At 49.8% G+C, this 61,025-nt stretch overlaps 6 protein-coding genes across 8 annotated transcripts; 2 read left to right on the top strand and 4 right to left on the bottom strand.

Annotated features, from left to right (window-relative positions):
- Positions 1-538: 538 nt before the first annotated feature.
- LOC110293429 (uncharacterized) lies at positions 539-18,458 on the bottom strand. 2 transcript variants are annotated; one of them, XM_085838861.1, is made up of 9 exons: positions 18,227-18,458; positions 10,791-12,359; positions 9,071-9,276; positions 6,407-6,564; positions 5,013-5,252; positions 2,707-2,866; positions 2,371-2,485; positions 1,874-1,906; positions 539-866 (listed from the first exon to the last, which is right to left on the bottom strand). In XM_085838861.1, exons 1-9 carry the CDS (start codon positions 18,441-18,443, stop codon positions 814-816), a joined length of 2,751 nt encoding a protein of 916 aa, XP_085694987.1. In that variant the 5' UTR covers positions 18,444-18,458; the 3' UTR covers positions 539-813. The 2 variants fall into 2 exon arrangements, with proteins under 2 accessions (XP_085694987.1, XP_085694988.1); XM_085838862.1 differs by lacking the exons at positions 539-866; positions 1,874-1,906; positions 2,371-2,485; positions 2,707-2,866 and adding an exon at positions 3,346-3,592.
- A 2,103-nt stretch (positions 18,459-20,561) lies between these two features.
- Positions 20,562-37,507, bottom strand: Catsper4 (cation channel sperm associated 4). 2 transcript variants are annotated; one of them, XM_021160685.3, is made up of 11 exons: positions 37,394-37,507; positions 37,230-37,304; positions 36,687-36,830; positions 31,629-31,730; positions 27,857-27,954; positions 27,589-27,709; positions 27,232-27,365; positions 24,211-24,385; positions 22,187-22,395; positions 21,750-21,903; positions 20,562-21,083 (listed from the first exon to the last, which is right to left on the bottom strand). In XM_021160685.3, the coding sequence occupies exons 1-11, from the start codon at positions 37,457-37,459 to the stop codon at positions 21,033-21,035; spliced, it is 1,329 nt and encodes a 442-aa protein (XP_021016344.1). In that variant the 5' UTR covers positions 37,460-37,507; the 3' UTR covers positions 20,562-21,032. The 2 variants fall into 2 exon arrangements, with proteins under 2 accessions (XP_021016344.1, XP_021016345.1); XM_021160686.3 differs by lacking the exon at positions 20,562-21,083 and adding an exon at positions 21,375-21,640.
- Positions 37,508-38,208: 701 nt separating this feature from the next.
- Positions 38,209-48,741, bottom strand: Cnksr1 (connector enhancer of kinase suppressor of Ras 1). The gene is made up of 21 exons (XM_029476404.2): positions 48,606-48,741; positions 46,589-46,746; positions 46,300-46,481; positions 45,184-45,268; positions 44,745-44,786; positions 44,564-44,668; positions 43,913-43,972; positions 43,731-43,793; positions 43,315-43,416; positions 43,166-43,227; positions 43,017-43,090; positions 42,770-42,876; positions 42,661-42,691; positions 42,054-42,226; positions 40,593-40,666; positions 40,361-40,432; positions 39,791-39,867; positions 39,585-39,646; positions 39,409-39,493; positions 39,142-39,323; positions 38,209-38,800 (listed from the first exon to the last, which is right to left on the bottom strand). The coding sequence occupies exons 1-21, from the start codon at positions 48,655-48,657 to the stop codon at positions 38,531-38,533; spliced, it is 2,118 nt and encodes a 705-aa protein (XP_029332264.1). The 5' UTR covers positions 48,658-48,741; the 3' UTR covers positions 38,209-38,530.
- A 4,919-nt stretch (positions 48,742-53,660) lies between these two features.
- Znf593 (zinc finger protein 593) lies at positions 53,661-55,946 on the bottom strand. Its single transcript, XM_021160630.3, has 3 exons — positions 55,660-55,946; positions 55,378-55,440; positions 53,661-55,283 (listed from the first exon to the last, which is right to left on the bottom strand). Exons 1-3 carry the CDS (start codon positions 55,857-55,859, stop codon positions 55,142-55,144), a joined length of 405 nt encoding a protein of 134 aa, XP_021016289.1. The 5' UTR covers positions 55,860-55,946; the 3' UTR covers positions 53,661-55,141.
- Positions 54,589-54,735, top strand: Znf593os (ZNF593 opposite strand). Its single transcript, XM_085838860.1, has one exon. The coding sequence runs from the start codon at positions 54,589-54,591 to the stop codon at positions 54,733-54,735; it is 147 nt and encodes a 48-aa protein (XP_085694986.1).
- A 1,430-nt stretch (positions 55,947-57,376) lies between the features above and the next one.
- Positions 57,377-60,364, top strand: CUNH1orf232 (chromosome unknown C1orf232 homolog). The gene is made up of 4 exons (XM_029475728.2): positions 57,377-57,460; positions 58,660-58,743; positions 58,846-58,943; positions 60,048-60,364. Exons 1-4 carry the CDS (start codon positions 57,377-57,379, stop codon positions 60,343-60,345), a joined length of 564 nt encoding a protein of 187 aa, XP_029331588.1. The 3' UTR covers positions 60,346-60,364.
- Positions 60,365-61,025: the final 661 nt, after the last annotated feature.

The following is a 61,025-nucleotide window of genomic DNA, read 5'->3' as shown; positions in this document are numbered from 1 at the left end:
TGACACCCTCTTCTGGTGTGTCTGAAGACAGCTATAGTGTACTCATATACATAAAATCAATAAATAAATCTTTAAAAAATTAAAAAAGGGGCTGGAGAGATGGCTCAGTGGTGAAGAGCACTGACTGCTCTTCCAGAGGTCCTGAATTCAAATCCCAGCAACCACATGGTGGCTCACAGCCATCTATAATGGGATTTGATGCCCTTTTCTGGTGTATCTAGAGACAGCTACAGTGCACCCATATAAATAAAATAAATACATCTTTAAAAAAAATTAAAAAAGAAGAAGAGAGAGAGAGAGAAAGTACGGTCAGCTGACTGACCTGGGCATGATTCCATAGTGAAGCAGAGGTCATCTGGTCAAACACTTCCATTTTACATGTGTGGAGATGAATAGAGAATAAGGTGATTTTCATGCACACACACGCACACACACACGCGCACACACACACACTCCCTGTACCATCTCCAATCCTTCAGCACATTGACCTGGAACACCAAATCATTCTGTCTAGTTTATGCAGACAGGAATCAGGAAATGTAGAATTTCGTGTGTTTATTGACTCTTTGCCCTTCACACTGAGCAGTGTAATCACTCTCCCCCAAGAGTCCCAGTTAAAGAAGGTATGATGAGCAGGCAACAGACCATTGTGCCCAGTATTGAGCTACAGACCGGTCCGTGCCCAGCTTCTCTGGTATCTAACAGAGGCCACACTACTTGCCTTGACTCAACTCTTCCCCCACTCCACCCTTGTCTCCACAAGCAAACTAGATACTACACCCTAGGGTTGGAGTCAGGACACTGGGTCAGAGTTTATTCCAGCATCGAGCCAATCATGATCAGGAGAAAGATGGATATCCAGGCTCCTGGAGGAAAGAAAGAAATGGTTGCAAAATAGTATTAAAAGGGCCAGAGAGATGGCTCAGCAGTTAAGAGCATATATGACTCCTGCAGAGGACCTCAGCTTGGTTCCCAGCACCCACATGGGACCGGTCACAGTAATCTGCAACTTTGGTTCCAGGGTGATCTGACACCTCTGGCCTCCCTGGGCACCAGCACTCATGTGCACAGGGTACACACACACATATGCATAATTTAAAATAAATATTTTAAAAATGGGATTTGAGGAGCTTTCAGAGTCGGGGAGCATTTTAATTTTTTATTCCATTTATCTATCTATCTATCTATCTATCTATCTATCTATTTAGTGCATGTAAGTCACGGTATGCATGTGGAGGTCAGAGGACATCTTTTCCTGGTTCTCTCCTACCACGCATGGTTCCCAGGGATAGAACTCATGTAATCAAGCTTAGCAGCAAGCCCCTCTCCCCACTAAGCAACCTCAGTTTGGAGTGTTATTGTACACACTGTTTAGTTGTGTTTTCTTTCCTTTCTTCTTTTCTTTTGCTTTAAGACACATAGTCCAGGCTGGCCTCAGATTTGCTCTGTAGCCAAGGATAGCTTTGGACACCTAATTCTCCTGCCTGTGCCTCCTAAGTGCTGCGATTGCAGGGTAAACCTCTATACCTGGCTTTTACATTATGTAGGGTCTCACTATTCTGCACAGGTTGATTCTAAACTTCCGGGCTCCAGCATGCTCCACTGTGCCCTGTGCATTTTAAACCTTCAGCCCCTTACCCCGAGTCATTTCTGGGTAGTATCAGATTTTGAGGCAGGATAAGGCAACAGCCTCATATTAACTCTGCCATGCACTGCTCCAGCTGAGACTCGGGAGGTTAATTGACATCGTGGACACGTAGCTCAGAGAAGAAACAGTTTTCAAGATCAGCACCAGCCTAGACCCCATGTGCGTTCCTACAGAACCCACGTAACATTAGACCTTTCGTTCCTAAAGCAATCACTTTATACCAACCTGCTGAGTTCCCGCTGCTGGAGGCTTGGGACTCTGCAACCACACAGAAACAGAGACTGAGTTCAAATGCCCCTCACACAGAACACTCACCCACCATTCCATCAGGGTGGCACACTTTTTCTCTCCCTCTCTCTTTCTGAAAGCTGGGACTCAGAAAGGTGACAAGATACTTTTGGATTGATTTACTAAAGGTTTGGGATTTCCCAATGAGAGTTAAAGTACTCTAATAAAATAGAAAGACAAAAGATTGTTCCAGGACAAGAAAAATGATCAACTAGAGGTTGGCATGAAAGACAACTTGAGAAGGCTGAGTTGATGTGACAGGAAAGGAGATAGAAAGCCTAGAGGGAACTGGAGTGATGGCTCAGTGGTTACAAGTACTGAATGCTCTTTCAGAGGACCCATGGTTTGATTCTCAGCACCCACATAGTGGCTCAAAACTATCTGTGACTCCAGTTCCAGGGGATCGGATACCCTTTTCTGGTCTATCCATGTACCACTTATTCGGAGAGGTCCAAACACGATCCACTTGCCACCGCTAGGCTCCTTCTGGGTCCCAGTTCGAGCGTCAGAGGGTGAATTTCTCAGCAGGGGGTTCTTCCCACTACAAGACTGTGGGTGACAAGAAAGCTCTGGGGACCTCAAAGACTCATACTCCACCACCCCCGGCCCAAATAAGTCCACTCATTCTCATCTACAAGACATAGGTCTACAAATGCTGGCCTTTAACTCTTTCTACAAGCCTGGCCCCTAGAAAGGGAGGCCAGCACAATCCCACAGCCGCCCGTGGTTCAGTCTCAGCTGCAGTGCAGACCTTCAGGGACCCGACTTACAGGTTGGCATGGGTGTCCTATTTGCTTGTCACAGAGGGTCACTTTGGCATGTAGGTAAAGCATGTCACTATTCAAGAATCGTGAGACAGTGAAGGCCAGTGTCACATCCATGGAAGCCCCGTTGCTCAAGTCCTGGAGCATTCGGCCATGGACCGGGCAGCTGCAGGGAGAAGGCAGTGCGTCCAACTTTGGAACCCAGGCTTGGGGCCTGAGGTATAGACACACCAAGTTTGATTTCTACCGGTTTAACTTGTCCGGTGTAACAATGGGTGTTGGATCTCTGGCTGAGAACTCACTTTATTATTAACATGGATTATTTAATGCATTATCTTACTTAATTCCCCACATCAATATCCCGAGGAAGCCTTGACTACTCCTCGTTCTTAAAGGTTTATTTATTTTACTATATGTCTGTCAGTGTTTGCTTGTAGAGTGTCTGTGCACCACAGGAGTACAGTGTCCACGGAGGTCAGAAAAGGCTGTTCCCATCACCTGGAACAGGAGTTACAGATGATTATGGACATCTGTGTGGGCGCTGAGGACCTGAGCCAAGTCCTGCAGGAGAGCAGTAGGTGCTTTTAACTGCCAAGCCTTCCCTCCAGCCCCTGCCCCGCCCCGCCCTTTCTTTTTTAAATAGGGAGGAAAGTGAGGTATGGAGATGTTAGGTAGGTCTTCGAGGTTGGGCCAAGAGTGCTGTTCTAGCAGGTCCTTAGTAGGAACTCCAGAACCTTGGGAATACAGAAAACGCTAATTGCATACTAGTACAAATTCGGCAGTGTGTTTTGGGCGCAGTCTGAGTGTAAGCAGTCCTTCATCAGACTCTGAGCTTTCTGCTCTCTCCTCTGCACAGTGGAGGAAACAATCCTTCATGGGGTTGTTCTGTGATCTGTAAATGGATGAATAATCCACGGTGCCTGTAGGAAGTCTATTGTCAACATGAACAAAACGTGATAGAAAAGGAAGGAGGTATTCATTCTCTTGCTAATTTTGAGGCATAATTTCATGTAACACAGACTGGCCTGGAATTCACTATGTAGCTGAAGCCAGCCTTTAACCCCTCTTCTATCTGAGAACTTGGGTTAGAGGCATGTACCATCGTGACCAACTTTTTTTGTTGTTTTTTGGGGGTTTTTTTTGTTTGTTTGTTTTTTGTTTTGGTTTTTTGGTTTTTTAAGAGACAGGGTTTCTCTGTGTAGCCCTGGCTGTCCTGGAACTCACTCTGTAGACCAGGCTGGCCTCGAACTCAGAAATCCGCCTGCCTCTGCCTCCCAAGTGCTGGAATTAAAGGTGTGTGCCACCACTGCCTGGCCATGCCCAATTTTAAAAATAATAATAGCAATTATAATAATATTGTTATTATTATTATTATTATCATTATTATTTTAAAGATTTATTTATCATGTATACAGTGATCTGCCTGCATGTATGCCTGCAGGCCAGAAGAGGGCATCAGAACCCATTACAGATGATTGTGAGCCACCATGTGGTTGCTGGAAATTGAACTCAGGACCTTTGGAAGAGCAATCAGTGCTCACAACCTCTGAGCCATCTCTCCAGCCCCCAATAATTATTATTTTTTAAGATGGGGTCTTGCTGCCTTACTTGGCTCGCTTGGTACTCTAGGTAATTCCCCTGCCTCAGCCTTCCAAGTGCTTGGATTTGGGGCCCAGGCTCTCACACCTGGCTAAGAGACCCAGCTCTTGTCTTAGTGTGCTCAACACTTAGCAAAGTGAGCCACCTATCAACACCTGAGCTGAGATTTGGTTTCTCCTTGAGTAAGATGGGAATCGAAACAAAGCTACACCATAATGTGTAAGATTTAAGTTATCTGATATATGTGCAGTGACTCAAACTATGCCTGGCATGGAACAAACGCTATGGCATTATTAGCTGTCTGCTCTTGCGTGTAATCTACTTCATATATGACAGCATATGGCACTCTGAAATGTTAGCATTATTTATTATGTCACCACTCAAGGGCCTCAGTAACTGGGGAAGGGGAGACTAGAAGAAATGAATGTCATCTATGGGCTGTAAGATCTTGAGCAGGTTTTACTTTCCCTGAGCCTCGGTTTACTTATCTGTAAAATGGGGCTGGATGTATTCACCGGTTCTTTACTCCCCCCGCCCTGTTTGTTTGCCAGAGTGTAGAGGAATCTTACAGAGCTCGAAAGGGTGAGCTTATTCAGGAGTAAGCCCCCAAGGCTATGTCATGAGAAGAGACGTGACTTTTACCTCTGGAATACAGAAAAGGAAGCTAGGGTTCACAATCACAGCCCAAGACCCGGGGCCTGATGGACTCTTACCTCTCCTTCACAAAGTGATAGGTGGAGTCGTTAGCCTCTGCGTTGGAGTCATTGGTACTTGCAAAGATCTCATTAGCCACCAGGACAAACCGGTCAGGGTCATTGTTGGTGGACTTGAGGACCACGTAGAGGGGCAGGCCGACAGGAGCTGTACTGTTCTTAAGTGGAGCCGAGAGTTTAGAGTCTGTGAAGATGCTCAGGGTGACGACAGTCTCTCCGCTACTTGGAACATGGATGGAGCTATATCCAGAGAGGAACAAGAGTGAGCCCTCAACCCTGAAACCTCAGAGAGAAGAAGGAGGGAGGACACATATCTACCTTCTGACTTACTCTCGAGGTCACTGAGTGCTGGCAGCCAAGGAAAATAAGGACCAGGACAGTAGGAGGTGATATATGTTACCGTACAGCAGGAGGACTGGAGATCAAGCCCCTTAACCTATGTTTAAAAGCCCAGGCATGCCAACGGCAGTGGCACCCGCCTTTGATCCCAGTGCTCAGGAGTTAGAGGCAGGCAATCTCTCTGAGTTCGAGGCCAGCCTGGTCTACAAAGAAAGTTCCAGGACAGCCAAGGCCGTTACTCAGAGAAACCCTTTCTCAAAAAAAAAAAAACCAAACAAACAAAATTTCAACATTGAATTTAAAAATAAACAAATGATGTGTAGCCCACTCTTTTAATCCCAACACTCAGAGGGCAGAGGCAGGAAGATCTCTGTCAGTTCAAGGGCAACATGGTCTACATAGTGAGTTCCAGAACAGTCAAGGCTATGTAAAGAGACCCTGTCTCAAAAAAAATAAATAAAGACATAAGCAAATAAATAAGTTGGAGAGTGATTAAGGAATACCAAAGATTGTCCTCTGGCCTACATACACATACACATGCACACGAACACACATGTACATGGACTAGCACACACTGCACAGACATGTACTAAGAAAGAAAAAGATAAAGATTTGTCAGCAAGATGGCTCAGTGGGTAAAGGCTCCTGCTGCCATGCCTGACCTGAGGAAATAGAGGACAGACTTGTGGGCATCACACACACACACGCACACGCACACGCACATGATGAGTAAATATAAAAGAAATAAGAGATAGCTAGGAGAGGGGTTAACCTTTTACCTTCCCTATGGACCACCTAAAAAGATGAGGTGCTACATCATCGGTCCCCAGACCTTGGCAGCTATCTAACTCCATGATGATTTACATAGGCACGCCATACTGCATCTCTTCTCAGTAGCAGTCTCCCTCTGGGTAAGGGGCGCTTACATGTGGTGGATAAGCGTGAGAGCTAATTTCTTGAGGGAGTTGCATCTCTGGCCTGGATTAGAGATAGCAATGAGAACTCAGGGTGGCCCAGGGCTTAGCGGCAGAGACAGCTGACTGGGCATGACTCACGGAATGGAGATCTCCAGGTGGGACACAGGCTTGCTGACATCCACGGCCAGTGGATAGGCACAGCTGAAGTGGAGCACTCTGAAGTTAGTGTTGCTGGAGCCAGGGAGAGCCTGTTCAAGGTGTACGTTCAAAGAGTGCACCGCATAGCTGCTGTTGGTCTAGAAAAGACAGGTAGGTGAGCAGCGATTACCCACAAGTCCCTGGGGTAAACACCTTCACGCATCCTCTCTAGTTACAAGATGTTTGTTAAAATAAAATCAGTCGCTGAACTCTTGGAGCCTAGTCCTGTGGCTTGAACACAATAACTCTCTGTTATCAGCTCCATTTTAGGAATGAGGAAAATAAAGGCTCAGAAAGGTTAAGAGAAGCACAAAGCAAACAGCAGAGCCTAAACCCAATGTCACTCTGGCTCTGGGGCCCATCACTTTTACCCCCACGCCATGGGTCCTAAGTTCCTTCTCTTAAAATGGAGCCTCATGGAGCTCAGGCTAGCCTCAGTGACTATGTAGCTAAGAATGGTTCTGAATCCCTGACTCACCTGGGTCCAACCCCCACCCCCGCCCCACCCCAGTGCCAGGGTTACTAGTTTGTGCCTCAGTACCCAATTTATACAGTGGTGGGATTGAACCAAGAGTTGCCAGAGGAGGTTCTTACCCCATGGTTCTTAAATGTCTACGCTCATTTTGGTCTTACCTTGTTTTTTAGACAGGGCATCATGTAGCCCAAAATAGTCTCTAACTATATAGCCAAGGATGACCTTGAACCCTCTTCTGCCTCCACTTCCCAAGGGCTGAGCTTATTAGCATGCACCACCACATCTGGGTTGTTTTATTGTTACTTTTGTGGTGGTGATGGTGGTGATGGTGGTGGTGGTGGTGGTGGTGGTGATGGTGGTGGTGGTGGTGGTGGTGGTGGTGGTGGTGGTGATGGTGGTGGTGGTGGTGGTGGTGGTGGTGGTGGTGATGGTGGTGGTGGTGGTGGTGGTGGTGGTGGTGGTGGTGATGGTGGTGGTGGTGGTGGTGGTGGTGGTGATGGTGGTGGTGGTGGTGGTGGTGATGGTGGTGGTGGTGGTGATGGTGGTGATGGTGGTGGTGGTGGTGATGGTGGTGGTGGTGGTGGTGGTGGTGGTGGTGGTGGTGATGGTGGTGGTGGTGGTGGTGGTGGTGATGGTGGTGGTGGTGGTGATGGTGGTGGTGGTGGTGATGGTGGTGGTGGTGGTGGTGGTGGTGGTGGTGGTGGTGGTGGTGGTTGTCTTGAGAGAGAACTTAGAGGTTTATTTTAACAATCATGTACATATGTGTATCTCTCTATGGGTTTGTGAACGACAGTGCAGGTGTCTAAAGAGGACAGAAGAGGACATCAGATTATCTGGATCTGGACTGGAAGCAATTGTGAGCTGTTGGTGCTGGGAGAACTTGGGCCTTCTGCAATATGAGCTCTTAACTGCTGAGCTGTCTCTCCATCCCAGGGAGAGCATCTTGCTCTGTAACCCAGGCTTTCCAGAGTCCTGCAATCCTCCCATTTCAGCTTTCTGAATTCTGGGATTATAGGTCTCAATTTGCATTTGAGAATCTCTTGGGGGGAAAAATGGGATCACTGCACTGCTAAGAATTCTAAGTCTGAGCTGGAGAGATGGCTCAGTGGGTAAGAGCACTGACTGCTCTTCCGAAGGTCCAGAGTTCAAATCCCAGCAACCACATGGTGGCTCACAACCACCCGTAATGAGATCTGATGCCCTCTTCTGGTGCGTCTGAAGACAGCTACAGTGTACTTACATATAATAAATAAATAAAATAAATCTTAAAAAAAAAAAAAAAAAACTTCGATAGACCTGGTGGTTGACCAGGAATCAATCAATAACTGCTTGTAGCTACCTATTTTCAAGTGTTTCATGGCTGACAGTTTGAGAACCAATCACTACCCCAATTCAGCAAACATAGAACGTATAAAGGAATTCCCAGTCTGGAGATAGCTTGTTCTTTTTTCTTCGTCTGGAATGGTCAAATGGCAAAGATTTGAATCCACCAAAGTCAAGAGTTACCCAACCCCTCCTTTCCCAGGCCCACCCTACACCCTTCTCAGCTCCACCCCACAGCTTTCCCAGCCCCTCCCATAGCTGTCCAAGCCCCTCCCACAGCTTTCCCAGCCCCACCCACAACTTTCCCCTTCCTCTTTTTTTTTTTTAATTGATGTAGACATAATGGAAGCTAGAGATTTATGTTTTATATTTAAACATAACCTTATAGATAGTATACTGGCCTCCTGTATAGGGGGATATCCTTCATACATAACTGTTTCCCCTAACTGCTTCTCCTCTTTTCCTTGGGCTACTAGTCAGTCAATATGCTTGTAAACCTGTTCTGGTGCTTGTTGACATAAAGTCTTGAAGATATTTAGATGAAGGTGTCTTGAAATTTGCAGGCACAAAGAACTAAAGTACATCATCATATCAAATGAAGAAATGACCATTGCTATCCACAGAACAACATATTCATCTATAAAATTATTAAAGTATTGGTCTAAAAATAAAATACCTGGCCCAATAAAGACAGTGTCTTGAAGATATAGTTCACTTTTCGACATGTGAGCTATCACCAATTTATTTTTGTGCAACTTTATCAAAAATCCAAACATTAAAGTATAAAGGCAAGGGTTACAGCTTACAGAGATGTGGAGTCCGCAGGTTCCCTCCTTCTTCTCCACCTGAACGACCTGGACCCGATGACCCTCTTCTGTCGTACTGATATGGAAACATTTCGAGAAGGCATCTTGCTTCAGGACCCAGTGTTGAGTCTTCAGGAAGCAGCTCAGGAGAGACACCTCAATGTCCTGTGATCTGCAGCGCAGGGTTGCTATCTCCCTAGATAGTTCTGCAGAGGAACAAGAGCCAGAGGGGGGGGGGTCTTCTGAGGATCTTGGGAGGAGGCTGTGAGGAGCAGTAAGTAAAGGCTTACCATGGAGACCTGAGTTCAAATCTCAGAGCCCACAGAAAGTAGAAAAAGAGAACTGACTTTCTGAGCTCCCTGTGTACACCATGGCATGTGTGTCCCCTAAAACACACACACACACACACACACACACACACACACACACACACACACACACACCATGCACCATGCAAACACACCAAGAATTGTTAAAATTGTAAACATATCTGGGTGTAGTAGTGTATGTCTTCAAATCCAGCATTCAGGAGTCAGAGGCAGGCAGATTTTGGTGAATTTGAGGATAGCCTGGTCTACAGAGCAAGTTCCAGGATAGACAGGGCTACACAGAGAAACCTGTCTTGAAACACCAGGGAAAAAATTAAATATATTTAAATACAGATTCTCACATACGTAGATCCCAAGAATCATCTCATGAGTTACAGGATTCTGACTCCTGGCCGTCACAGGTCGTTAGAATCTCTTTTTCAAGCATTACCACCAGGGCCTCAAAGCTAATGTTGGGGCTGGGAATGTAGCTTCGTTGGCCCATTTGCATGCCTGCCATAATTTGATACGCAATGCCACGGAAATAGGGTATGATGGCAGACGCCTGTAATCCCAGAATTTAGGAGGTGGGAACATTAGGTCATCTTCGGTGACCAGGCCAGCTCTGGACAAGAAGATCCGGACTCATCAACAAAGTTTGGGGGATGAGGTTCCCCTCTTGAGTCAAGGGCACAGAGAGTTGGACCAGCGCACCCAGGGACAGAACAAGTAGAGCTGAGAGCTAAGAATTAAGAAAGGAGATGGTTCCTGCTACACTCCAATTTCAATTTACACTTTACCTCAATGGAACGTAACTGCCAAAGAGTGGTTTGGGGAGGTTAATTTGTTTATTCTCCGATTCTTCCCCAACACTAAGTAGGAAGCTAGACTCTGTGCTTCTCTCTCTCTCTCTCTCTCTCCCCCCCCACCGCGTGTGTGTGTGTGTGTGTGTGTGTGTGTGTGTGTATACAAAGCCAGTCATGCCACACACACCTGTAATCCCCATCAGTCTCTGGTCCCAGAAGCTGGAGCAGAGTAGATTGTCTCATCTGCGCAGCCTCGGACCCTCTCAGGAGACATCACTTCTGGTGGATTCGTTCATTTCATGCTAACGCCTTACCAACCTTTGAACAGAGTTCCTCTGGGCCGTCTTAGACTTCCATGACCTTTCTAGCCCCGGCCATTTATCTGGTTCGTTTACGTGAGTTATTCATGTTACGCCATGTTATCCATACACATAAAATTAAAGTAAAGGAGAAACTTTACAAAGAAGAGGAGGAGGGAGAGGAGGAGGAAGGAGAGGAGGAGGGAGGGGAGGAGGAGGGAGGGGAGGAGGAGGGAGAGGAGGAGGAGAAACAGCAGCAGCAGCAGCAGACAATGACCACTTCCTGGAAGGGATTATACGCACTTACCCAAGTGGGAATAGTAGCTGTCATTGCACGCACAACCTCCGGTACTGGCCTGATACTCATCCAAAGCACAGGCGCCACCTCCCGGACCACTGCTCTGATTAGAGTTGGACGGTGCTTTAGTGGTCCCAATCATAGTGGAGGATTTGGTTGTCTCTGAGGAGCTAGGAACAAGGGCTGTAGAATGGTTCAATGACTGGGTTGTACCCAGGCTGACGCTTGAGTTCGTCTGTGCTGGCTGGGAAGGTGTCTGTGTGACTGTGCTGTGGTGTGTGTCAGGTGGCTTGCTTGTTGCTGGTGTGCTTGAAGGTGTCGTCGTCGTTGTTGTTGTTGTCGTCGTCGTTGAAGGTGTCGTCATGGTCATGTCTGCCTCCCCTGGACTTGGGGACACTGGGGATCTCATTCCAGTGGTGATGGGCCTTGGTGGTGACAGTGTTGTGAGTTCAGTCCTGCTGATGCTTGAGTCCATCTGTGCTGGCTGGGAGGGTGTCTGTGTGACTGTGCTATGGTGTGTGTCAGGTGACATACTCGTTGTTGTGGGGCCTGTTGCTGGGGTTGGGGGTACAGTTGTAGTGTCCCTTTCCTGAGTCTCAGGTGTGGCTGTGCTCAGCACAGTGGTCCTCAGATTAGCTGTGGTTGGTGAAGAGGTGTTTCTAGTTGTCACGGTTGTCTTGTGTAAAGGTTTATTTGTGTCAATGGCTTTGTCCGGTGTTGATGAGGGTGCAGTTAGAGTTAACTTCTCAGGCACGGTGGGTGTCCTAGTTCCAGATGACAGGATGGCATCCTCTGCTGTGCTTGATGTCGTTGAAGGTGTCATTGAAGTTGTTGTTGTCTTCAAAGGTGTTGTCACGGTCATGTCTGCCTCCCCTGGACTTGGGGACACTGAGAATCTCATTCCAGTGGTGATGGGCCTTGGTGGTGACAGTGTTGTGAGTTCAGTCCTGCTGACGCTTGAGTCCATCTGTGCTGGCTGGGAGGGTGTCTGTGTGACTATGCTGTGGTATGTGTCCTGTGGCTTGCTCGTCATTGTGGGGCTTGTTGCCGGGGTTGGGGGTACAGTTGTAGTGTCCCTTTCCTGAGTCTCAGATGTGGCTGTGCTCAGCACAGTGGTCCTCAGATTAGCTGTGGTTGGTGAAGAGGTGTCCCTAGTTGTCACGGTCGCCGTGTGTAAAGGTTCATTTGTGTCAATGGCTTTGTCCGGTGTTGATGAGGGTGGCGTGGCTACGGTGAATAAAATTGCGGTTTTGGATGTCTCTACCAGCTCCTTTGCTGCAGAGGTCACTGTGGGATCTAACAGTGACATACTATTGGTGACTGTCTTCACGGCCGTGTGTACCGTCTGCTCAGTGGTCTCTGTTTCACTACTGCTTTGGGGTGATGTTGGAAGAGTAGCTGATGTCATCTGTCCCTGGGACTGAGACGTGGTTGCCTTGTTCACTGATAAACTGTTGAGTTCCTTTGTGGAGGTAGGGCCATTGGTTCGCTGAGACACAACTGAACTTGTGGACGGGCAGGAGAGATTCTTGTTAAGCTCAACGCCTTTTGAGGAAGGTGGGATTGAGGCAACATTGCCTGCGAAAACAGGAACAAGGAAAATAAAGACACTGGCTGACTGCTCCTACCACTTCCTAGGCACTTGAGCTCCCGCGCTCCTGATGAGGAAGGAGTTCCAATACAACTAATAGCGGAGCAGCTGCGAGTTCGTATAGCGAGTCACGCTCATTACCTGTCAGCTCTGCCCTGATCGATTTCAGAGACTGGCAGGAGAGCCTTCTGCGGCAGGCTCCTGACTGCATTCTAAATACTCACCTCATAGCCACACAGAGGTGTAGCTCTCACCAGCCAAAGGGTGCTTCTGCAGCAGCAGCAGCCGCCAACGGACACCATTACAGAAAGCCACAACTAGTCAAAACTCAGAGAACTGACCTTGGAGTGCCCAGCCCGAACAGATGGATCTGAAACACATCCCTTCACCTAAAGGCTGGGGCGGGGGTGGGATTGGGGTGCTGGAAAGATTCTAAGAGCTGGAGGATTGCTGGGCATGGTGGCGCACGCCTTTAATCCCAGCACTTGGGAGGCAAAGGCAGGTGGATTTCTGAGTTCGAGGCCAGCCTGGTCTACAGAGTGAGTTCCAGGACAGCCAGGGCTACATGAGAAACCCTGTCTCGTAAAACCAAAAAAAAAAAAAAAAAAAAAAAAAAAAAAAGAACTGGAGGATTAAGGTGTTTACTTAGAAATAGTATCTTCTTAAGGGGGAAAAAAAAGAGGGGCTGGAGAGATGGCTCAGTGGTTAAGAGCACTGACTGCTCTTCCAGAGGTCCTGAGTTCAAATCCCAGCAACCACATGGTGGCTCACAACCCCATCAGTAATGGGATGAGATGCCCTCTTCTGGTGTGTCTGAAGACAGCAACAGTGTACTCATATGAATAAAATAAATAAATAAATAATTCTTTAAAAAAAATAAAAGAAGAAGGAGAGGGTAGGGTGATACTTTGTATTAAATTCTCCTTTCCATTTATTTATTTATTTATTTATTTATTTATTTATTTATTTAATGTATATGAGTACTCTATCTGCATGTACACCTGCAAGCCAGAAGAGGGCACCAGAACCCACTACAGATGATTGTGAGCCACCATGTGGTTGCTGGGAATTGAACTCAGGACCTCTGGAAGAGCAGCCGGTGCCCTTAACCGCTGAGCCATCTCTCCAGCTAAAATTCCCAACTAATAAAACTATTAATTTTTCAAATGCTTCATGCCAGAGAAGAGAGAGAGGTGACACTGTAGGCAAATGTGTCTCATTCAAATTACACTGCTCTAGGAGCTGTGAGAATCCAGATAAAAAAACAACAACAACCATCCCCACCCCCACCCCCCAACCCTTCTGTGCTCTGTTTGCAGTGCTAGGGATCAAACTCAAGGCCTTGTAAACACCAGGCAAGTGTTCCTTTTTATTGGTTGAGATAGGGTCCCTGTAGGAACCCCCAGGCTATAACCTAAACTGGCTTGGGATCTGTGGCCATCCTTCTGCCTCTGCTTCCCAAGTTCTGAAATTATAAGTACTTGAAACCATGTCCACTTTCTTTGGTTGTGGGTCTTATAGCTTAGGCTAGCATCTAACTTTCCATCCATAACCAAGGATGACCTTGAACTTTTGGTCCTCTGGCCTCTGCCTTCTTATTTTGGAGATTGCTGGTGTCAGCCAGTCACTCATCTTGCTTTATTTTTCTTTTTAATTGTTTTTTAAATTGATTTGTGTGTGCGTGGGGGGTGTGTGTGGGTGGGTGTGTCCTGCACATGTGTGCCATAACGGGCATGTGGAGGTCAGAGGACAACTTGCAGGAGTTGGTCCTTCCCTTCTCCTATATAGACATGGATTCTTGGGATTGAACTCGGGGTATCAGGCTTGGCAGCAAGTGACTGTATTCACTGAACCACGTCACTAGCTCCTACTTTGTATTTAGCTATTTATGTATTATTATTTGAGACAGGGTCTCTATGTATCCCTGGCTGACCTCAAAGTCTCTATGTAGACCAGTCTCTATAGAGACCAAAGTTTCTATGAGCCTTGAACTCATAGACATCCGCCTGCCTCTGCCTCCTGAGTGCTAGGATTAAAGGCGTGCCCACCCCCCAACCCCCCAGGAAGTGAAGCTACAGGCTGTTGTGAGCCATCATGTGGGTGCTGGGAACCAAATCCAGGTCTTCTGCAAGAGCAGAAAGTGCCCTTAACGAGCTGTCTCTTCAGTCCCTGTGTTGTTTTTGTTTCGGACTTAGTTGTTTAATGTGGACGAGTGTTTTGCCTGCGTGTATGTATGTGCAACAAGTGTATGCCTGGTACCCTTGGAGGTCAGAAGAGGGTGTCAGCTCTCCTGGGACTAGAGTTACAGGTGGTTGTGGGTGCTGTAAACCAAAATAGGCATTTTGGAAGAGGAGCCCATGCTCCTAACCACTGAGCCATCCATCTCTTCAGCCCTGCTGTTTTTTTGTTTGTTTGTTTGCTTGCTTTTGGTTGGTTGGTTTTTGGTTTTGTTTGTTTCCTGCATTTACACGTTCCCCTGCATGTAAATCTATGCACCACCTGCGTGTCTGGAAGACATGGAGACCAGAAGAGGGTGTAGGATCACCTGAAATGAAGTTACAGATATTTGTGAGCCACTGTGTCCTGTACATGGCAGAGGCAGAGGCAGAGGCAGAGGAGGCAGAGGCAGAGGCAGAGGCGGCAGAGGCAGAGGCAGAGGCAGAGGCAGAGGCAGAGGCAGAGGCAGAGGCAGAGGCAGAGGCAGAGGCAGAGGCAGAGGCAGAGGCAGAGGCAGAGGCAGAGGCAGAGGCAGAGGCAGAGGCAGAGGCAGAGGCAGAGGCAGAGGCAGAGGCAGAGGCAGAGACAGGATCTTTGTGAGTTCAAGACCAGTCTACTGAGTGACCCTGTCTCAAATAAATAAATCAAAAACAAAGCAAAACCCCAACTTGCTAAAAAAAAAAAATTAAAGCAGGGTCAGTAAGATGGAGTGAACTCCCCACCCCATCACACACATATACACTGATAATAATAATAAATTTGTTTTACTTGAAAATCCAAAGGGGAAAAAAATTAGTGGTCAAGGATGAGCTTGACCTATTTGACTGTCATTTGTCCAGAACTGATACAGCCTGCTCACTAGCTGTGTAAGGTCTATTATTCCTACACACCAGATAATGAAACTGAGGCTGAAACAGCTTGAGCCGTCTGTCCAAGGTCACACCCCCAGGAAGTGGGGATGCTGCCTTTGAAACCAGAGCCACCCGAAGCCTGAGTCTTTTTTCTCTGCTGCCCTGTGAAGCTTACAATAACATTGCTTCATTTTCAAGGCTGAGCGAGCCACTGTCCCTCGAGGGGAAAACCCACACTCCATGCTGAACTAGATCCCCAGGAAACCTTGCCCCTCCCCTGGGCAAAGGGCAGAAACAGGCCATCACCTGATGCCCTCCTCTAGATCCCTAGCAACTACCAGAGAGCTGATTCAGAAGACGGGAGGTGATCTGTCATGGACCAAGCTTTGAGCTACATCAGAACGGGCACTGGCCCTGGGCCTTTCACTTCTGCGCGCTTGTGTCTCACGGATACTCCAAGGTCTTCCTCCTGTGCAGACCCGAGGAGTCACCATAGGGTAACAGAGCTGCCTGGAATGCTTGCAAAGAGTAGAGAAGCTTAGGTTGGGGACGGGTTCTCTTATGTGTTTCCTGTGTGACCTTGTGGAAGCCCACCGCTTGCTCTGGTCTCCATGTCCTACTGAGTATAATGAGATACTTGGGATCAGGGTTAGGGGAGCCACAAAATCCCAGGCTAACAGAGCAGATACCTTTGTCACTGGGACCTCAGGTTTTTATTTGCACACAGGGCTATCTCCCTTGCCTTGAACTGCATGCTTTAATTTTTTTTCTTTTGGATTTTTTTTTTTTTTGAAACGGGGTTTTGAGTAGCCCAGGCTAACCTTTAAATCCAGATCTTCTACTTTCCCAGGGCTGGGATGATAAGCATGCACTACTACACCTAATCTGACGTCATACTTTTTCTAAGTGGTCCACCAGGTGCTCTGTCCCTATGCAGAAGCCTCTCTTTTCCCGACGGATGAGTCATGCAGCTCCCTGCTGTTGTTCCATTGGCTGGCTGACTTCTGCATCACTGCATCAACACCAGCAACATCTGTTCCTTTCCATGTCCCCCACCTCTAACCCTAGTCTCCCATTTCCTCCATCAAAAGAAAAAAAAATGCTTTGGGGTATTGTGGCCTAGAAAGCAAACTCACACTTGCTGTTCTTCCAGAAGATCCAAGTTCCGTTCCCAGTGCCCAGGTTACAAGGCTGACAGTGGCCTGTGACTCTGGCTCAGACCCTGTGACATACTAGTAATAGCCTGGGCTTTCGGTGGGCTGATGGCACAGGACCTTGGATTCTACTACCTCCCTCTACCCTTCTCTGTCCTCTGTAAGGCTGATGTTTGACCCTTTCACCTCCCTGGGGCTGGGATTACAAGCATGTACCACCACTCTTGATCTAACTTCATGCTTCTTCCAAGTGGTCTCTCTCTCACACACACACACACACACACACATATTACATTCATGGATACTTTTACAATCAATCCTTTTACATTATTTTTTTGGATTTTTTTTTTGGTTTTTTTTTTTTTTTTCGAGACAGGGTTTCTCTGTGTAGCCCTGGCTGTCCTGGAACTCACTCTGTAGCCCAGGCTGGCCTCAAACTCAGAAATCCGCCTGCCTCTGCCTCCCGAGTGCTGGGATTAAAGGCGTGCGCCACCACGCCGGGCTATTTTTTTGGATTCTTTGAGACTGTAGCCCAGGCTAATCTTAAGTATCTGATTCACCTGCTTCATTCTCCCGCGTGCTGGGATTATAGGTTTGGTTTGCCGCGGTCAGCTTCCTTCTGTCCTTTCTTACACATCTTAGAATCAGTTCATCTACTAGCTCTGATTGGGATTTTGATTATCTTCATGATAATAATTGAGATTCCCCATCCTCAGCCAGGGCATGTGACCTAGATTTTAGAGTCAGACCTGGGGGCAAGCCCTACTTCGTGATTGGGGACAGGTCCCACTATGTGACTAAGAGGACATGGAAATCAACATGTGACTCTGAGCCTCAGTTTCCCTCACTGCGAAGCAGGGATGCTGACAGTACTTCACTGTGACCCTGAGATTGCTTGAGGTAAGGCCACGGAAGCCCTCACCCAGTGCTTGGCACAGGAACAGGCTCAGGGAGGTGCTCTGTGAGTGGAACCCTGCCGCTAGAGTGACGCCATCGCTCATGCCACTGCTGCTTTCAGCACTCTTACTAATGCCTGCTTCCTCACAGCTTGAGTTGAGAAGTCAGATCTTCTGCCTATACTTGTGAGGCTTCTGTCCACAGTCAAAGTCACAGACCTGGGAGGCTGATGACACATGCAGCATCTTGCCTGCATCCCCCCACACCCCGCCCACCCACACACCAACCTAGGAACTCCGAACCCAGAATGCTCTCCTTTCTGAAACCGCGAGGCACCACGGTGCTGGGCTTGTCAGAGAAAGGCAAAGCAGCATGGTCCGAACACCTGGGCCCTCATCCTGCTGAAAGCCCAAGGTGATTAACCTGTCACACATGGGAAGGACAGACAGACAGAGGGGAAGACAGACAGATGGAGGAGTCAGACAGGCAAAGATAAGCTAGTGCTTTGGAAGAGACGTGTGGGAGAGGTCAGAGCCCCATGGAGATCATCCTGTCTTTCAGACTCTCTGGTGCCTCTACCCTATGCCTTTTAGACTGCTGAAGCGGTTCCTTAGGGCGCAGCATCCCTTAGCCAGCTCTGGAGAAGCATCACCTGGATTTCTAGCAAGTTCTTCCCTTTTCTGGCCAGTTTGGAAAGAAGCCGCAGGGGGGAGATGGAAAGGTGTTGGTACTCACCTGGCAGGTTGAAGATTCTGTCCCCATTGAGCAGCAGCAGCAGCAGCAGCAGAAACCAGCGGCTGCCCATGTCTGTGCTGGTGAGTGCTCTGGAGGACATTCGGAAGGTGCTCTGGCCCGAACAGAGGGACAGACAGCGAGACAACACAGTCCTGGGGCTTTTTGTAGTTAGAACCAATGCTGACAGAGAGTCAGAGGGGGAGAGGCTGTTTCCCATCAGCTGCAATCAGTGGGCCTCTGGGGACCGCAGTTCCAACTAGTGAATATCCCCAAGGACCCTAGTTGTCAGCCTTTAAAGAATAGCAGGGCAGAACTCTGGGCCACCCAGTTTCCCTGTACCTAGCACTGAAGTATCTGAGTTTCAGGGATATTGGTCTCCCACCTTCTGGGTTTGAGTTGACATTCGAGAAGTCAGATCTTCTGCCTATACTTGTGGGATGTAAAACCATGCCAGGAAGTTTGGTAAGGTAGAGCAATTCGAGACCCGGAGACTCAGTGGGCACACACCTGAGGCTTAGGCAACTCTCTGCTCCCTGCCAGGCTCCTGACTTGGAACATGTGCCATGCTTCTCACATAAAAGATGTATGTCAGCCGGGCAGTGGTGGCGCACGCCTTTAATCCCAGCACTTGGGAGGCAAAGGCAGGCAGATTTCTGAGTTTGAGGCCAGCCTGGTCTACAGAGTGAGTTCCAGGACAGTCAGGGCTATACAGAGAAACCTTGTCTCAAAAAGCTAAAAAAAAAAAAGAAAGAAAGAAAGAAAGAAAGAAAGAAAGAAAGAAAGAAAGAGAGAGAGAAAGGAAGGAAGAAAAGAAAAAGAAGAAGAAGAAGAAGAAGAAGAAGAAGAAGAAGAAAAGAAGAAGAAGAAGAAAGAAGAAGAAGAAGAAGAAGAAGAAGAAGAAGAAGAAGAAGAAGAAGAAGAAGAAGAAGAAGAAGAAGGAAAAGTAAAAAAGAAAAAGAAGAAGAAGAAAAAGAAAGAAAAAACAGAGTTCTCCATGCTAATGAGGTACCTAGAGGCCTGGAGGGCTTAGCCAATAAGCTTCCCTTCCCAGATATTCCTCCCTGCAAAAGCTACTTAATCTCGGGTCCGCCCTGAGAAGTGGGGTGTGGTTTTACCCATCCATTCCCTCCATGACAATAAACTGTTCAGTTTCATGGATCCACTTGACAAAGGCCTTTGCCTACAGAGCTGCAGCCTAATCTCTGGTTAGAAGGCCTTTCTGCGCTCCAAGCCACAACCACCGCCAAGCCTGCCTCTGCCAAGCTAAGGAAAATCATCTCTGCTGGGACAAGCCAGAGCTCTCCTCCCCACCCCCCACTCCGGGCTAGATGCTGTCTCCAGCCCTCAGGCCCTTGCAGTGTTGTGGGATAAGCACAGTCAAACGACCCATGTGTCTCCCCCCAAGCAGCCATGTCCAGTGGCCTACAACCCTACATGTACTGATCCAGTTTTCTCTGTGGTGGTTTGAATGAGAATGGTTACCATAGGATAACCAAGCATATATTTGTATGCTTGGTCTCCAGTTGGTAGAACTGTTAGGGAAGGATTGGGGGGTGTGGCCTTGTTGTTACTGGGGGTGGCTTTGAGATTTCAAAAGCCTCCGCCATTCCCAGCACCTCTCTGCCTTGTTGCTTGCAGGTCATGATATAAGCTTTTAGATACCACTCCAGCCACACAGGCCCTGAGTTCCCCCACAAAATCCTCCCACTTCCTTCCAGTAACCTGTGCTGTTCTTCTCCAGAAGGCCTTTGGGGGTTGACGTTTTAGCTGGACACTCTTTGATGTCCAAGGGTAGAGCCACCTGTGCAGCGTGGACTGTGATGATCCTATCAGATCCTATCAGGGCTCCCCAGGGTGAGAGAGGACAGAGGACACAGCCTGTTTCATCAGACAGGGCCTCCCACATGAGGCCAGAAACTGCACCTTCACCCCAATCGAGGTCAGGGGTTATATGGATCATTAAGTCAAAATGATCTGGGAGAATACCTTCATCAGATTAGAAGCCCTTAAGGGGGTCATCAGACTAACCTGCCATTTTTCTACCCCAACCCCAAATCAAGTTCCCACTGAGAACTCCAGGCTAGCCTTCAATTCTCTTTGATGTTCCTATCTTAGTCTCCCAGGCACTGGGATTGTGTGGTTGTCATTCAGCACAGACCTCGAGACAGGGTTTCTCTGTATAGCCCTGGCTGTCCTGGAACTCACTCTGTAGACCAGGCTGGCCTAGAACTCAGAAATCCACCTGCCTCTGCTAGTCCAGGCTGGCCTTCAATTGGTCATGTAGCTGAGGATGCCCTTGAATTCTTGATTCTCCTGCCCCTATTTCCCAACTGCTGGAAACAAAGTATGAACCACGAAGTCCCAAGCCAGCAGGCTTTTAAGAGATGAGATCTCTCTTCTCTTTTCACCAAAGGCAGGGGTGCGGAACGGTAAGAGGACTAGCAGTCAGACCCATTGGTTATAACACAAAAGTTTATTTTTGGTGCACACGGTCTCACTGGCCTGGCTCTTCTCTTTCTGGTGCTTGGGCCCAGGCAGGCCTCCTCCAGCTCTGGCTGATGCAGACAGAGGTCAGGGATGTTCATCTTTAGGCCAAAGCCTGGCTACGACTTTCTGTACGCCCACTCTCAGCCAAAATCCCGACTCCTCCGGACTTGAGGCTCCCAGGCATAAGCCCTGCAGAGGCTGCCACCTTTCCAGCCTCATGGCCTCTGCCACCCGGGTGTAAGGGAGAGGGATGGGCTCCAGTCTGGGATGCAGCAGCTGGCCCAGTGTGTGCAGGCCCTTCAGTTTCCATACTGCCTTCTCAGTGGCTGAACTTGTGTTTGTTAACCATGTTTGTGTTAGAATCAGACACCTGCAAACCAAAAGAGCTTTTTGTCACTCTGCTTACCTTAATGGGACAGCCTGCTCCTTCTTCCTCCTCTTGCCTCCACGGCTGCTCCACCTGGGTAACTCTAGCATGCTTAGTAACACTCTAAACTGGAGAGCTTAGCCATCCCCAGGACTCCGTTCCACTTTAGTCCCATGAGATAGGAGGCACAGCCACAGACACACACACAGACACAGACACACACATAAAAACAAAGACACACATACAGACACAGACATACACACACAAACACACACACACATAGAGAGACACAAAAACACACAGACACAGAGTCACAGAGAAACAAGACATAAAAACACATAGATACCACAGAAACACACTCAGAGGCACACACAGATACACACAGTGACACAGAGAAGCCACTCAGGACTAGATTTGTAGGTGCTGAGGGTGGGGAACCACATGGACTGGCTCCTGGGGTGGAGCCTGATGGGAGGAGACAGGGCTTCTCTGAGAGGGAAGTGGTGAAGCTTGACCAGATTGGGTGGTGCCAGCTAAGATGAGCAGGGATTTTAGTGGGTCTGCAGGAAAAGAAAGGAGACCTAGCTATGTGCCTGTAGGCTATTGGTATGCATGTGGGGTATGGGGGATGGGCAGGGGAGTCGATTAGGTAGGGAAAGGAGCACGCACCTTTTCCCTGCTGACCAGCGCAGTGATCAAGTCTTGCTTGTTAGCCCCTTCTGAGGGCTCGTTTAGGAAGATGGCGCTTTTGGAAGAATACTTCTGTAGGATCACATTTCGCTGCTCCTGGTTGAACCGGATGGAGGACACCTCCTCCACGATCCTGGGAGAGAAGAGATGGATGCCATGTTTGTTGGTGTCATTGAAGCCTTTCCATCTCTTCCCTGGGGTGCACCCTCTTTCCCCTTCCCCGCTAACTGCTTCTCCTGGCCTTCGAAACATCCCTCAAGGAGACCCAGGCTGTGTTGGCCCCACCCGGCACACAAAAAAATGACCCAAAGATCAGGATGCCAGTTCCTGATCTGGGAAGCGTGAACCCTGGGCATGCTACTTTGCAAATGAACTTGAGGCCAGGCCCAGCTCAGACTCCCCAGGACCCTCCCTACATGTTGAGTTCCTCTCGGATCTCTTTGTACTCCGTCAAGTTCTCCTGTATTGCTTCAAGCACCAAGCAGAAGTTATCGCAGGTCTTTTCCGTGAGGTTATTCAGGGGGCCCCCAACCAGTGGTTCCTTGGGGACAGTGGGAGTATCCTTTCGGGCCTCTGTACAATGCACCACTGGCAGCTCATCGGTCCAGTCCTCATCCTCTTCTGTCTGGGAACAGTGGATGGAGAGAGACAGTTCAGGGTCATGGGGCTTCAGGGAGGATATATCTCTTAGGACATGCAGCCTGTAACTTAATTTGGTATGATAACATTTTTTTAATAGTTTTTTTTTTTAAGATTTATTTATTTATTATATGTAAGTACACTGTAGCTGTCTTCAGACAATCCAGAAGAGGGCGCCAGATCTCATTGCGGATGGTTGTGAGCCACCATGTGGTTGCTGGGATTTGAACTCTGGACCTTCAGAAGAGCAGTCGGGTGCTCTTAACCACTGAGCCATCTCTCCAGCCCTTTTCTTTTTCTTTTTTTTTTTTTTGGTTTTTCGAGACAGGGTTTCTCTGTATAGCCCTGGCTGTCCTGGCACTCACTTTGTAGACCAGGCTGGCCTCGAACTCAGAAATCCGCCTGCCTCTGCCTCCCGAGTGCTGGGATTAAAGGCGTGCGCCACCACGCCCAGCTATATAGTTTTTTTAAAAGATTTATTATTATATCTAAGTACACTGTAGCTATCTTCAGACGCACCAGAAGAGGGCATCAGATCTTGTTACGGATGGTTGTGAGCCACCATGTGGTTGCTGGGATTTGAACTCAGGACCTTCAGAAGAGCAGTCGGTGCTCTTACCCACTGAGCCATCTCTCCAGCCCCGGTATGATAACATTTTAATCTGTGCATGCTCAGGATGGAACCCAGGGCCTCCAGCAAGCTACGCAGTCTGATACTGAGCCCAGTCTTTAGCTCCAGTCAGTCTTAGCCCCTCTAGCTTATTGCGGTAACTCAATTTCAAGCACTTAAGTCCCCCACCCTTAACTCTGGAAATTCTTACCCCAGCAAACCTCTAAAGCCCTACCTACTCTGAAGTGATGGTGGTCATGCCTCTCTAACCTTTCCAAAGTGTCCATTTCCACTCCACCTTATAGACATTCTGCCAAGTGAATACTGGGTAGCTAACATTTATCAGGTTTTCTTTCTTCCTTTCTTTCTTCCTTGCTTTCTCTCTCTCTCTCTCTTCTCTCTCTCTCTTGGCAAAGTTTCTCTGTCGCCCTGGTTAGATCTCATTCTATAGACCAAGCTGACCTCAAATTAAGAGATGTACCTGCCTCTGCAGGGATCAAAGGCACATGCCACCACTCCCAACAAGTATTTACTTTTATTTAATGTGTATACATGTATACATGTATGTACAGTCCTGCTATGTCTATGTAAGGAAAGGTACCGTGTACATACAATGCCTGTGGAGACCAGAAGAAGGCTAGGGGACTAGACTTACAAACAATTATGAGTAGCTGCGTGAGAAGGACCGGAACCCAGGACCTCAGCAAGAGCAGCAAAAGTGCCCTTAACTCCTGAGCCATCCCCTCCAGGGCACCTGTTGGATTCTTACCTTCCTTTGAGATGCTCATGAGTGTGATGACAAATGAGAATTACCACCATTCCCATCACAGAGAGGAACTTCGGATGTGCTTGGGTAAATGTCCCCAATGCCACCCCATGCTCAACTTGAATTATGGCACATCGAAGAATGCACACCCAGCCTCCAGGAGCCTCAGTCATAGAGTGGACGTTACAAATGTGGCATCTCACCTCCAGGTTTTGGACACGGGGCACACCCTCTCCTCCCTCCTGCCCTTCCCAGCCCACACACCTCACCAAAAGTTTCTTGGTTTGAGACAGGATTTCCCTGAAACGGTCCTGGCTGTCCTGGAACTCCCTTTGGAGCCTAGGCTGGCCTCAAACTCAGAGATCCAACTGCCTAGACCTCCCAAGCACTGGGATTAGAGGCATGCACAACCACACCCGGCTCACCTCAGTAAACGTTATGTTCAGATGTCCCTCTTCCTCGCCAGTCTTCATCATTTGTTCCAGGTTTGTGGTCACCACGACGACGAACAAGTTGAGACCAATGAAGGCACCGAGGGTGATAAAGACGGCAAAGTAGATGGCGCCCCCGACCTCCATCGCGTACTCTCTTTCATCCATCCTGGGAATGGTGGTCAGGGGCTCCATCATTTCCCTGGCCCTTTGTGCCTCAGAGAGTTAGGGCCAGCTCTCAAGCCAGACGTCAGCACTCTTTTGTACCTCAGGGAGGAGCTACAGTTATACAAGCCACAGCCACAGTTATATATCCACTGTAACTAGAAGCGCTCTATGCCAAGCTGCATCATAGAAGAGTTCTACAGATCTTTCTAGACTGATCCTCATGCCACCCGATGACATAGTCAGGACTGTGTTGTACTATCTCTTTGTGAGTGATTAAACAGAGGATCCGGTAAGTGATAAAGTCCAGCTCTCGGGAAGTAGAGATAGGAGAGCAAAAGTTCAAAGCTAGTCTGGGTACCTGAGCTTCTGCCTCGAAAACCAAACAAACAAAAGACCCCCAAACTGGAAATAAAACTTGGTTGGTAGAGTAGAGTGTTTGCCTGGTATGCATGAAGCCCCTGTGCGGCATAAGGCAGCGGGGTTGCATAGTCTGTAAGCTTAGCATTTGGGGAGTGAGAGGAGGAAGAACCCAAGCCCACAACTCTCCTGGGTTATGCTAGGCTCCATTTAAAAACAAAACAGATAAAGCAAACCCCTCCAACTTCTAAAAGCTAGAAGTTAGAGCTATAGCTCAGCAGCAGAAGGCTTGCCTAGCCTGCTTACCTGATTCAGGCTCACCTGACAGGTTTCCCGGCCGGAAACATAAGATGAATGAATAATTGAATGAATGAATGAATGAATGAATGAATGAATAAATAAATAAATAAATAAGTAAAAAATGAGCTGGTCTTGGTAGCCCACATCTGTAACCTCAGCAGTTAAGAGACTGAGGCAGGGGGGCTGGTGAGCTGGCTCAGTGGTTAAGAGCACCGACTGCTCTTCCTGAGTTCAAATCCCAGCAACCACATGGTGGCTCACAACCATCTGTAACGAAATCTGATGCTCTCTTCTGGAGTGTCTGAAGACAAACTACAGTGTACTTACATATAATAAATAAATAAATAAATAAATAAATAAATAAATAAATAAATAAATATTAATTTTAAAAAAGAGAGACTGAGGCAGGAAGATCAATGCAAGTTTGAGGCTAACAGTGGATTTGTTTGTCTAATGTCATAGGGCCAGTGCAAGAGAAAAGACTTAAAATCCAGTGCGGCTTCACTGTGAAGTCCACATAGACCGGGCTGGCCTCCAACAGAGGTCACCCTGCCTCTGCCTCCCCAGTGCTGGGATTAAAGGCAAACGCCACCAAGCAATTGCGCTCTCTGGGCATTAGTGTTCCACCTTTTGTTGTTGGTGGTTTTGGTATTGTGGGGTGTGTGTGTGTGTGTGTGTGTGTGTGTGTGTGTGTTTGTGTGTGTTTTGAGACAAGGTCTTACCATGTAACTTTGGCTAGTCTAAAATAGGCTAAATAGACCAGGCTGCTTTCAGAGTTCCTCCTGCCTCTGCCTCCCGAGTGCTGGGACTAAAACTGTGTGCCACTCTGCCAGCATTTTTGTTTTGTTGATGTTTTTAGACTGGCACTCATGTTAGCCCAGGCTGGCCTCAGACTGTGTCATACAGGTAAATGTCACCAGTCTTGCTTTGTTTAGTTCTGGGGATTGAACCCAAACTAGGCAATCACTCTACCCACTAAGCTCTCCCCCATGCAACTCCTCCCACCCCTTTCCCTTTTCTCCTTTTTTGAAGCAAGTCTTGTTAATTATAGCCAACAATTGACTTGAACTCCTGATTCCCCTGTCTCTGCTTCCTGAATGCTGGGAATTCCGCTCCCTGTGTCTGGATGTATTATGACTGCAGAAACCCAACTTGGCTTCTACTTCATAGTGGAGCATGGGATGGATTGAAGCTGGACTTGGACTTGACAGAGAAGAAGCAAAGAATAGAACACACACAAATGACTTTTGGGAGCAGGTCTGAGCATGAGTGGCTTAAACCCAAACTTCCCAGGAGTCTAGGTGATTTGTCCTGTTCTGGTGCAAGCTGGAGACTACCTAGAAGCCTCAGGCACAACCACAGACCTGCTTCCTGGCCAGAGGTTGAGCCACACAGCTATGAGGAGACATAGCTGAAGTCTCCATGAACAGGGTCAGGTGGCCTTATGAATGTGTGAAGCTTCTTCTTCTTCTTCTTCTTCTTCTTCTTCTTCTTCTTCTTCTTCTTCTTCTTCTTCCTCTTCTTCTTCTTCTTCTTCCTCTTCCTCCTCTTCCTCTTCCTCTTCCTCTTCTTCTTCTTCTTCTTCCTCTTCCTCCTCTTCCTCTTCCTCTTCTTCTTCTTCTTCTTCTTCCTCTTCCTTTTCCTCTTCTTCCTCTTCTTCTTCTTCTTCCTCTTCTTCTTCTTCTTCTTCTTCTTCTTCTTCTTCTTCTTCTTCTTCTTCTTTTCTCCTTCTCCTCCTTCTTAAGATTTTATTATATATATAATATATATATATAACATATATTATATATAACATAATATAATTAGTATGCTGTAGCTGTCTTCAGACACACCAGAAGAGGGCATCAGATCTCATTACAGATGGTTGTGAGCCACCATGTGGGTGCTGGGAATTGAACTCAGGACCTCTGGAAGAGTAGTCAGTGCTCTTACCTGCTGAGCCATCTCTCCAGCCCTGTGTGTGGAGCTTCTATGATAATAAGGTTCAAGTACAACAAAGCCAAAGCTCCTGGCCCGGGATTTCCTTGGATATTTACTTCCTGTAAGGTCAGCTTCATGGAAGTCCCAGGATCCCCTTCTCATCATTTCCCAGGAGCCCCCTCTCTCATTGTTTCTCTCTGGCAAGAACTCCAGGCCTGCCCTATCAATGAGGAGACAAAGCTCAAGAAAGTCACTGTGAGCTGTACTCACTGGAAGTCAGTGTAGATGTCCAGCCATCCATCCTGGGTGATGCAGATGAAGAGCGTGTACAGGGCAACCCCCATGTTCTGGAAATGCTTGGGGACAAATGCACCGAAGAGTGTGACCCCAAACACAGAGAATACCTGTCAGAGAGACCAGACCCCAACCTAAGTTCACCTGGCAGCCTTGGAGCTTGGCAGGACATGACAACAGATGCCAGCAAGTATCGTCAAGGAGTCAGACCCGAGGAGTCCTTTGCTTCTCTGGGCTCCCATCCCCCCCCCCACTCCCCTACAGGCTATATTCAGGGAAAGAGACAGTCTGTATTCAGGGAAAGAGACAGGCTGGGGTCTGGGAGACACTCACCAGCATGAAGAAGAGGATGAGAGCCATGACATTGGCCAAGTCTGGCATCGACTGCAGGATAACCTTGATGATTCTGGCCAGGGGTTCCACTGCCATACACACATGCACCAGCCGGAGCACCCTGTGGGTGGTGCCTCTCAGGGATGCCTCTTGACCCTCCCCAGACCCCTTCCTCCTTGTTGCCTCCCTCTCACCAACGTAAAGATTTCTCTTCTCCTTCCTGGGAGCCAGACAAATGCCCCTTCTACCTTCAGGGCTCCCAACTCACCTGAGAGGGTAGGTGATGGCGACCATGTCAAGTTGTTTTATGAAGAACCCCATAAACAAGATAAAGACAATTGCGAAGTTGAGGATATTCCAGCCATCCTGAATAGGAGAGCAGCTCATAAGGGTCTATCAAGCCCAGCCCTGTTAGCATCCTGTCTGCACTACCACACACACCCCTCTAAGGGAGGGGTCAGCACTCCTCTAAGATCAAAGCTAGACAGCTGCCATCTCGTGGTTGTCACCCTATTGTCCCAGCATGCTGCAAACACAAAGAATCACAGTCCTACACCTATGTCAACATCCATTCTCAGATACAGTGAACACACACACACACACACACACGACACAAGGCTAGCCCCTTAGCCAGTGACTTGACCTACAGTTAGGTGACTTGAAAACTCCCATTGGCTCCTGCCTTCATGATAATTGTAACACCCACTATAATTAACCCAATTAAAGTAGCTAGGCCTGGTGGTTACTCAGGAGGCAGAAGCAGCAGTGCCATCTCTGTGAGTTTGAGGCCAGCTTGTTCTACAGAGGGAGTTTCAGGCCAGGCAGTGTTACATAGTGAGACCATCTCTAAATAAATAATAGATAGATAGACAGATAGATAGATAGATAGATAGATAGATAGATAGATAGATAGATAGAAACAGCTAACAGGGACAGCAGTGAGAGGTTGACAGAAGAAGTGGTTGCACATCTATCACACACTAATATTAGAGACAGATTTCTAGGACCTCCGTAAGTACCAGCAACTTAATGCAAAGTGCTGTTCACCAAAGGCTACAGTCAGAAAAGAAAGCGCTAAAAATACCTGCCTATTTGCCTAGGATTATAACCCAGCCACTGAGCAGATAAACAGGGGCTCTAAGAAGATTACCCAAAGAGGTGATTGAAGACAACGGATTGAGAAGTTGGAGTGGACCCAGGACTCCACATGGATTTCAATAAAGTTTTGGCCACTGTGTGTCTGAAGAAAATGTTAAAAAAAAAAATCGAACCCTATATTTTAATGGAGGATGTCCTTAAATTTGGGAAACAATCCAATAAATACAAGTCTGCCTCACGACTGCAGTCAGTGCCACATACCACACACATACAGGGGACACAGGCCCCAGCTACTCAGGAGACTGAGGTGGGGGTTGGGCGGTGAAATGGGGAAGGGGTCTTTGAAAAGTTAGATGTGTCGGATGGTGTTTTGCTGGGGCAAACACGGGAAGGGGTGTTTCGCTGAAGCAGACACAGGTGAGAGGATGTTCTGCTAAAGCAAGCACGTGAAAGGATGGTTAAAACTTCTGGTGGTGGGCTGCGGCTTCTTGCTGCTTCTGGAGACTCGGGCTGATCAGCAGAGTGATGTCAGCTAAGACAGACTCACATCTTGTTGAGGCAAGACCCATGCAGGACACATGATGTTTGGCGAGAATATAAAAGGACTCTACGGGACAGTGACAGGAGGCAGAGCTTGGCTTGCTCATAGAACTAGTCGTGCAACCGTTGGTCTCCTGTCTTCGCTGATCTTTGCTTCACGGAGAGAGGCACAGCCAAGAACTTCTCATGGCATCCCTGCTGGTCTAAATCCTTCCTGCTGACTCAAACTAAGGCCTGGATGTTCCTGCTAGGTCATGCCACCACTGTTGCTGTCCTGATACTACCGAACTGGACTGCTGATATATTCATGAAGTATTTGCGAGTGGATCGAGCTGTCACTGGGGACCTGTGAACTGAACTGCTGATTTCCTGACAACACACATGGATTTGATCCAAAGAACCATTTCTAAACAGGTCCACTTCCCCCATATCCCTTCTTTCCCATTACTTCTGGTGGGTGGTGGGCTAGAAGGGAGGTTAAAACATTTACGAACCATCATTAAAAGTAGATTTTTTAAAAAAATTAAGGTGACAGGGAGGTCTCTCCTAGTTCAAGGCTTGTCTGAGCTACACTGTAAGCTGAGGGTCATCCTAGGAAACTTAATAAGGCCTTGTCCCAAAAAGAGGGCCATGGGACAGGCCATGCTGGCTTATGCTTTTAATCCCAGTACTTGGGAGGTAGGGGCAGAGGCAGGCAGATCTTTGAGTTTGAGCCCAGCTTTATCTAAAGAGCAAGTTCCAGGACAGCCAGGGCTACACAGAGAAACCCTGTCTTGGATTTAAAGGGGGGGGAGCAGAGTGTAACTTGGTGGATGAGTAAGTAAGCCTACTGTGCTCTGCATTAGAATGGCCCTCATGGGCTAACATACTTGATGTTTGGGCACCAGGGAGTAGAACTGTTGGGAAGGACTGGGAGATGTGACCTTCTTAGAGTAGATTTGGCCTTGGAGGAGATGTGTCACTGGACATGGGCTTTAACATTTTAAAAGCCCATGACAAGCTTAGTCTTTCTCCCTTTCCTTCTCCCTCTTTCTCCCCCTCTCTCTTCCTCTCCCCCCTCTCCTCTTATCTCCCCCCTCTCTCTTTGCCTGTGGATCTGATGTAAAGCTCTTAGCTACTGCTTCAGCACCTTGCCTGCCTGCCTGCTGCCATGCTTCCGAGCCTGATGATAATGAACCACCCCTCTGAAACTGTAAGCCAGCCCCAGTCAATACTTTCTTTTATAAGAGCCTTGGTCATGGTGTCTCTTCACCGCAATAGAACAGTGAATGATACACCTGGTAAGTGTAAGAGACCCTTGGCTCAGTTCTCAGCACTAGGAGTCAAAACAAAAGCCCAGCCACACTGACTGGTCTACAAATCCACCCAGAATTAAGCTACTGCTGGATCCCCTATCTTGATTCATTCTCTGAGGATACAAATTTTTGCCTTGCCGGGCTCACAGATTCTTTTGAGAGAGGCAGATAGAGAATATACTTTATCTCTACCAGAGAGGAACTCGGAAGGAGATTCGGAGCAACACAGGCCTAGCCTGGAAGAGCCTTCCTGAAGACATCCTACGAAGTCAATGTGTAGTTTATAAAGCAAGGGAAGGGGGAAGGGGGGATGAGCAGACTGGCTTGGGAAATGTGAAACTTAGGTGCTTTGTCGGTCTCCTGGAGACGGTGCCCCATTACTTAGGCCAAGCAGGCCTTGAACTCATGACCCTTCTACCTCAGCCTCCTGACTACTGGGATTGTTAAGTGTGCATTACTGTGCGTGGCACAAATGAAGTCTTACTGGGCTAGAGATGATCCCAATAGTAGTCCCTGTTAGTTGGAGCTCAGGAGTTTGGGGTGAGCCTGGGCAACATAGTAAGACTCTCAAACAAACAAACAAACAAACAAACGCTTTATCAACAAAACGCTTTATCAACACACCTCGGAGGAAGAAAGAGCTTTTCTGGAATATAGCCACTCCCATCCATCTATGTTCTGGCTGGTGTGGCTTTGTGCTACCTGACAGAAGTGAATTGTCACAACAGGGACTAGAACTCATACAGCTGAAAATACAAAGGACCTCAATTACAGAAGACATTTACAGAGTACTACTCTCGGTCCATGAGCATGAAGGTAGACACTCTCAATCCCTCAACTCCACTCCCCAGATTCAGAAATCTGGGTTTGGGCGAGGAGAAAGAGCTGGGAAGGCAGAAGCAGGGGCTTGAACACACAGAGGGGCATTTCATCAACAACTCACATCCTGCTACACACACACACACACAAACACACACACCCATTCACTCACTGATACACCCTCTCTCCATACAAACCCTTTATTCTGCAGGGCAAAGGCTCAGTGTGGTGGGGACAGCAATGGAGGGATAAGGTAAAAGGGGCAATGCCCGGATTCCTGGAGCTCACCTTCCAGAAAATCCAGAAGCCGTTAAGCCAACCAAGCAGAACCTCGCAGATAAGGATCGTCAACACAATGTCATCTATGGTCGAGAATAGCTCGTAGTGTTTCTACATGGAAGACAGAGAAAAGGAGACGAAGTGGAGACGAAGTGTCAGTGAGCAGGACTCGTGCCAGGCTGGAGAGTGTGTGTGTGTGTGTGTGTGTGTGTGTGTGTGTGTGTGTGTGTGTAGGAGGTGACGGTACCCTGGTTACTCTTCCTCCTCAATAGCTCTATGGTTTCCCTTAGGGGACACCCTCTGCACAAAAGCCAGGCAGTACCAAGACTGCATCATGTGACTGTCAATACTGTTTGGAAAGTCGGTTCCTTTTCTGTCACATCACCCAGCTGGCTGGCCTTCATTCCTAACCTCTAGAGCAGACAATTTGAGAAAGGGATATATAAAAAGGGCCTCGCAGACTCTGGGACTTAAAGAAAAAGGCATGGCCCCCAGGAGCTGCAGGACCCCAAATTCCAGGGAACTTCTCTACTAGCCTGGTCCCTACAATCCCTACTGACTACAACATCTCAAGTTCTCTGGGTCAGGTCCGAGGTGTCCTCCCCATTGTAGATCCTGGACACGTACCTTGGGTACATGATTTGATGGATGGATAGCTAGAATTCACTCCTGCCCTACCTAAATCTTGGTCTCTCTGCTTTCTCATACCTGTGACCTACGCCCGCAAACAACTCCCAGTCCACAGAGTTAACCCCAGCAAGCCAGTCACCTCACCCCCTCTATTTCTACACCCAGCAGCCAGCAGATTCCCTGCCCATCGCGTGGGCCTCTGGCTGTTCACACTCACTATTCCTGGACCTATAGGCTTCTAGGAACTGACCTTCATAGTCACAAACTCAACAGTAGGGTTTCAGGCTTTATTTTATTTTATTTTATTTCATTTTATTTTATTTTATTTTTCCTGTTTGACTATATTATCTGAGACAATCTCATGTAGCCCAGGCTGGCCTCAAAACTACGTAGCCAAGGATGACCTTGAATTTCTGGTTTACCAAATGAACTACATCCTCAGCCCCAGTTCTGACAGTTTTGACTGAGACCCGTAACAAGGGCGTGTTTGTTTGTTTTACATTTTACAAAATGATCTTCAGGATCTGGCAAGATGGCTCAGTGGTCAGAGGTGTGTGTCAGCAAGCCTCACAACCTTAGTTGTGTCCCACAGTAGAAGGAGAAAGCCAATTCCTCCTACAAGTTGTCCTTTGATGTCCACATTCTTGTCATGGTACACACACACACACATACACACAGAGGAAAAAATGTAATGTTGCTCCCTTCCCTCCCTCCCTTCTTCCCCCTCCCTTCCTCCCTCCCTGCACGCCTCCCCCCTTTCTCTCTCCTTTTATCTCTCCAGCCCCGATTCACTATCAGATGCTGGCATCTGCAGTCTGAATTCATCTCATAACCCTACAATGGCCTGTGCACGGACCTGCACTGTCCTCACTGTGCAAGCTACATAAGTGAGTTGCTGCCTCCCTGAGAGCCATTTCTGGGGGATGCCAAGGGCACTAACTCTGGGGAATAGCTGGAGTCTTTACCAGGCCTGCTCCTCAGCAGGGCCGGCCCTACTGATTACTCCCTTGGCTGTGACTCTCCTGTGCTCACTATTTGCCATTGGTCACTCCTCAGTCAGCTTTCCTCCTCCTCCATTCCCTCCTCGCATGAGGAGCCTGCCTTGGCCCTCTCCTGCCCTCACACTCCGAATACCACCTCCACTCAGCCTTGCCTCCTCCCCTGACACAGGCAGCTGTCAAGTGTCCATCCCCAGCCCAGCCTTTTAGGTCTATCCACTCCTCTTGAGCTGTCCCCATGAGCCCCAGCCCCACCCCGTTGCTCAGGCCACAAACTCAGCTCTCTGCGGTTCTGGTGTCTATCTGCACAGACTGATATGTGGTAACAAGGTGGCATGCAGTAAAGGCTCACTAAACATTAACTAGCAATGTGATTTATCAGAGAAGCCCGTGGCATTGGGGCTGGTGGTATAATGTTAGCCTAGCATGCGCAAGGCGCCGGGCTCAGTCCAGGCACCATGAAGAGGAGGCAGAAGAGCCCATGGGTGTGATGCTCTTCTCACCTACCACTATCATCCTGGTCCAGGTCACAGCATCTTTCCCCTGGACATCTCTGACCCATCTTGGTTCATCTTCTTTCATTCTTGTCCCTCTTCAATTGCGTGGTCCACACTGTGGCAACCTGTGTCCTTTGCAAGATTCTTTTCTTTTAAAAAGTGTGTGGTTTGTATGAACACCACACACAGGCAAGATGCCCTTGGAGACCAAAGGAGGCCTAGCCCTTGTGTCATATGCCATTGTAAACTGCTTAGTGTATGTTCCAGAAACCAAGAGCAGTAAGCTCTCTAACCACTAAGCCATCTCTCCAGCCCCAGCCAGTACATTTTCTAAAATTCAGTTCAATTCCATTCTAAATTTCATTTCATGTCACTGCTGCTTAAATCTCTTCCTGGGTTCAGACTTATCTCCCTTGACATAAAGACCACATGTGACCTGGCCACTGAGCACCTTTCTGAAGTCATCTGTCACCACCACCTTGGACATACTGAATTTAAACAGTATACATGTATACAACACATGAGAAATTAAAACTGCCAGGTGTGGTGACTCACATCTGGATTCCCAGAACTTAGGAGGAAGCTGTAGGCTTTCAAATCTGTCCTCAGATTATTCATATACTTACATATACACACATATATGCACATACATATATATACATACATATATATACATATATACACACACACATATATATACATATATATTCACACACACACACACACACATATATATATATGAAGGCATCTTGGGCTATATAGAACTCTGTCTAAAAGGAACAAATTAAAATACAAACAAACAGAAACCCATCAAGCATGGTGGCACATATCTGTAATCCCAGCACTCTCGTGCTTGAGACAGGAAAGTCATACATTTGAGACCAGGCTGGGCAACATAGTAAGATCCTGTCCCAAACCAAGGAGACAAATAAAAGATAAAACAAAACAAGAAATCTATCAAGTATCATGGTGCACAGGTATGTCAGCATTTGCAGAGCTAAAGTAGTTTTCAGTTTGAGGGCAGCTGGGAGAAAGTTTGAAGCGAACCTGGGCTCTCTACTTGGACACACACATGATGAATTCTCTCATGTTTCTTTTCTTTCTCTTCCTCTTCCTCTCTGTGTCCCCGTGTGTGTGTGTGTGTGTGTGTGTGTGTGTGTGTGTGTGTAACCCTGTGTGTCCACCTGTGTGTGTGTCCCTGTGTGTCCACCTGTGTGCATGTACCTGTGTGTGTCCCTGTGTGTGTGTCCCTGTGTGTGGCTGTATGAGTATGTGCCTGTGTGTATATGTGCCTGGCTGTGTCCCTGTGTGTGTGTACCTGTCTGTGCTGGTGTGTGTGCACCTGTGTATGTGCCTGTGTGTATGTGTGCCTGTGTGTGTGTGTCCCTGTGTGTGTGTGTGCCTGTGTGTGTGTGTCCCTGTGTGTGTGTGTCCCTGTGTGTGCCGGTTTGTATGTGTGCCTGTGTGTATCTCTCTGTGTGTGTCCCTGTGTGTGTGTCTATGTGCCTGTGTGTATACGTGCCTGTGTGTTTGTACTTTTTTGTATGTGTGCCTGTGTGTATGTGCTTGAGTGTGTCCCTGTGTGTGTATGTGCCTGTGTATGTGTCCCTGTGTGACCCCTGTGTATGTATATGTATGTGTGTATATGCCTGTGTGTGTCCCTGTGTGTGCATGTGCCTGTGCATGTGCCTGCATGTGTGCGCACACCTGTGTGCTTGTCTATATGTGAATGCACACCTTCCTCAGTATGTGTGTGACGATCAGAGAACAATATAAGAACTGGTCTCTGGGGGGCTGGAGAGATGGCTCAGTGGTTAAGAGCACTGACTGCTCTTTCAGAGGTCCTGAGTTCAATTCCCAGCAACCACATGGTGGCTCACAACCATCTGTCATGGGATCTGATGTCCTCTTCTGGTGTGTCTGAGGAGAGCAACAGTTTTCACATACATAAAACCTAAAAAAAAAAAAAAAAAAAAAAAAAAAGCAAAGCAAAGCAAAGCAAAACAAAACAAAACAAAACAACTGGTCTCTGCCCACTTTGAGGCAGGGTCTTGTCTTGCTGTTGGCCACCCTGGTGAATACTCCAGGCTAGTTAGCTTGAGTTTCTGGGGATTTCTGCTGTCCCCACTCCCCATGTTTCCATAGAGGAGCTGAGGTTACAGACATATACTGAACCATGACCTCCAGCTTTTATTTTGAATCTGGGGATCCATACTGGGAAGAACAGCAAACATTCTTAGCCTCTGAGCCATCTCTCCAGCCTAAGGAGTCTTTCCCAACGTGCAGATCCCATGCAAGACCAACAATGACACACTATTTACTTTAACATAATCTCACTAGCCTAGCATATGGAACCTGCTGGACAGATCCATCTGCCTCTTCCTCTGCTTCTCTGCCTCTGCCTCTCTGCCTCTCTGCCTCTCTGCCTCTCTGCCTCTCTGCCTCTCTGCCTCTCTGCCTCTCTGCCTCTCTGCCTCTCTGCCTCTCTGCCTCTCTGCCTCTCTGCCTCCCTGTCTCTCTGCCTCTCTGCCTCCCTGCCTCCCTGCCTCGCTGCCTCCCTGCCTCCCTGCCTCGCTGCCTCCCTGCCTCCCTGCCTCTCTGCCTCCCTGCCTCCCTGCCTCTCTGCCTCCCTGTCTCTCTGCCTCTCTGCCTGCCTCTCTGCCTCTCTTTCTGCCTGCCTCTCTGCCTCTTTCTCCCTGCCTCTCTGCCTCTCTGCCTCTCTGCCTCTGCCTCTGCCTCTGCCATCTCCACCTCTGCCTCCATCTCTGCCTCTCTAGCATCGGGATCATAGGTTTGCTGCACCAGGTGTGGGTGGGGACCAGACTTTTGAAGAACAACCAATTCAACCATCACACACACACACAAAGAGCCACAGGCCCAAGAGGAAAGCATCTTGTCCCAGGTCAGAGCCAGTGGGGGTAGAAATCGGGCCAACATCCCACCTGACCGAGATAAGAGTTGGTACGGAGGGCAATGGTGATGGCGTTGGACAGCAGCAGAAAGGCCAGCAGCAGCTGGAAGGCCGGATGGCGTAGCAACTGCTTGACATACATCTGAGTGATGAATTCCTGTACATCCCAGGCATCCTGGAAGGAGACCGGAGACCTTCCCTTCAGGCAGGTGTCACCACGGGTGGCCTCTGCCAGGACTGTTCAACTCCTCTGCCCCTTCCTGGTGAACGGGTGTACCTGTGGGTCTGCTCTAGAGAGTGATGTTGTCTGAGTTCATGAAAGGCTGGTTTCTGGTTAGTAGTCACAACTTAATTGGTCATCAAAAAGAGGAACACTCCTAGGGACCTTTGGGAGCTTGGGGGTCTCTGCTGAGGAGTGGCTATCACATGACAGGGGTTTCTTTGAAGACTGACCCCAGTGGGCATTATCTCCCAAAGAAGGTCTTCAGGGAGGGCATTCAAGGGCAGAGAGCTGCGGAAGGGACCGAGGGGGTGACAGTCACCCTGTCTGCCCCTGCCTTCCCCGTCTCCTTACCTTCTTCTCCATGACATCTCTGCGGTTGATGAGCACCTGCTCCTCATGCCGACCCAGGAGTTCGTAGGCTTTTCTCTGCAGAGGAGAGGAGCTTGAGTGTGGCCACTGCCTCCACCCACCCTAGGATGCCAGCTCGGCGGCAGCGCCGGGACGAGGCTCGCTACCTTAGGGCCCAAGTGTGTGATGTCGATGTTCTCCACCTGCTGCCACCACTTGTGTTTTTCAGACATCTTTGCTGTGTCCCCTTCTCTTCAGAGGCCGCTTCTCTGCTGCGAGCAGTCCTTCTCTCTCCCCCTTGTGGTGAGATCACAGAGGCAGCTGTCAGCTACAGGCTTCCGGATTCCACCCAGACATTCCAAGCAGATAATGATTTAAAAAAAAAAAAAAAAAAAAAAAAAAAAAAAAAAGCAAAACAGCAAAAGAAGCTCCTCCCATGAGGTACCTCACAGAGAGAACCGAGTATTCAGCCAAGGGCTTCAGGATGGGTCAGTGGTTAGAGGCTGGTGGGAATCAGTCTGGTCTTCCATTTCATCTTAAATAGAGAGCACAGAGGCCCCTTTTCTGGATCCAGGTACTCAAGGTGGGGCTGAGTGAAGGGGAGACCAAGAGAGAGTCCACTACATGTCCCACTGATGCCCACCTGGCCTTTCAGAAAAAAAATGAGTTCCTGTATCTACCAAGTGGACATTGCTCCCTAGGGCTAGGACAGGGAAGCAGGCCTGACCTCTACGGTCTAAGGAGAGATAGACAGGCCAGATGCATGACCACAGAGCTCGGTACCTTGGCACTGGGGCCTTGAGTGTATAGCTCAGGGTAATGGGCTACACAGAGAGCTTGTCACCCACCCTAGGATGGAGAAGCATTCACCCTAGCCCGGCATCTCTTTACCCCTGTGTGTGGTTGAGGGAGCAGGGGTGGAGTGGGGTGAGGAAGAGAGCACAGACACCCAATTCTAAAGCAAAGACACATGGGTTCACGTCAGAGAAATCAACTTTATTTGGTGGAAAAGCGGCTCTCGTGTAAAATAAACACCTATCCAGATCTGGTCTGGGAAACCTTTTTGAATGCCCCAGGAAGGCAGGGACATCCCAGATCTGAGGATGGGTTGAGGGAATTCTGCCTCACAGAGAGGACAGGAGATTTCCTTCCACTCTAGGGGACACGTGAGCAGAGTGTGTGGAAGGTCCGTTCTGGGGTAAAGCTGACGGCTAACGGCTAACGCTCCTTCTGGTCTCTCACTGACCCCTTGGGCATGTCTTAAACACGTCAGAGACTGGGAATGAAGTAGTCCTCAGCCAGGGTCAGAGGTCAGGAGGTTGGTGGCTGTTCTCTGGGGTTAAGGGAAAAGGCTGGGAGGGCTCTTCAGGGTCAGAGGGGAGGGGCTGTGGGGAATGACCCCTGGAGTCAGAGTTTGGGTCTGAGGAGCTGGTCTGGGCCCACGTCTCTCCCCAGGTTCTCAGGCCCTCTGAGTATAGCTCCTGGTTCTGCTCCTTCCACTGTCGGAACTTTGCACTTGTGAGTTCAGGATCACCCAGCACTTCCTCCAGGGCCTGCAGTTCCTGCAGCTTTGCCTGAGGTAAAAGTTGGGGGTGGGGGGGAGATCCACAGTCATCCAAGAGGAACAGAACCGAGAAGTAGCTCTATGTCCTGCACCCACCACCAGGATACCCTGGCCCAAGAGTCTGGGTGAATATATAGTCTCTGTACACGGAACCTTCTAGAACTTGCCTCAGAACACAGTTGAGACTCGAATGGAGTATGGAGCCCGGGATTGAACTCCAGCAAATCCAGGGCTTGTAGCCTTCAGCCTACAGTCCAGAGCTCACAGTGGAGCTGGGAAACAGACACCACCAGGGCCTGAAGCTCAGAGCCTTATCCTAAGCCGGGACCCAGTGTGCGCCCACCCCCTCACCTTGAGGGTGCTCTGGAGTGCCCGGATACGGTGTGCACGCTCATTGAGATGAGGGTCACGGTTCCGCCTCATGAAAGAACTCCGCCATTGTTCATGGGTCAGGGGCTGGGGCTGGCCCAGGAGGGACACCCCTCCCTGCCTCAGTCCCTGTACCATTCCTTCCAGGGCTCTGTCACTGCTGTCTGTGGAATCAGGGTGCAGGATGAGTACACATGAATATGCTCAGGACAGCCCTGAAGCCCAGTTCCCCGCTCCCAGGGCAGCAACCTGGTGGAGAGTTAAAGGAAGTTCTTGGACTTTGCAGGGGTGAAGCCATGGGCGATGTGTCACTCCACGCTTGAGCTGGGCCAGGCTAGGTTGAGGCAGGAGAAGGAGGATTAGCCTGAGTCCCACCACCTGCCATCCAGCCCCTACCCCCTACTCTAAAGTGACACTCTACTCACAGAAGCGGAGCGGGACCCAGCCTCCTCGTCGGGGTCTTCTGCTTCTGTCTCACTGTAGCAGTCTAGGGTGGGGAGTCAGAGAACCACAGGCTGGGTTTGGAGAGCCATGGAGTGGGCCAGGAGATCTGAGCTCCAGCACCCGGCCTGGGGCACAGCAGGGACTCCGTGCTGCCTGGGCTCATTCTCCCTCTCTGTGATAGACTCACCTTCCTCTCTGGCAGAGGAGGGGGCCCGGCCTTGAGCCTGGTACTTGGAAATGCAGGTAATGAGATGTCGCACCCACCTGTATGAGAACATGCAAGTCGTGAGGTTTCCAATCACTTCGGCCCACAAAGATCTGAGCTTTAGCTACATCTATTTTTCTCCCCTGAACTTATTGTCTGATCCTGGAGCCCAAGCATAAAGAGGTGCTTTCTACATTAAGCTATATCTTCCACTTTCTTTCCTGTTTTCTTGATGCAGTGTCTTATTATATTGCTCTGGTTGACCTGAAACTCACCATGTAGCCCAGGCTAGCCTCATATTTGCAATCCTCCTGCCTCAGCCTTTGTAAGTGCTGGAATTAGCAGAGTGAACCACCTTGTCCCAGATCCACAGAACTGACACTCAGGGAGCAAATGAGGTAGCACTGCTTCTTTGCCCATTTTGCAGATGATGAAAACTTGAGGCTTTCTGAGTGGGCCAGGGTTTGAGTCCCGTCCCCTGAGTTCACTCAGCTCTTAAGTGCTTGGTAGCTGGGGACTGCATGGGAGTAGTGACAAGGAAGTGGCACTCACTTGCTCAGATCAGACAGGGTCTCGGCAGCAAAGATGAAGGGCTTGTACACATCATGGGTCAGCTGGAACACACTGCCAGGGGGCAGAAAGAAGTCACAGCCTCCTCCGGGCATGCCCATCCAGAATCCAGAGAGAGGCTGGATCAGGAATTCCAGCTCCCTGCCACATGTCCACACCACCTCCACCCTTCTCTCCCCCTTTCTCCCAATCCCATCTCACTCCAAGACTTAACTATTTTTTCTTCTGGTCATGTCCACTCTCTAGGCTGTAGTTGGAGAGATTGATAAGCCCTTCGGCCTTTTCATCCTGGGGGATCACAACGCGAGGGTCAGCATGGAGCCCTGGGCCCTCAAGACTCAGCCAGCTCCCTAGTTAACCCCTCGGGTTCCTGGAGCTCAGGGCTGAAGGTGTGGTCAAGGGGCACTTCTAGGCAGGGAAGGGGAGCAAAGGTATCCAGAGAAACAGCCAAAGGGGAGGAGCCCTGCTCAGGCATGCCCTTTTGGCTGCTCCGTCTGGAAAAGCCTTTTTGCTTCCTGGTTTCCCTTTTCCGTTTCATCTGACAAACATTCAAACTCGGCTTTCCAAAGAAGCTTCTAGTGTCCGTGGACTAGAATGTGGCAGGCCGGGCTCCCACGCATCACCAGAGATTTCCTGGCCCACTGTCCATAAGGATGTATTCTGCTGAGCTGGAGAGATGGTTGATTGGTTAAGAGTACTGGCTGCTCTTCCAGAGGTCCTGAGTTCAATTCCCAGCACCACATGGTGGCTCACAACCATCTGTAATGGGATCTGATGCCCTCTTCTGGTGTGTCTGAAGACAGCTACAGTGTACTCACATAAATAAAATTTAAAATAAATCTTAAAAAAAAAGGATGTATTCTGCCCTTTCCCCCCATTGGCCTCTAAGATGCAGAGAGCTAGAGGCTATCCAAATCTTCCCTGTGGCCTTCAATGCTCTCCCTCAGAGCTGGATCCAGCAGGCACCTGGGTGTCTATTGAGTGAATGAATGATTGAGTGGCTATCACTAGGATGGATAAAATAGGAGAGAAAGAAGAGGTAGGGAGAATAAAAGTGATTTTTTTCTACACTTAAAAATGTTTTACATTTATATATTGGTTGGGGGGGGGCACCTTTCCATGCATGCCACAAGACACATGGAGATCAGAGGACAGCTTCTCAGACCATGTGGGTTGTGGGTATCATACACAAGTCATCAGGCTTTAATGACAGGCACCCGTCCCCACGAAGCCAGCTCACCGGGCTGTGTTTTCTGAAATGTGAGTCTCACGCTATATAGTCTGGGCTGGCCTGAAGTTTGCTATATAGCCCAGACTGATGGACATCTGTGCACCATATGAGTGCCCATAGAAGAGGACACTGACTCCCTGGAACTGTAAGAGGACACTGCGTAAGAGGACACTGGACTCCCTGGAACTGGAGTTACAGGTGGGTGCTGGGAACCAAACATCTGACCTCTGCAAAAGTTACAGGTGCTTTGTAACTGCTGAGCCGCTTTCCCAGTCCCCCCAGAACATTCTTTTATACGTGTATGAACTCATTTCTCTACCAAGAGTTACCCCCACTTCACAAACAGGGCGGTTGGGAAAGTATGCGGCTCTCTGACATAGAAGGTAAAGATGGTGACCCTCAGATTCCCTTGTTACCTACACAAGTGCGTATGGGGGGTCTCACCTGGGGTTGGCGGTACCAGTATAGGGTGTGTCCCTTGAGCACAAACCAGCAGCGGCGCCAGCGTGGGCCCATAAAGCCACCGGGTACCTTCCGCAGTAGAAGCCATCCATCACAATCCGGCAGACCCAACTCTCGGCAGGACACCCGGCGGCGGCTCAGCCTCGTGGCTATACCTGCCTCAACACAGCAGACCCTGTTGGTGAGGGGCTGACAAGGATCCTTCGCTAAGTCTACCTGCCCCCATAGGACTCCCCAGCAGAACGGAGGGCATACTCTGGGCTTACAATGATGTTACAGACATCCTCAGGTAGAATGGCTTTGACTGGAGAAGCTGGGCATACAGCTTGTGGTAGAGGGCAGAGCTCTGTGTTACACACACACAAACACACACACACACACACACACACACACACACACACGAGAAAATTGACAATCAGAGGGTGCTTTCTCACTGTCTCAGAGCTAGCAAGAGGCCTAGGCTAGAAGCAGGGGTCCGAGTAGCCGGAAAAGGCTATTGTGTAGGTAGCTCGTGTGTGCAGTGAGGGGTCACACCCAGCCCTGTGAAGATTTCTAAGCACCCCTCTCCCTCAGCCAGGGCCTCTTATACCTTTAGAATTCTTCCGACCAAGGATGGGACTCTGAAAAGACCACAAAGAGATTAGAGACGTGTCTAGATCCAGAGCCCACGCGCCTCCCTGCTGAGTCCTTGTGTTTACCTTGTCAGGGTGTCCCGAAGGCTCCAGAGGTTCTGCTGTTTCTTCTAGAAGTACGCCTGGTGGTCCAGAGGGAGTGGGCAGGGACTGAGCATCAAGGGAGGTAGAGTCTGTCAGGCAGGGAGGAGGGAGAGGGAAAATCTATGAGTTTAGGCCCAGCCTGCAGGCAGAAATGTCAGCATGGGGAATTGGTTGGGCACTTTGGTGGCCTTCCCAGAGCATGAGCCACCTGCTGAGGCTGTCAAGCTACCTGTCCAGGCAGGGCTGGGTCCAGGAGTTCCATCTGCAGACAGGTTGAAGGCTAAAAGACCTTCAGATGAAACCCTGTGGAGAGCAACGGGACATAAGATGAGCCTGTGGTCCTTGCTTCAAGACATACCCTAAGGGAGAGCTCGTTACCTGGGAGATGGTGGGTTCAGGGGCAGTGATTGGCTTAGCAGGTGAGGAGAGTCCAGGGACATCTGGGAAGCAACCAGAAACAAAGTGATGGAGGTGACCAAGAGAGTCTGAAAGCAGGTGTATGTGTGGGGGCGTTGCAGAGCAGGTACCTGTGAGGGGGTCTCTGGCACGGGAATCTTCTTTAGTACCAGGCTGACCTTTGCTGGTTCCCTCAGCAGCTCCCTCAGCATGTTCTTATGGGGCCAGCCCACCTGGGAAACGGGGAGGCTGAGTTGGAGGGTTCTGCAGCAACCCCACACCCTTCCTTCCCTCTCAGAGCTCCCTGTCAGGTCTCACTCGCTTCTCACCACCTTCAGGGAGCTTCCAGGGAGCCCTTTAACCCGAGTTCTGTGAGATCCCACCCAGCAGCAGTCGCCACGCGACCTTTCTGTGTTGGCTCACGTCATGCCAGGCAGCTCCCCCAGCCCTGGTCTTCACAGGACCCTCGGGTGACTTCCCCACTTTGCCATTGACCTCCCTCAGTGTCCCTCATCTCCAGACTGCCCACTCTTTCCCCACCACTCACCACCACCTGCTCATTGACCTGGACAATCTCGTCTCCTGGCAGGATCTGGGAGCCGGTGGCAGCCTGGGGTGAAGAACGGGGCTCAGAGAATGAGGCTTTCCTGGGGCTTGAAGCTGCCATGGCCGGCGGGGGAGAAGGCCTCCAGGATAGTCAGGGGTAGCAGGGGTGCTTGGGGCTCTTACCTGAACCCCTACTCGGGACACAAAGTGCAGGCAGTTGCTGGTGGTGTGAATTTCTAAACCCTGTAGAGATAGAGGCCAAGTCAAGCAAAGCCTGGCTTCAGCAGAGGCAGTGAGCAGGACCCCACAGTGCACACCGTGACTCTAAAGTGAGCAGAAAGGGAACAGAGCCCCACGACGTCATTTTCCTAACTGCTGTGTAACTTCAGGTTTGTTGTCCCCACCCCTTACCCCCCATAAGGCCACAGGGCAACCCTGTTATTGATTTCCGAGTTGAGTCTCAGAAGTTTTGTGAATGGAGAACGGGATGGTATGGAGCTGGGGGTAACGGGGAGCAACTCTGGTTTTCTCGACTGCTGTTTCTGGTTGTTTCAAGTGTAAGCATCCTCTCTCATCTCTATTAATCTGTCTCCTCTCCCCCACCCCCCAGAACACTGCCAGGGCTGAAATGTGACACCTGAGCCACACAAAAGCCCCTGTGGTTTGGGAAAGGTATCCAGGAATGGTGAGACCCCAAGCAATTCCTCTGGGTCTCCATCTAAACACCTGTACCCAGACTCATCAATACAAGGTGTCGGGGCTCCGGGACCATGTTTCAGGGCTCGGGCAAGGCTGCCAGGGGTCTGCAGGAAGAGGTTAGGAGTCAGAACTCACGGAAGGGTCGTCCACCTGCACCGACTCCAGCACAGCCTTCTGTTCCAGCAGCTCCTCTGGGCTGCAGCTCAGGATGTTGTGACAGATCCCAGCCACATGGCCGCACTAAGGGAGGACTGCAGGTTGTCTGGCTGCATCTGATTCCATACCCTACACCTCCCCACCCACTCGGGACACTCACAATCCTCAGGATGTTGCGTTCCTTCTCAGCCTCTGGGCAGTCCTGAAAGCAGGGAGCACAGCCCCCCCTTTAGAATGGAGTGGGGAGTACCTTCTCCCGAGGACACAGGCTCCTCCCTTGCTTTCTCTACACTGGTCTCCTTGCCAGAACTATAATGGTCTCAGAGTTTCAACTCCAAGGTTTCATTCCGGACATCTGACTCAACAACAGTCACTACACATGTCCTAGCCTACCACCCTTTGCAAATGTTACCCGAGCTTCTGCCAGGGAAATCCTATGACCCATCCTATGACCTGTTACCCCATACCCAGAGACAGGCTTCTTCTCTTCTTGCTCACCACAACCCCCTCCCGCTCCAGCTCTCACACCCAATCTTAATCTGATTCACAGTTTATAAAAAGCTCTGGGGCCTAGACCAGCCTGTCTCCCATCCCCATACCTCCTGCAGGACTTGGCCCAGCTCCCCGCACAGCACGCCAATCTCCTGGCAGGCAGAGAAGTCATTTAAGTGAGAGAAGAGGTACCTGGCAGGGGAAGGACAATGACGATGTTGGACATAATTGTCACCTGAGAATTGGAGATAATGCCTACCTCTGGTGGGACAGGACTTTGTTGTCCTATATGTACCAGGCCCTGTTGTAGGCACCAGGCAGACAGCCATTAAATAAAAAGCTATAGTTGTAATGATTTAACTTCAACTGTTCTGGGCATTACAAATGAGCTGTAAGAGTGTTACACGGAGCCGGGCGTGGTGGCGCACGCCTTTAATCCCAGCACTCGGGAGGCAGAGGCAGGCAGATTTCTGAGTTCGAGGCCAGCCTGGTCTACAGAGTGAGCTCCAGGACAGCCAGGGCTACACAGAGAAACCCTGTCTCAAAAAAAAAAAAAAAAAAAAAAAAAAAAAAAAAAAAGAGTGTTACACGGGGAAGGCATCCATGAGGAGGTGATATTTGAGGTAAGACACATAGGACAGGCAATTGTTCTCTATTGGTTGAAGGACCATGGTGATTATTCATTAGTAAAGATGCTTGCCTCTAAAGCTGACAACCTGAGTCTCTAGGCTCAGTGCCTGGGACGCCATGGTGGAAGATGAAAACCGACCCTTGCAAAAAATGCTCTGACAGCCGGGTGTGGTGGTGCACGCCTTTAATCCCAGCACTCGGGAGGCAGAGGCAGGCAGATTTCTGAGTTCGAGGCCAGCCTGGTCTACAAAGTGAGTTCCAGAACAGCCAGGGCTACACAGAGAAACCCTGTCTCGAAAACAACAACAACAACAACAAAAATGCTCTGACCTTCACCACACTCCTATGTGCGCGCGCGCGCACACACACACACACACACAGGTCCAACAAGCAAACAAAAACTCAACTGTTGATAAAATCATTCAGGTGACAAGCTTTAGGGTGGGGTGGGAAGCAAGGTGGCCCCGTGCCCCTGCTCAGATCTGCTCTGACATATCAGATCTACAGCCAAGTACTGTTTTTCTGCCCCAGACCCTAGAGGACACCAAGGAAAAGAAAAGACTGATTAGTCACTAGTCACCCATCCCTAGTACCCGTTGAGCCAAGAGAGGAGGGCATGGGCTTCCCGCACCAGCTCCACAGCAGCCTTGAGGACATCAGCCGGTGTCTCAGCACAGTTGCCCAGAGAGCCTTGGACCAAGCTTTGGAAGGCCTGGGTCCTTTCCAGCAGCCCCTGAGCCAGGCTCTGCAGGTTCTCTGTCTGTAGATTAGAGCCCTGCATCAAAAGAGGGAATATTACTGCATCTGCCCTGGCCGCCAGCCCACATGGGCAAACCCCTAAGCTGGTGGATGCTACCGCCAGTGTGGTCAGTGCTCACTCACCAGGGCCCGGAGCTGTTCCACCCCATCTAGAATGAGCTCCTGGTGGCCCAAAGGCCACACAGTCAGAGCCTCGAGGCTTTGGGGACAGAGCTGCAGCAGGTACTTCCCAGGCAGCTGCCAGTCCTCGAAGGGATAGTCCTGTAGGGCATCATCAAGGCCTGGAGCAGCAAGAGGTCAGCGTGAGGAAACAGGTGTCATTGTCATTCTGAGATTTTATTACATCAGAGCCCTTCCCTTCCTTCCTGTCCCTAATGACAACCCTGAGCCCCTGGCTGGGTTCTGCCCTTCTCACAACTGATGCTACTGAGGTGAAAACCATAGGCGACAGTGACTCTAGCATGTGTGTCCAACCTACCGACAGTGCCATCTACCAAACTCATGCTCAAACATCTTAACATATAGTGACCATCACACACAACAAACAGGGGCTACAGAGATGGCTCAGTGGTTAAGAGAACTTACTGTTCTTGCAGAGGACCCAGGTTCTGCTCCCAGCACCCACAGAGGAACTCACAACCATCTGACGGCACTCTCAAGGTGCACATACATACATGCAGGTAAAACACACACACATAAAATAAATAGAATGTAAAAATACATAAAATGGGAAGGCTAGAAGTGCCTGCTTCGACCCACGTATTTTAGATGATTGCTGGGCCACTCAGTCCAGAGTCAGGCAGCAAGCAGCAGCCATCACATTGCGGCCAGGCTGTCTACCATGACCTTACTTTGTGGGAGGCAATGTTTTGAGAACTTTACCCATAGTTGGGTATGGCTGCGGCGAATGCCTTTAATCCCAGCACTTGGAAAGAAGAGACAGGAGGATCCCCGAGTTCACAACCAGGGCTATACACAGAAACCCTGTCTCAACAAAACAAAACAAAACAAAACCACTTTACCCATCTGGCACCTTTGCTCTTCCCATTTCTAGAGGGTGGAGACCACCCATCATCGTCCCCGATACACTAATGCATACAGATGTAGCAGCTTGCTCATGCTTTGATGGAAAGCCTCCCATTTCAGGCCCGACTGCCATGGGGAATGTGTAGCCATCAGGTTCTCCTCCCCCATTTCTCCTGTGCCATGACAAGGGCTGGATTGGGAGTTCAGGAGCCAGGGTGGTCAATTTCATTCCCACGTTGAATGTGCTGGCCTGCCATCCTCCCTCCCAGAGGTCACAAACATTTGAGCAACGCAAGCTAGTCAGTCACACCACCATGGTCTCATTTTGACCGATTCATGAATAGAGAAACGGAGGCCTGTGGTCACCTTCCTGGTGAGCGGTAGTAGCCTGGGCCCCGGTGTGGGGGAGTCAGCCTGCTGCTCTCCTGTCTGCTCACACAGAAAAGGCCTGAGCAGGCTCCAGCTGCCCGCCCCCCCCCCCCACGTCCCTCTGAGAGCCTCCACAACCCGTCCTGCAGCCACACGCCCTCATTTTTCCTGAGTCTGACTGTGTTTGTGACTCTTGGTCACCTGGGGAGTGATCTTCACTCCCGAGGGTGGAGCTGTGTCACCCCTTCAGTATGACTGGGGTTTCTGTTTCTCTTACTGCCAACCTCAGGCTGAGAAAATGACACCCAGGGCCGGCCCTGTTCCAAGACTGAACAAATCACTTCCTGGCTCTGTGTATGTTTCTACTTCTGAAAAATGGGCTTAATAGCTCACAGGGCCCTGGGGCACTGAGAAGATGAGGGAGATAAAGGGGGTGTGGGCCACTAGAGCCTCCTGTTTTGCTTACTTATCACCTCACCTGTCTGCCGCCACCCTGGCGGGCGCTAGAACACCCCCAAAGTCTGGGAAAGACCCCTTCCTGCATCTTGGGCCCTCCAGTGTCGCCTGGCCTGTTTCTGCCCTCACTGTGCCTGTATAGGGGACGCTGGTCGGCTGGTACAGGACAGACGCTCTATAAATACCTGTTGACTCATAGACTCCTTTTCCCTCCCTACTTTCTGGTCCAAGGGACACTGCACTAATACCCTTGAGCCCACCTCGCCCCTGCCCCTCCCGATTCACCAACCTCTCAGCCAAGCTGCCACCTTCCCGGGGGTCCAGGTCTCCACGGGTTCCATCCTGAGCTCTGCTTTAGCGTCCAGCCCCTGCAGGAATTTCCGCTCCCAGTCCGAGCCCGAGCCCGGAGGCCGCGGGGCTGGGCCAGAGCAGGCAGGGCGGGGCCGCTGCATACCTGGGCCCACGTGGCCAACCAGGTAAGGCAGTGCCACTGCCATTGGTCCACCGCCTGTCTTCCTCCTGCCCTGCCCCTCTGGCATCCTAGGGGTTTGGCAAGTAGGCAGTTGGACTCCTGGGCTGGCGCCAAGGGGTGTGTGACTCAGGCAGTCCGGAACTGGCATGGGATTCAACTCAAAACTGGCCTCACCAAGGAGGGAGGATCCCTATAAGTTTGACGTTAGCCGGGTCTACATAGTGAGTTCCAGGCTAGCCAGAGCTGTGCATCGAGACTTTGTCTCAAATATCCACAAAACAAAAAACAAACTGGGCTCATATCCCAGCCGAAAGGACCCTGACCTCTCAGCACCCCACCCCCACCCCCAAAAAGAGTACTTGGTGAATGGTTGGCGCAGAAGCAAAGCGCAGGACTAGCCCCTATCTACCCATCCCCGGGTCCCCGTGGTATCTATCTCATTCTCGCCATCTGGAGTTGTTGCACAGACAGCTGACCAGCCTTTCAATGCTCATTTCAGGGCATAACAGTCCTTGCTTCACGGGACATTTGCGAGCATCTGAACAAATGGTGGCGATAAATGACGTCATCTCAGGATTCTGAAGGCTGAGGCAGGTGGATGGCTCAACCTGGACTACAGAGCGAGCCCATTCCAAAACAAAACGAAAGAGCAGAAACTGAGTAAATAAAAGCTGCACCGTGGACTCTGCCCCTTTGACAACCTGTTGAGATTTTGATTAAGACTTGAATCAATTCAGTTATTACTTATTTTAGGGCACAAAGGACCTTTATTGGTTACCATTGTAAGTGAAGAGGAAGCACCCCAGCCATTCCCAAGACATTTGCAGATGTCAGCTGCCTCCTGAAAGCGCTTTTATTCTTGCTACAATTTTTGAGTTGCTTTTCATTCTTGCTATGTTGCTCAGACTGCTCTACAACTCAGGGGTTCCAGTGATTTTCCTACTTTAGTTCCCCTCCGCCCCCCCCCCCAATAGGGACCACAGTTTGCATCACAGTCAGTTAGAATGATGCCTTGTTTGTTTGTTTTTGTTTTGTTGTTTTGTTTTTGTTTTTTGTTTTATTTTGTTTTGTTTTTTGAGACAGGGTTTCTCTGTGTATCCCTGGCTGTCCTGGAACTCACTTTGTAGACCAGGCTGACCTCAAACTCAGAAATCCGCCTGCCTCTGCCTCCCAAGTGCTGAGATTAAAACCACGCCCGGCTTAGAATGATGCTCTTAAAAGCCCAAGCAACTGGGGCTGGGGAGATGGCCAACAGTTAAGAACAGGCAGAAAGAGAACCAGGTTCAATTCCTAGGACCCACATGTTGATTCACAACTGTCTGTAACTCCAGTTCCAGGGGATCTGATGCCCTCTTCTGCCCACCTCATGAACTGCATGAACATGGCACAACACAGGCAAACACCCATACTCCCAAATCTTTTATTTAAAAAAAAAAAAAAAAAAAAAGCACAGGGGCTGGAGAGATGGCTCACCGGTTAAGAGCACTGACTGCTCTTCTGGGTCCTAAGTTCAAATCCCAGAACCCACATAGTGGCTCACAACCATCTGTAATGGGATCTGATGCCCTCTTCTGGTGTGTCTGGAGACAGCTATAGTATACTCATATATAATAATAAATAAATAAATCTCTAGCCAGGCAATAGTGACACATGACCTGTCTTGAAAAAAAACAACAAAAAAAAAAAAAACAAAAAAAAAAAAAGGAAGAAAAGAAAAATCACAAAACAATGCTTAGAATTACACCAACAATTATAACGAGACACAAATCTGTGGCCAGGTGTGATGGTGCACACCTTAATCCCAGCACTCAGGAGGCAGAGGTAGGTAGGCTCTGTGAGTTCAAGTCAGTCTGGTCTACATTGTAAGTTCCAGTGCAGTCAGGACTGTGTAGCAACCCATTGATGCACCCTAATAAAAATTTTAATGTAAGCACGTAATATATTTTTTATTTATATTTAGTCTTAAAGAATACTGACTAGCATTGGAACACTTGTCTCCAAAAGCCCAGGGCTGCAGAGCTGGCGCAGTGTTAAGAGCCCTGACTGCTTTTCCAGGACCTGGGCTCAGTTCCTAGCACCCGCATGGCAGCTCAACTGTCTTTGACTCTAGTTCCAGGGATTCAATAATCGCTTCTGGCCTCTGAAGTAACCAGGGATGATAATGGTACACAGTCATACATGTAGGCAAACATACATATAAAATTTTCTCTTAAAATAACAAACCAAAACCTAAGACACAAATGTGTGATAGATACACTGAGGTACTTATTAATAAATAGCATTAGAAAAATTAAAATTAAATCTTACTTTTCAGTGGTATTAGGACATCATTTTTCTTTTTAAAGATTTATTTATATACACAGTGTTCTGCTTACATATATGCCTGCAGGCTAGAAGAAGACACCAGATCTCACTATAGATGGTTGCTGGGAATTGAACTCAGGACCTCTGGAAGAGCAGCCAGTGCTCTAACCTCTGAGCCACCTCCCCAGCCCCAGGGCATTTTTCATCTTAAATAAAAACATAAAACGGGGCCAACGAGATTGTTCTGTCAGTAACCCTGCCTGTCCCCAAGCCTGACAGCTGACTTCAATCTCTAGAACCCACATGAAGAGCTGAGTCCTACCTGTGGTTCTGTGACTGCCACACACACACACCACAGCATTCATGCATCCCAAGAATTTTAGTGTAATTAAGTATAGATTTTAAATATACCTAAGGAACACTAGCCAAGTATAGTGGGAACACCCCTTTAACTCCAGCACTTGGGAGAGGCAAGTGGATGTGAGTTTGAGACTAGCCTGGCCTACACAGTGAGTTCTAGGACAGCAGAACTACATAGACACTGCCTCAAAATAGGAGCATTAGAAGTCTGAGTGGTCTAACTCAGCACTTACTTTTTGTGGTGCTAGGAACTGAACTTCAGGCCTTACATGCTGGGCTCGTGCTCCAACACAACACACAACTGTGGGCTCAGCCCTCCTTTCACAGATTAATTAGCAAACAGCTCTAAGGTAGGGAATACAGACGTGACAGAGAAGTCTGGGTCAGCAGACTGAGAACAGGTAGTAGCCATTCGGTCATCCAAAGTCTAACAGACACAGAGGAACCTAACCAATGGCAGCTACATGACATCAGGGCCCAAGACAAAGAATGCCACCACATGGGGTTAAGAGTAGGCTAAGGGCCGGTCAGTGGTGGTGGAGCATGCCTTTAATCCCAGCACTTGGGAGGCAGGGGTAGGCGGATTTCTGAGTTCGAGGCCAGCATGGTCTACAGAGTGAGTTCCAGGACAGCCAGGGCTACACAGAGAAACTCTGTCTCAACAAACAAACAAACAAAGTAGGCTAAGGATCAGCAGTTTTGAATCAGTTGTAAACGGATTCTTCCTTTTTAGAGAGTCTTATGGACCCCAGATGGCTGGGGGCTCCCTGAATGTTGGAGGATGACAACAACCTTGACTTTTGGATCCTCCACCTGAATACTGGGGTATAGACATAACACACTACATTTGGCTTATGGGGTCCTTGAGATGGAAGCTCAGGGCTTCACACATGCCAGGCTTGAACTCTTGACAGGTCTGTCTTCCTTTTTCTTTTTTTTTCTCTTTTTCGAGACAGGGTTTCTCTGTGTAGCCCTGGCACTCACTCAGTAGACCAGGCTGGCCTCCAACTCAGAAATCCACCTGCCTCTGCCTCCCAAGTGCTGGGATTAAAGGCGTGCGCCACCACCGCCCTGCTTTCTTTCTTTCTTTTTTTTTTTTTTTTAAAGATTTATTTATTTATTATATGTAAGTACACTGTAGCTGTCTTCAGACATTCCAGAAGAGAGCGCCAGATCTCGTTGCGGATGGTTGTGAGCCACCATGTGGTTGCTGGGATTTGAACTCTGGACCTTCGGAAGAGCAGTCGGGTGCTCTTACCCACTGAGCCATCTCGCCAGCCCCCTGCTTTCTTTCTTAATTATACATAAGTACACTGTAGCTGACTTCTGACCCACCAGAAGAGGGTGTCAGATCTCAGGACCTTTGGAAGAGCAGTCAGTGCTCTTACCTGCTAAGTCATCTTGCCAGCCCCCGTATTCTTTTCTTTCTCTTCCTTCCTTCCTTTCTTTGTGTGTGTATATTGTTTTTGTTTGAGACAAAAGCTCATTACACAGCCCTGGCTGTCCTGGAACTCACTCTGTGGACCAGGCTGGCCTCAAACCCAAGAGATTTGCCTGCCTCTGCCTCCTGAGTGCTGGGATTAGAGTGTGCCATCATACCCAGCCAACACTCTTTTTTACGTAGTTTTCCTTTCTTAGGTTTTTGTTTGTTTGTTTGTTTGTTTGTTTTTGTGGTTCTGGGGATCTTTTGCAGAGCTTGCAAAGGACAGTATCACTGCACTAGAGCCCTCCCCATCACTGCACTGGAGCGCTCTTATTCTTTATTTAGATATTCCACATACTATTCTGAAAACTGTCCTTCCCCCCACCCCTTCATTTTCACAGAGAACAAAAAGCTAGGCATGCTGGCCTATACCTTTAATCTCAGCACTCTTTGTTTTTTGGATTTTGTTTTGTTTTTTCAAGACAGGGTTTCTCTGTGTAGCCCTGGCTGTCCTGGAACTCACTCTGTAGACCAGGCTGGTCTTAGACTCAGAAATCTGCCTACCTCTGCCTCCCAAGTGCTGGGATTAAAGGCGTGTACCACCACTGCCCGGCAATCTCAGCACTCTTGAGGCAGTGGCAGGTGGATCTCTGTTAAGTTCAAGACCAGCCTGATTTACATAGTGAGTTTCAGGACAACCAGGAGGCTATGTAGAAAAATCCTGTTTCAAAAAAAGAAAAAGCAAGAGATATCAAAATACATGCACACAGATAAATGTAGTTAAATTTTTTTAACATAACATTATAGACAGTTTAATGGCACAAGCAAACCTTTTTTCGTCATCCTCAAGCCCACAAGAGATGTTCTTGTGAGAACTCCATCTTTGGTTGGGGGATGGAGATGAAGTGTACCCTCCCACCAAGGTAGTTGAATTTACAGAACCCCAATGGCCAAGTGGCTAACAAGTCGTATAGCCTCTTTTGCTGAATGCTCACATCCGGTCCAGACCAGGGCTGAGGGAGGCTGCCCAGTACCTGATGGATGCCGGTACTCCTGGGCACTGTAAGGCAAGGCTTGGCCTACATGCCTGGCCTGGCCTCTCTGGTAAATGGGGGAGGAGCTGATATTCAGGCCTGATGCTGATCCCTCCTGACAGCTGCTTCGAAGGCTGGCAAGGCAGCAGCAGGCAGGGGGGGAAGGACCAGATTAAAAGATCCAGCCGCCCTGCCCCCTGCCAGACTAGGGTAAACCGGCATCGGGTGAGCATTCTCTGAGCACACAGTGCCCAGGCAAATAGGTCAGGGACCCCTATGCTCTGGTGTCCACTTCTTGGCACCCTGGGCGACACCCAGTCTTCATTTCTGTTCCCATTTCACAGGCCAACAGGGAGGACAGTGCCCCCACTATGAGATTTCGACGCCTGACTCCTGGCTACTTCCGGGTGCTACAGGTAAGGAAATCTACTGATCTCTTCCTCCCAACTTCCCGCAACGACACGTCTGATACCCCCAACAGTCAGGCTGTCACGTTCCCTGCTGCCTGACTGACTAGCCGGGACCCAGATGGGCAGTGAGGCGAGAAGGATTGGGGTGGAATCTCCCTGGGGCAGAAATGGCGCCTGCATCTTCTTTACCCAGCTGCGCCATCTTATACCCCTCTTCCTGCCTAGAAGCCTCAGATGACCCTTCACGTGCACCCTCTGTGCTCTCCCAGATGCAGGTGGCTGGGGAGCTGAAGGCAGAGCCCCGGAGTCCGCTGGTTGGGATTGTGGCTACATTGTTGGCTGTCCTCGGGTTAGGTGGCTCCTGCTATGCAGTATGGAAGATGGTGAAGCAGCGGCAACCATCACAGGACCCGTGATGAGGCAGGTAGCCTCTCGCCCAGGCTTGGAGGTAGGCGATTCAGGGAAGGGGGCTGCAATATCCGAATCCCACTTTTTTCCCCTTGGGGATTAGTCTCAGCCATCGCTAGATCCTACTCCCAAGTTTTACGCTGTACCTAGCTAGACTCCAGCCTAGATTCAAAGAAGCAGGCGGAGGATACCCATTCCAAAGCTGGACCTAGTAGGGAGTAGACATCTTGGCCCAGAAACCCCTGGTAAGGGAAGTTAGTATCGGAGGTGCGCCCTCTTGTCCAGGTCCTTTATTTTGGGCAGAACACCCGGAAGAGAGCATCTCCGCAAAGCGGAAATCCAAAATACACACTCTCAGCTTGCTGATGAACCACTGCCCATGGGCAGTTCCTCTGCCCTGCATCCTTAGGCCACTCAGGCGGACGTGTCCATCTCAGGGATCTCAGTGGACACTTCTGTGGGCACGCCCAGCCGCTGGGGTTGAACATACGAGCCCATGCCCGCTGCCCTCTCAGCTTCTTCCTGACTGTAGGGTTCGACACTCAGCTGCTTCAGCCTGGGAGAAAGAAGAGTAGGAGATCGGAGCTCACCGAGTGCAAACTCTTCCTGCATGGCACCCATCCACCAGTCCTCTTCTGACCCCTCCATACCTTTTCTTGTGGTCTTTGGATCGGAAGTGGGTCTTCAGGTTGGCTGAATCGATGAAGTACCTCCTGCAGGGATGTAGGGTGAGGGAAAGAGTGAAGGGGTGTGAGGTCTCTCAACACCTCCCTGGCCCTAGCTCGTTCCCAGACATCGGATTCTGAACCCGAAGTGATGAGAGGCGGGTTGACCCAGGGATCCCAAGACAGAACCTTCTAGCGGCTCGCGGCCCGGACCTCGCTGCCCCTGGCTGGTACCTCAGACCCTGCTCCTCCCCAGGCTGGACTCACGCGCAAGCCAGACAGCGATGCAGGCCGCCCCCTGGAAGGTCCGGGTCGGGCTCTGCGTCCCGCTCCGGCTTGGGCCGCGGGAGCCCCTGCGGCCTCAGCTCGCGATGAATCTCATCCAGGTCCGGCCGCCGCTTCTTGGCCTTCATCTGGCGGGCTAAGGAATGTGCTCGGTGCGCGCCGGTCCGCCGAGAGCGACCCATGATCAGAGAGAGAGAGACACACACACAAGACCAAGAAACGGGGAGTAGGGAAAAGACCCACACGTGTTGGCGCTTCCGGGCCGCCCAGTGACGTCACGAGAGGCCCGCCCAGGGGCGGAGCAGGATTGAACGGACTGCCTCTGATGACGTCACGGTCGGGTTGGCCGTTTGAGCGCCCCCAGATGGTCGTCGGTGATAGTGACTGGGCACTGGCGGGGCGTGAGCGGGCCTGAGGGAGCCGGTCCCACTATTCTGCCCGCCCCATCCTCACTTGCCAGTTTCCACACCCCGAATTTCAGTGGTAGGGGATGCTTTTAACGTCTCTGGACAGCACTGATGCTTGTGCCATGAATAAATTACTTCATAAATGAGAATTAGTGTGGAATCATGGATGGGTCACCCAGAGATACCCCTAGATTCAAACAAAGAGCCTTGTTCCCCTCACCTACCCCCCCCCCACTGGCGTTTCATTTTACATCTCTCCTCTGTTCTCCCTCCCCCACTCTCAAACAAATTCCTGGGGCAAAAAGCGGAAAATTGTTTCACAAAGAATCTACCACCTAAGGGGTCTGTCCTTGAAGAGTGATCAGCTCTTCTACAAAAAGAGCTTTTTGTCTGTTGTTGGTTGGTTGGTTGGCTGCTTGCTTGCTTGGTTTTTCAGAACTGGGGTTGGTGTCCAGGGCTTCATATAATCCAGGCAGGCAGTCTAACAGAGGAGTTTGGGGTGGGGCACCACATCCCTAGCCCAAGAGGAAATGTCCCTAGAAGAAGCCCCCCACCTTTGCTTTCTTCCTTTATGCCCAGGGAGGGCTGGCAGGAAAGGGGGAAATGACCAAGAAATGGTGCCTCTGCTCATCTTGGCCTGGTGCCTCTCAGGCTGGCCAGAGCCAGCTCCACTATATGGGGGCAGAGGACCTCAGCAATAATTAAGCATTCTGGCTCTTTGGAACCAGTTGCCAGGAAACAGGGAGTGAGGCACGTGCATCCCTGGGGAGAACAGGTTTCTAGGCCAGACCCGCAGTGAAATGGAAGCCCAGGGTGCTGAGTGGAGGCCTGGGATCTTCCAACTCCAGCTTATGAGGACTGGGTAGACACAGGGTGGGACCCTGATGAGGACCCAGCTAGAATGGCAGAGATCACAGGATGCACAGGTCTGGCTCCTGGACTCAAGACTTTGAGTGGAAAACTTTTTCTACAGCTATTGAACCGCCATCAGTATTCCCGACTGCAGGCAGGAAAATGGACTCTCCAAAAAGCTGACTTTATTAACTTTGGCCAATTTGGGTCAAGACTTGGGGCTGAAATGGCACAAGCCTGCCCCAACCTCAGAATCAGTGGGATCAGGTTTACCTGCCTGGCACTGTGCCAGCTGAGGAGACTGGTGCATCTTTCATGAAGTCACCGGATCCCGGGGACAGGCTCTTGGTTCTTCCAAGTTTCTGGGACCAGAGCCACTGGTGCCCACTGAGCTACCAGCCTTCTGTGCCTGAGTGCCAGGTCCCTTTTCCCCTGCAGCCATGAACCAAGCCTTCTGGAAGACTTACAAGTCCAAAGTGCTACAGACGCTGAGTGGAGAATCTGAAGAGGACTTGGCAGAGGAGGTGGGTACTGTCTGTATTTTCTAGGCCAGACAGACAGACAGCCAGCCAAGGTAGGGGGCATAGAGAGCATTAAATAGTCTGGGGAAGAAGACAATTGTGGGTGGGCTTCCAAACAGCACAGCGCAGCGACAGAGATGTGCAAGAAAATGAAGGAGAGCTAAGGGCCATGAGAGAAGCAGCCGCTGACTCCAAGGATCTCAGGAGCTGCCATACGATAAAGATCGTTCCAACGCCAATACTGGCAGTAGACACAAAAGTACGTTACACTTTATACAGCTTTCTAGTGGACAAAGTTAAGCCAAAGTGGGATCGCTTGCCTGCAGAGTACTGAGCTCCTGTTTATGGCAGTAGGGAGTGGCTCTCACCCTCTGCGGACCACAGCATCTGATGAAAGCCATACTTAGGCCGTACTTGGTTGTGAGGGAGAAGGCAAAAAGGACTTTGAAACTAAGACCGTTTACGTCTAGTAGTTGTGATAAATGGCGGTTACATAAATAGATGAGACAGGGGGCAGGGACGAGCCCAGCGAGGGGGTGGATAAGCCTATGACTGGACAGGTGCGTGTCCAAGGCTGGCTTCCTGTGGATGTGTCGGCAAGAGAATGCTACAGTTAGTGTCTCTGTGGACAGTCTGCTGCAGATGTGAACTGGACTTAGTGAGTTTCCATGCATGTGTGTTTTGAGCAGAATTCTGTACCTGCATGCTTTCATGTGGGCATTTCCGGGAGCTACGTTTGGTTGGTAGAGACATTTGGAGGGCTGTGCCTAAGTCTCTGTTTAGCCAGCTTCCTGCAGGAGAGGACACAGGAATGAATTGCTTAGCCTCATGAGTGCTCTTGCCCGGGTGCCTGGACTGCACACCCGTGTGTATACAGGGGGAGAGGTCTAACCACAAAGATGCATGTGTGTCTGTAGTAGCACACGTAGTGTGCCGTTGTTTAAGGTTTCGAGTTCGATCAAATGTGTTTGGCAGTGGGCAGATGTAGGTGCTCAAGGGTATCTGCAGAGATTTACCATGCAGCCTTGCATATGTGAGCAGAAGCATGATGGAGAGATGCGTGTGCCTGCAGGCATTCCTGTGGGCTCCAGTGGAGATGCAGGGTGTGCGGGAGATGCGCTTCTATGGTACATAGGCTGCCTAGTGATGGTTAGCAATGGGGCTCCTCTCATGCTTGGGGTTGGGGGTGTCTTGTGTCCCAGAGGGAGAGGCCCGCCTTGGTGGAGTCTGAGAAGGCAGAACCCACGGAGGAGACGTTCAACCCCATGTCACAGCTGGCCCGTAGGGTGAGTCTGACAGTCTCCCGTTCAAGCCTTGGAAGCCTGGCAGAGGCTGTGGTGAAGCCCTGGAGGCTGGTCCATTCCTGACGCCTAGTTCTCTCCTCCCAGGTTCAGGGGGTTGGGGTGAAAGGCTGGCTGACAATGTCATCTCTGTTTAACAAAGAAGACGAGGACAAACTGCTGCCACCAGAACCGTGTGCTGATCAGTATGTGTGTCCTTAGGGGGCAGGGCTGGAAGGGTCCTAGGATCTCTCTTCTACCTCTGTCCCAATCCTGTAAAGCTTTAGCCCCGGGCTGATACAGCAGGCCTATGAAGGAGATGAGGTTAGATCTCTTGGAACTGAGGTAAAGGGAAGTCCTTATGGGTGGCTCCTCCTCTTCCTGAGGACAGCCATCTCCCTAGAACCCAGGACAGCAGAGAAGACCTTCCTGGGTGCTTGTGAAGAAGGGTGGTCTAGATGATAAACCCTCACCTTCCAAAGCAGCTTGTCACCAGCGTAGATTCCTCTTTTGGTTCTCTTGGTGCCTGTGGAGGCCTGAGGATCCCTGAGGAGCCCAAAGTACAATAGTTTGGAAGGTTTATAAGGTCTTTGATATTGGGAACAGACTCAGGGCTTCATTTCCAACTGGCTTTGGTTTCTCACACACACACAGCCCATCTGCCTCCTTTCAGTCCTGCGCACCCACCCACCACACTCCCTTTTTCCCTAGGACACCCATCCATTAGTCTTGCCTCAGGGATCCTGCCCACCTCTTCCCCACCTTCCAGTCCCAGTTCTCTGAGGACTTTTCCAGAGGCAAGGCTCCTTCTTCAGCCTTATCACCCCTCCTTGACAGCCCTTCCCCGCATCGACTCCCCCCTAACTCCTCTTCTATCTATCTGTGCCAGGATTTCTTCCACTTTTCCTAGAGTCTAACCACTTTGCTCACTTGGCTCTCTCCCCACACGGGGGGGGGGGGGGGCGGGGGGGGTGTCCCTCCTATAGGACCCAAACAAGCCCACCCCAACAGGCTCTCCCTTCTCCTCTCAGAGTCCCTCTCTGGCTTTCCAGACCTGGCTTGTTGGCCTATCCTCTCTGCACCAGAGTCAACGCTCCAAACTCCTGACTGCTCCATCCAAACTCTGGGATCCCGGTTCTCCTCTGCCCAGCCCTCTCACCTCTCCTGATCCTGTCTCCCTCTACCTCCCCTTGCTTTCCAGGCCCTGACCTTGCCCCGACTCCCTTGGCTTCGCTGTTTGTCTTTCCTTCTGTCCACTGCCCCTCTCTGGGACCCTGGGCCATCCTGCTGACCCCCTGTCTCTCCTGCAGCCCGCTGGCTGCGCCCCCTTCCTCGCAGGCGGCCACAGCTGAGACCGAGCCGCGCGGACCAGGATTCTGGGACGCGTTCGCCAGCAGGTGGCAGCAGCAGCAGCAGGCGGCGGCGTCCATGCTGCGCGGCGTGGAGACGGCCGCGGAGAGGGACCCTGAGCCGCAGGACAAGCCTGCCGAGGAGGCTACCGAGTGCCCCGAGACACGGGAGGCGGATCCAGCGGCAGGCTTCAAGTGGGGTTTCCTCACCCACAAACTGGCAGAGATGAGGGTGAAGGCCGCGCCCAAGGGCGACTAGCTGGCCCGCCTCGCTGGTGCCCCTTCTTCCCTACCTCTCATAAAATCGTCTGGATTGACACTCAGTGTAACTGCGTAATTTTTTTCAGACATCAGGAAAAGCTACTTTTAGGTGGGCGACCTCGTGGGTGGGTGGGGGCGTCTGGCTAAAGGGTTCTTTAGCCAAGAAGAGTGTTCTTTGTGCCAAGGCGCTCCAGTTGACAGGATTTAAGGTGAGACTTTGCAGAAAGCCCTCGAGGACAGACTCCACGTCCCTGTCCAGCTTCATTTCATTCAGCAAACCCTGCTGGTTGCCCAACAGCATACGCGAAAACGAAATGCACGAAAATGCTGGACTAACAAGATAGCTCTCTACCAGCGGATCCCATACAAAGTTTTGTTGAGGCGCAAAACCCGTGGGAGCTCAGGGGACATGGGGGATTTGGGGACAGTTTCCTGGATAAGAATGCAGAGTTGGGGAAGGAAATCAGAGCTGAGGGAGGATAATCTTGAACAAAGGCTTTGACCGGAATCTGTGAGGAAAACCCGCGACTTTGTGTCGCCGGGGAAAAGAAACCCTGCTGGGCATATAGCTTGGTTGGTGGAGGGCTTCCATCAGCATGAAGTCCTGTGTTCAGCCCCCAGTGGTTCAACCACAGCGGTTGCTAACAGGGTGAGGCTGAACTGGCACAAACAGACAGT

The sequence above is a fragment of the Mus caroli genome, unplaced genomic scaffold, assembly GCF_978045245.1.
Source record: "Mus caroli unplaced genomic scaffold, Mus_caroli_1 scaffold_6, whole genome shotgun sequence".
In the NCBI taxonomy this organism is placed as follows: domain Eukaryota; kingdom Metazoa; phylum Chordata; class Mammalia; order Rodentia; family Muridae; genus Mus; species Mus caroli.
This window is presented reverse-complemented; position numbering and strand designations above follow the sequence as displayed.

What these genes read in the sequence shown, in the direction of transcription:
- LOC110293429 (XM_085838861.1), bottom strand. Translation starts at nt 18,443, where the DNA reads ATGGGAAACAGCCTCTCCCCCTCTGACTCTCTGTCAGCATTGGTTCTA. An exon ending in TAGGACACCCATGCCAACCT is followed by an intron (nt 2,486 to 2,706) that starts GTAAGTCGGGTC and finishes TGTCACCCACAG; the next exon opens with TCTTGTAGTGGGAAGAACCC. An exon ending in TGGACCTCTCCGAATAAGTG is followed by an intron (nt 1,907 to 2,370) that starts GTACATGGATAG and finishes GTGTGGTTGCAG; the next exon opens with AGTCCCAAGCCTCCAGCAGC.
- Catsper4 (XM_021160685.3), bottom strand. Translation starts at nt 37,459, where the DNA reads ATGTCTGAAAAACACAAGTGGTGGCAGCAGGTGGAGAACATCGACATC. An exon ending in GAGATGTCATGGAGAAGAAG is followed by an intron (nt 36,831 to 37,229) that starts GTAAGGAGACGG and finishes GTCTCCTTCCAG; the next exon opens with GATGCCTGGGATGTACAGGA. An exon ending in GCTTCTGGATTTTCTGGAAG is followed by an intron (nt 27,955 to 31,628) that starts GTGAGCTCCAGG and finishes TCTCCTATTCAG; the next exon opens with GATGGCTGGAATATCCTCAA.
- Cnksr1 (XM_029476404.2), bottom strand. Translation starts at nt 48,657, where the DNA reads ATGGAACCCGTGGAGACCTGGACCCCCGGGAAGGTGGCAGCTTGGCTG. An exon ending in ACTGGTACCGCCAACCCCAG is followed by an intron (nt 40,667 to 42,053) that starts GTGAGACCCCCC and finishes GTGATCCCCCAG; the next exon opens with GATGAAAAGGCCGAAGGGCT. An exon ending in CACTCCAGAGCACCCTCAAG is followed by an intron (nt 38,801 to 39,141) that starts GTGAGGGGGTGG and finishes CTTTTACCTCAG; the next exon opens with GCAAAGCTGCAGGAACTGCA.
- Znf593os (XM_085838860.1), top strand. Translation starts at nt 54,589, where the DNA reads ATGCAGGTGGCTGGGGAGCTGAAGGCAGAGCCCCGGAGTCCGCTGGTT.
- Znf593 (XM_021160630.3), bottom strand. Translation starts at nt 55,859, where the DNA reads ATGGGTCGCTCTCGGCGGACCGGCGCGCACCGAGCACATTCCTTAGCC. An exon ending in CATCGCTGTCTGGCTTGCGC is followed by an intron (nt 55,441 to 55,659) that starts GTGAGTCCAGCC and finishes ACATCCCTGCAG; the next exon opens with GAGGTACTTCATCGATTCAG. An exon ending in TCCAAAGACCACAAGAAAAG is followed by an intron (nt 55,284 to 55,377) that starts GTATGGAGGGGT and finishes TCTTTCTCCCAG; the next exon opens with GCTGAAGCAGCTGAGTGTCG.
- CUNH1orf232 (XM_029475728.2), top strand. Translation starts at nt 57,377, where the DNA reads ATGAACCAAGCCTTCTGGAAGACTTACAAGTCCAAAGTGCTACAGACG. An exon ending in AAGAGGACTTGGCAGAGGAG is followed by an intron (nt 57,461 to 58,659) that starts GTGGGTACTGTC and finishes CTTGTGTCCCAG; the next exon opens with AGGGAGAGGCCCGCCTTGGT. An exon ending in TGTCACAGCTGGCCCGTAGG is followed by an intron (nt 58,744 to 58,845) that starts GTGAGTCTGACA and finishes CTCTCCTCCCAG; the next exon opens with GTTCAGGGGGTTGGGGTGAA.